At 40.1% G+C, this 60,948-nt stretch overlaps 1 protein-coding gene across 1 annotated transcript; it reads left to right on the top strand.

The window, feature by feature from the left end:
- Positions 1–13,592: 13,592 nt before the first annotated feature.
- Positions 13,593–22,248, top strand: tent5bb (terminal nucleotidyltransferase 5Bb). Its single transcript, XM_040120918.1, has 2 exons — positions 13,593–14,039; positions 20,609–22,248. The coding sequence occupies exons 1-2, from the start codon at positions 13,884–13,886 to the stop codon at positions 21,632–21,634; spliced, it is 1,182 nt and encodes a 393-aa protein (XP_039976852.1). The 5' UTR covers positions 13,593–13,883; the 3' UTR covers positions 21,635–22,248.
- Positions 22,249–60,948: the final 38,700 nt, after the last annotated feature.

Genomic DNA, 60,948 nt, shown 5'->3' with positions numbered 1-60,948 from the left:
TTTGCTGCATTCCCCCTCTCCTTTTCCTCTCCAAAATCCAGGAGGGGGGGGCGACTTTGTTCTTAGTAAATGTAGCAGAGTTTCTTGGATTCAAATGTGTACGTGCTGCATGTCTTAACTTACTGGAACCTGCCCTCTTTTTAATCCATGACTAACAGCTGGTTTATCTGTCTCTTGGTTGGTTTCAAAAATGTAAAAAAAAAACAAAAAAACAACGGAACAAACAAAAATCAAAAACAAACAAACAAAAAAGAAAGTATTATACTATAATATCAGTTACTTTGACAACTTGTGAATGGTCACAATGAGGTCACACTGGGGACATATTGTAAATCATTTACTAAAAGAGACAAGTATAAGTGTTAAAAAGGAGGTTCATGTAACATATTGTATTGTGTCAAACCAGGTAGAAGTAACATGTCACTAGTGTTTCACTAGTTTATGTGATTAATTTATTAGACCTTAACTGATTACTTTCATTACTCATGAGGTACTATTGTACCCAATGTACCCGTATTTAGAAATCTATTTGGTTGTAACATTGGCGCCAGACTGGTGAATAGAGCTATTTTTTCCTATTGTCACAAAGAATAGCTTACTCATATTGAAATAATGGAAGAATGGACGGTATAATGCTTGGTTGTGGCATTATTTCTGACATGCTGAAAAGGCAGTTAAAAACACGTGATTTAACATATCAGTGGAGCATGAAAGCCATTTGGTTTCCTCATTAAGTTTTTTCCTGATTCAATGTTGCATAAAGCCCCTCTCATTTAATACCACTCACAAGCCAAAGGACTACTCTGGTTTTTTTTCCCTTTTAAGTTTGGCTCCTTTTATTTAATATTAGATAACATCATGAGCACTATAACCATCTCTCTGGTATCTACTGTAGTTTTAACAGTTAAGCATGCAGTAGGCAAATAATAGGTGACTATCAGCATCCTGAAAATGAGAAAATAATTACTTGTAGCAGTTCTGAGGTGTTATGGTTGGTTCATTTTAAAGGAATATGCTGGTGGTTTTGCATGTTTTAGCCCATTAACTGCAAATTGCATACAGTACACATTATGACTACTAATCATTATCTGAAGAAAAGCACATGTTTTTATTTTGACTCTCCATCATCCAGGTGGCCATTGCTTTTCAGTTAATTTCGATCAGGTATATGAAAAATAACTTGAGTCATTTCAGATGTGTTTATGATAGATCACAGGTCACACACATTTATTTTGTTAATGTGTCAAAATTTTATGGCTGTATAATGTAACTGAGAGCAGGGACTGTATACGCTTGATGGTGCATTCAGGGATACAAAATGACAGCAATGTGAATGACAAAAGTGGGGATTTTTGCTCTAATCCAAATCTTTTAAACCTGCAATAAGTTATTATTATTATTTTTGTTTTTGTGGCCACTGGTATAATCTCCTAAAACTGTGGGTTATAGCACTATATTAAGTGATAGTACTTGTTAGCAAACAGTTGCCTATTTACGCATCCAGCAGATACAGAGCAACATTAGCATTCATTCGGAGTTATGTTTCTAGGGAACCTGGCAAATAGAAATCAAGTATTCACTCTCCTTTCAGCTCTGTTTTCCGTCTCCACGAAAACCTGAGAAATTTATCTGACTCTTTAGCTGATAATGCTCCATTTTCCTAACTAGCTAGTCTCTTACTCTCTCTTACTACTGCTGTTAAGTGCTGGTCAGGTAGTACACAGTAGGTTTACAGAGCTTTTTGCTAACTCAAACATGAAATTATTGATTGTAGCAGCTTTAATACTGATACTGTGATACTGTGTATGATTGGATATATATTTTCATATTTTTTTTTAATCTTGCTTCATCTTACTGGTAATAATGGCATGATCCTCTAAAGGAAAATGTTAATAGTTGCTATATCAGACGGAATTCTCTTTTAACTAAACAGTAGCAGCAACATTTGTTTTCTGCCTATATTGCTTCCCGTCATACTTGAAGAACCACAGTCACCCTCATAATCATCCCCTTAAATGTTATGTCACAAGGCTAATTTAGTGCTGCTGTATAGCCACAAAGTAGGGGGCAACAGGTCGCAATCCCAGTGTATGTACATCATTTTCCCGGAACAGCAGCTAGAGTAAATAGTATACTGTTTTTACTAGGGTCATCGTATCACTGGGGCTGCCCTATAGTTTCCATGTCGACATAAAAACATGTAGGCTGTTATGTAAGAGAGGTAATGCATGTAAATAGCAGAGACCAGTGGAATGACACAATTTGTCACAGATGAATGCCTCAGAAGTTGCCGTGACATAACAGAGAGGCCCTGACAGCTGAGTGAAAAGGGGATTTTTTTTTTCAACACATCATTATGTCATTCTCATAGCAGAACAAGTTATGGGAGCCATTAACCTGCTCAAATACCAGAACGACAATCCTCTGTGATAAAAGCATGGTTTCAATTTTTCTCTATTACTCTGGTAATGGACTCCACATGCTGCTTATTTTGTTAATAAGGCTAAATTATGATTGACAGGGCAGTGGAAATGATATTTGCTAATTTTAATGTTATGTGAGTAATCTAACTGAATGTCAGGGTGCTGGAATCAGTCTGACAAGATAAGTAGATCTGTTGTAATTTCCATTCATCACATTTAAACAAAAGGCTAGCTTAAAATGTCATTTTATCCTGTCAACACCGTCATTAGACTGCAGTCCAGCAGGTTTGTGTGTGCGTGTGAACTGTGAGCTGAAGACATTAACACATTCTTTCCTTCCAGGAAGGAAAGTCACTATAGTCACAAGTGGAAAAGAAGAGGCAGACCAGACCCACGGGGTTACATAAGAGTGTACGTTTGTGCTTCTTTAGGCATGCAGGAACTATTGTTGCTGTTGTTCGGCTGCTGAAGCAAAAAATCTACACAAGAGTTGAGCAAATGCAAATTAATCCCCATCTAAGATGATACACATGAAATACATGATGACGGTCAACAGGGTGTTCTCGCAGCCAAAAATTGTCATATCATATACAAGAGAAGTGATGTGTTTATTACGGTAGCACTACACATAAACATATACGAAGGCAACTGGACTTGCTTGAGGTTCTTGAAGACGTTTCGCCTCTCATCTGAAAGGTTTCTTCAGTTCTAACTGACTGGTGGGGAGTTCCAGGCATTTAAGATCTCGTAGGGTCGTTAACACTTGGAGAGTGGTTGAGATCACATGTGAGTCGTTGGGGTCACATGAGTCATGGTGTGAATGACTGTTAAACTGCCTGGGGAGGGATCTCAGAATTGAAAAGAGCCTTTCCGATGAGAGGTGAATCGTCTTCGGGGAGCTTGTGCAAACTCACTTGCTTCCGTGCAGCAATTCAAACATTTTTTCCAGTGTCGCAACACTTAATTCATTAGCATGCTTATTTTTATGGAGTCATCCACTTTTTTAAGCTTTAAAAAGTTGAGACTCGAAAGAAATGGAAGTACTTGAGAGACAAATTCAAAAAGGAAAGGAAAGCGGACAAGGACAAGAGAGTTGGTTCTGAAGGAGGAAGTCAAGGAAATGGAAATTCATGACCGCACTTGGGTTTCTGGAGTGTTTTGTTAAGGAGAGGCTGACTTCATCAAACATGCCCCAGGCCCAAGATCAGACAGACTGACCTTATTGTGGTAGATTACAAGAATGAAATTATCCACAGATCTAATATTTACTCTATCCCAAAAGTTTTTAGGTTGCTGACAATGGTAAATTGAATCACAAATATTTAGATTTTAATGCATAGACCCTGGATTAGGTTGAGACTGTACTCACTTAGTATTAACAAAACATCAGCTATGAATTCTATTCTGAATTATAATTTTTTAATAATATGATTAATGTTCACGGTTTGTAACTTTGCCATGTTTTCATATGAGAGCCTCATAACCCCAACTCTGGTTAATATATTGTTTTCAAAAAAACATTTACATGTCCACATCCATTTTCAGGTTTCGTCTACTTTGCAAACACCCTCGTATTTGTTATTGTAGTCCTTGCTTGGTTTAAATGTTACATTTTACATTGACAAGTAGTTGTATTTTTATGTACTCAAATACTTTAATACATATTTTTTATTGTGTTTTCAAACACGTGATAAATGAAAAAAATTATTTTCTTTTCTCAGATGTAATATAATGTCTTCCTAACCTGAGACAACTACAGTGTACGACAAGTTACTCTGTGAACTTCTCCCTGATGGCGATAGACTCTAGTGAAGCACTGTTGCCTCTCATTTGGCTGAAATGCCCCATGGCTGTTGCACTGTACTCAGGCTCTGATGGCATACGTGGATGGTCCTTTGTCAGATACAGGTGGCTTTCACTGCTTTCTCGGCCATTTCTGTGGCCACCTCCAGTACTCTCCTGTACAGCCGCCGTTGTGTTGACAGTATACCAAATGTGCATTCCACCATTCATCCGGCCCGGGACAGCATGTAGTTGTAGAGCCGTTTTTCGCTCCCGATATTTTGTCCAGGATGTGGTCACATAAAAGCAGCTTGGCTGGCATTTCCTTACATTTTTTTCACTTGCCTCACCATTACAATGACAAATGGTCTCTAATATTACCTGGCTAGAGATTAGCTTCAGAGGGTTTGAGAAGCTGTTGGAACACCAGCTTCTCTAAGCCAAGTAGCAGTGCACAGAAAAAGGGTGGGGCTGGCTTGTCCAGCTCAGATGATTTCAATCTTAAAGTGATAAACTTATGATGGGGATGGTTGGTTGGTCATGGCCCTCCTCTACCTCCTGTCTCTCTAAATCTCTGACATACTGTGAAGTCCTCCTCCTATTAGTCCACTACTACTTGTATAATACATAATGGGCTTGACATTAAGGCTTGTCTGCTTGTCCGGAACAAGTGGATTTTCTGTAGGGCAAGTGGAAGTTAAATTTACCCATCAAGTTAAAAAGTCATAAACAAATACAAAAAAATACTGTGTTTGTACATCATGCACCACTCATTACTCGGCTATTTAGTTAAATGACTAACTCTTACATTTAGAATACTGATTTCAAACGAATACATTTTTTTCCTATGGTATGTCTAACTCAGAATGCTTCAATTGACAAATCAGGAGTCAATCCAAGTATTTGGCAGAGTAGGAACCGCTCGCAGTTCAAGCGTTTTATCTCAGAATCACAGTGGCGGCGATGGTCCTTCAGGTTCCGAAGCCCGGCCAAGTGCCAGGGAAAGCACCAAGAAGAAGAAACGCTACAAGTTCACTGTATGAGTCAAACAGGGAACGAAAATTTGGGAAGTGCTGGAGAGTTGAATTTGGCTGTGTGCGTTATGAGGATGGGGTAATGTTCTGCAGTGTCTGTTGGGGGCAACCCAACTTTGCTCACAAGTAAGTGACGCTAGCTAGCTAGCTGTAGCAGCTGTGCAATTCACTATAACACCTTACGGTATACTTCAATATACACTTCACTATATATAACTTTAGCTGAGCACCAACCTAGACAAACATGACCCTGCTCTCACGAATCAGTTGCATTGACGAAAAAATACATTTTGAGTTTAGCTAAACTACAAATATAGCTAACTGGAGAGGGGGAGAGCTAGCTTGCTAGCCATGTTTGATGTTACCTAAACACAACGCATCTGTCATGTCATTGATATTGAAAATACTCTCGGACAAAATACTCTGAGCAGGATAGATCATTGGCTCTCAAACTGTTTGTTTTGGTATCAGAAAAAACTCTGTGTAGATATGCATTCTTTTCATCAGATTTATAAAGCCACACGTTCGCCTGATTCTGTTTTATAAATCTCAGTCAAATTGGAAATGGGTGCACGTGCACAAGTTTCATTTCCACTCCCACAATTATCCATTAATGTAGGTAGAAATGCTCTTACATGTGACTGTTGCGCACTGCTGTGTCTATTTATAGCGCCTGTACCACAAATTCATCACATGTACCTGTAAACCATCATCAGAGTAATACCTCAAGCATTATTATTCAATGTAAGAAAGATGATCAATGATTAATCTTTAGAGCTCATATTGAAACAGACTTTACAAAGTGCTCCACAATTCAGGATCAAGTGAAAAGATCATTAACAGGGAAGTAATGTCTCAAATGTATACAAAAAGTGATAAAATCCATCGCTCATAAATAATTGAAAATTAAGTTCATAAATGCACCTCTGAGGGACATTTTACAGAAGGCTGTGTAGACCGCAAAATAATAACACAGTCAATGAAACTGTTAACCAACCTTAACAAATAATGTTTTACCATAACCACTTTGATAAAATTCATAAATTTAATCATTTATATGTTGACACAGTTTGGGTGCTTTCAACTTTTTGTTCGTCTGAATTCTGCATTTGCAAACAAAATGAAAAAAATAAATTATTGTAATTTTTACCCAGACAAATGACTTTTGTTGGTGGACAAGTGAAAGGTAAATTTACAAATTTACAATTTACAAGGACAAGTGCCTCAAAAAGTTAATGTCAAGCCCAGTCATATGAACATGGCAAGTAATACCTAAAGATTGAAGACCAAGGGATCGTTAAAGTCTCTTCTGGGCTTGTGGATGACTTTGCAACATCTTCCTGATTTCTATGATTGTACCCTATTTTCCAATCCTACTGAAATTAAGAATTGAGAAACGACTCAAGGCCCTGAAATACAGATGAGTCCCAGTAATTGTGATTGTTCAGAACTGTAATAGCAGGCGTGTCATCTGATACACAAGGAAGCGTCAATAAAGAGCCTCACTGGAGGACTTGAAAGTATCATAAAATCCTCAGCTGCTTTTTGGCAAGTGCATGAAAATGTTGCTCCCTTTAGGGTCCTACAGTTCTGGCGAGTGAAATTAGACAAAGACTCTTGAGGCAGATGACAAAGCCACCAGCAACTGCTCCGCCTGAATATTAGAAAATGGAAATGGTTTAGTAAATGAGGAGAGAAGAACAAGGGAAACAAGACTGTTGGCACTAAACACGATTTATGTTATTATATGATAAATTAAAGGTAGAAATGGGTATGAATTCAATACTATGAGATAGACTCTGTCCCAATAAAAATATTATAGGAATATTGTACTTCTCTTTAAAATGACTCCAAATAGTGCTTTCACACATGCACTGCAACCCTAAACTTATCTAGACATTACCTGGAGCTGTATTTGAGAATGTAAATGTCCGCATCAGTTTGACCAGACATTTACCCTGCCAGCTCCCTAGTACAAAGTCAGTGTAACGTTCAGTTGAGCTGATGTGTGAATAGAGCAGGTCATCGACCAGAGAGGGAGTTGGTGTGTTGATGACGTTTCTATCCTGCCTCCTCCTGCGCCAGCCCTCGCCTAAACCAAACAGGCTATTTGTAGTAGGTGTGAATGTGTCTCACACGGACAGTCTCCAGTTGTATGCTGCACGTGTGAAAGGTCAGCTCCGGATAATGGTCGGACCTGATTCTCCGGACATTGTCCGGAGTTCATATGTGGAAACGGCTTACGTGAATGTATTGCTCTGGATATTTTAATGCATTCACTTGGCTTGTTTCTCTAAAAAATTTCGTCTTTACATCCTGGAAGGAACAAAATAATGGAAGGTTGGCTGCTAAGGCTTATGGATTACTGATGATGAATACATTTGTTTTTTCATTCAGACCTAATCTATTACAGAGAGCCTCTCCTGCATAACAAAGAAATATAATAGGTGTGACATCACTTTTAAAGCCTCCGCACAGCCACTGCTAGGCCAGAAAAAAACAACAACTTTCTACACAATTTCTGTGTTGTGCTATTACCTCTTCGGAGCTCCAAAGCTCTGCTGGACATTGTGTAATCGGCAATTTACTGTACTGGCAGAGTTGTTGGAGAAGTTGATAATGTAGCTAGAGTGGTCTGAAAAGAAGTGCTCCAAACAAAATGACAAATTATGTTGTTTAGTTGCCCTCCAGAAGGACACATAAGCAGAGTCTGATCCAACTTTTGATCAGCAGAACCACATCATTTGTCTGTGCCTACCAAAGGCGTTACAAACAGTTAAGAAAAAAAAAAATCTGTTTTCTAGACTGACACCACTATGGTTTCACTTTGGTTAGATCTAGGCACAAAAAAACTTAGCTGATGTTAGGAAAAGACTGCTTTGACTTAGGCGTTAAGTTTAGGCGACCTTTGTTGTCATGGTAAGAATCATCACCACTTGCGTAAGGTTAGAGAAGAGTTAATAAAGACTTATTTTGACTGTCGTTATCACGGGCTTAGCTTTGGTTTTAGTGTTGCGTTTTTTTTTCTTTTGTTGGACGACCACAATTTTGCGCTCATGTTGCTAACATGTGCATATTCACACACACACACACACACACACACACACACACACACACACACACACACACACACACACACACACACACACACACACACACACACACACACACACACACACAAAAATTACTTTAATTTAGATTTAAAGTGATTAAAAGAAAGACAAAAGGCCGACAGTGGCTTCTCTCATACACATGGGTTCTGGAAAACCGCAGCCCACCACTGAAGTCATTGGTCCAATCACAAATAGTGAAGAAGTCCCAGAAAAACGTTATTGCCGGTCAAATGGCTTTACAGTGTGTACAGGCAAACACCTTTGTTGGAATTTACATTTGAGTTTGAGCATTTGTGAGTGTGTGTGTGTGTGTGTGTGTGTGTGTGTGTGTTTGTCTGTGCATGCATTCGTGTGGTTCCTGAAAAAGGGGGTAAACCAGATTAGGAACAACAAAATACAAACAGTTAAACCCAGTACCCATAAAGGTTAAATGACAAGCAGGTTGCCTGGATACCAGAAAGCAACCATTTATTACCTTCACCAAGGAGGTTGTGTTTTCACCGGTGTCTGTTTTTTGGTTTAATTGTCAGCAGGATTACGCAAAAACTACAGAACCGATTTGGACTGAACTTGGTGGAGGGACATGCCAAAGGTAGTAACATTATGAGCACAGGCTCTGCACAGGTGGGAGCTAACACTACTGGCATTTAGTGGCTCTTAATTGGGCAAAGGTAGCATTACCAAGACATGAAAATAGAGCAAGAATTATCTTAAGGGGAATGAATGTTCATGAAAGTATTTTAATATGTGGCTTAACGTACTTACAGTTCAATCAACGAATGCAACAGTCAAAACAAAGGCAGCAAATGGCTCACAGAGGTAGTGGCAAAATTTGAAAATTGGAATTTGAAATTCACTTTCCTGTTTTGCAGGGTGGAGGATAACCAATGAAATTAGGTTAACCTGTCTTCATATTTGCTGAAATCTCCATTATGCTGTTGAAATTTAGAACCTACATACATAAATCACACTTTCTTGTTCAGCCCTCTCTCCAACATATTATGTTTATGTACAACTAAACTGCAACAGCAGATATGATTTGTAGGAAACATAATTGCAACTGGATTACGTTTTCTATTAACATAATGAAGATATGTTGTAAATTTATGTATTTGGTAAGTCACAGAAACGTTGATACTGAGCGTATCAGTAAAATGTTCACAGTATTTGTTTTCCACCAAAATATCTGATCTTGCAGTACAATATCCATTTGTAGTGAACACAGCATTAAACTTTTTTATGGTTATGTTGAGCCACTAACGGCACTTGGTAAAGGTTAGGGGAAGACTGTGGTCTGGTTTAAAGCGGAAAAATGTCCACAGGTACTTCAGACGCAACATGTTTATTTATATTCAACCAAAACCACAACCTTTCCCCAACCTTAACCAAAGTAATTTTGTTGCCTAAACCCCAGTCTCTGGTGTGACAGTCGTGTGCTTTTAAAGTCCACCATCCACCCCAACCACCTTCTGGTGACTCACTGTTGTTAATAAATGTCTCGTTTCATTTATTAAAAATACAAAAAGTTGCCTTTGAACGTAATTCAGAAAGCAATTATGCTGCCACCACGACGTAACTGGGAAAGCAGTCTAGTTGTTTATGAACATAACTTCAAGGATACAGGGTTGACTTAGCAGTAATAGCAGTGTTAAATAGTGTTAATAGTTACATAATTGATTTCTGAGGGAAAAGCAAACATATTTCATTGCCATTTTTACTTGACAATCGTGTGTGTTTTGGGGTGGGGCTGAAGGGTAGGGGTGAGGGTTGGGAGTAAGAGGTGGGGTGAGGGATATGGGTGTGCTCATGCAGTAAACTGAACCCTCCAGATGGCAAAGAATATCTCCAAATCCTCATTATTGCTGAAGAAATCCTGCCAGATGAGTCCGGCTTTTGCCCACTTTGCTTGTTCACTGGCGCAGTTCTCAGGTCCAGCAAGTTCATGATGTTTGCCACCAGGATGGCCAGACATCTCACAAGGTACATGGGCCTTCACAAAGTCAAAGAGCTCTCTCATGGGGATGCCTCCCTCTTCCAACATGGGGGTCATTATTTCTGCCAGGTGCAGCCAGATTTCAGGTACATCTGCCTCGATGTACTCTGAAACCTCAGGGATTTCCTGGTGACCCTTCAGGTACTGCAATCTGGGCAGGGTCCCTGCTGCGTGCAGTTTGTGGATCGACGGGCCCGCATGCTCTCGAGAAGTGCTACTGTCCTCAAGTGTTACGTCTACAGCAGTTCTCACAAAGACTTACAACAGCGAATTGCTGTTCATGCCCACCACATGCCTCTTTGCCTCTGTCATATCATCGCTATTGTGGAAATCTGTTAAGACTTCCTTGGATGCTATGTCCACCTCCTCCTCAGTTAGGGGTTGTGCAGCAGGAGGTGAGGAGACACTGTTGCCATCACGCCTTTCTTCATCCTCAGAACACTGACGCTGATGTGTTGCCTCAGTGTCCTGAGCTTCTTCTGGCAGGTCCACTGTTGACGTGACCTCTGGAGCGCTGCTGGGGCCTTCACTCTTTAGTGTGTTCAGCGGGGCAGGTTTCTCCACAGAGACTGCAGGCTCAGACTCAGGGGAATACTGCCCCACTGTGCCCCCTTTGCCAGGAAACCAGCGCTTCCAGTGGCGTTCCAGCAGTTCCTGTGGGATCTAATTCCGGATGAGGTCTTTCTCTTCCTGACAATTTCATCCAGCTCGTGGAAATATCGCTTGGCTGTCAAGTTAACTGCTGGATCTGGAAACAAGTCGTTTTCAGGTGGAGGACAGTGTTTCTATCAGTCGCGGCAGGACAAGCAAGGTGGTTAAAGCTAAAAATAGACATCAATTAGAACGATACCGTTTACCTCTCAGAATAGCGTTCTGTCCCACAAAGCAGATGGCATACAAATATTGGGGGGTTGTACTCGTTTGACCTGGACTTTCAATATTTAAAACTAACAGGGAGCAATAATTTTTGTAGAGCTTGTACTGACCGATATTTATAAGGTATGGACTACCATTTATAAGCAGAAACTACGAAAACCCTCCTGACACATTTACAAGTGCACCTTAAAATGTCACATGCCTTGTGTTGTTTGACTGTGACACAAGAATTATCCTCTTGCCCTCAGTTGCGCTGTTGTTTTATTTTAAGCACAAAGATGGGTGTTGTTTAACATCGCTCATGCAAATCAGGATTGAAAGTTAAGTTACTGATGAGTGACATCGTTTATTTGCAACTTGCACACATAACAACTTTTTCACACTGTCATTCTGCTCTCCCTTTGCCACGGACTTTTATATAAGAAAATATATAAGAAACACAAACTCTTCTAAATTAAATTGAAAAATAACGCATAATGACGAGGTATCTTATGATCAGCCTGACAAGTGATACAATCTCATTCCACAAATGATCTTGGATCTGCTGAAATCTCTGTAACACAGGTCTATTGATCAACCACAACAGCCAGGAATGAATAAGTCTTTTGTTGTACATTACAGTATCAGCAAGTAAATTACATAATTTTCTCCTTCAGATGAACACCCTCACACAAACCTGACTAGTCTAAAACTAATCAGGCCTTGAAACATTCCATTTTTCCTGATTTGATTTTGTATTCTAACATAGCCTTAATAAAAGTGACTGATCCCCTTATGGGAAAATATTTGACTGGCATTTTGGTTTTGCTATGATGAATTTCTCATAATTTCCTGGATGGTTGGATGGAAATGTACAGTGTCTTACTTTTGTACTTTGCTGATCATATGCCCTAAACTTTCCAAATAAGCAAGGTTTGACATTATATCAAACAAGAGGTCAAGTTCATTTCTAAGGACAAAGTTGAGCTGATGACAGACAGCTGATCACTTGGTCACTAGGACTGCCGTGTTGGTCTCTTTGTTGGTTGGATTGCCATGTAATTTGTGTTTTACACAGATATTCAAGGTCCCTATTGACCTACGAAGATTTTTGAAGCGGGGAAGGGGGGGTTGAACTTTGTTTCTCTTCTTAAAAAAGCATTCTTCCCCTCAGAGTTATAGATATTTTCTTTTAATCCTTTCCTTGACATAGAAAAAAGCAACTGCAACACCCTTTCCCTAACACGTCAAAATACAGTATGGGAGTAGTTTAACTAATATTATTACCGGTAACTTACTTACAGGCAAGGAAAAAGGGATTTGAGAAGATATTCACAAATTTAAACTGTAATATCTTAATGGAACAATAATTTTCACATTGCCACCAAATTGCACATTAGGCATGGTATTTGCAGTTGCCAATTTCATGGCAGACATAACACAATTGTTAAGATTATAGCCAAATTATTTTTAAATATAGAGCCGCTGAATAAAGGGTTATACTGCCACCAAATGAGTGAACCGAACAAACAGTGTCATGCTGAACCTGGGTTGTATTGCGGGCCAGCTTTATATGATACATTTCATTTTTTGTCTTTTATTGTGAAGTTGGGGATGAATATTGGTATAGATCATGTTTAGTCATGTCAGTAACAAAGCAGTGTATTCTGTGTTTATAAAAATGGACTGGCCCTATGAGCTATCACTTGTGACGGGCTGCCCTCAGCATAGCGCTCCTTTAGTACTTGTTGCACACGCTAAAACCTTTAGAACTATTTGATCCTTTTTAAAAAAAAACAAAAACATATCTTGCAACTATAGGCTGAAACATAAGATGTGATATTCCCATGCACCAACCCAACCCTCCTAATCAAGCTTAAAGTCAGATTGTAGTAAGAGTTGTGAGGTTGTTTTCTCACACTGACAGGCCACTGTCAATCAAATCTGATGCCACAGCCACGCAGTCAGTTTTAGAGAGATAGAATGTTCATATGTAATGTCTTTTTTTCACAAACTTCAAATGTGACTATTGCTTATTCAATCACAAATATTTTATGAATAAAAAAAATAACATAAATGTATATCAAAGCATACTTCATTTCCCCCATGTATATAACATACTAAAATAGGTCTAGTGTGCTACTGGGAAAGCTTGTCTTGGAACCTCAAGTGCTCAGCTCAAGAAAAGTAGCGTCTTTTAATTGCGCCTAACTAGTAATTACCATATTTCCTACAGTCCTCGAACCTGCCATCTGACGCATGGGAAGTGTGTGCGTGTGAGACTGTGTGTGCGTGTGTGTGTGTGTGTGTGTGTGAGTGTGTGCAGGCTGATTGTAGTCTTGCGTACGTTGAAGCGTTCATAAATCTCTGTCCAGCCAATAGGGAGGCTCGTGTCAATCCCAGCTCGGTAAAAACCCGGCGTGATCCCGGAGACGCGGCTCTGATCTGGGCAGAGAGTCAGCGGAGGCAGACCGGCAGAGCGGGGCTACGAGTTTCTGCTGTGGAGATGTGCGACATTCTACCAAACTTTCCCATAACTTTATTGCATTTTGGAGGTTTCTGAAAGCGGTCCCAGAAGAGGAGACAGAGAGAGACGCGCCGGTAGGGCCAGTGTTTTCGTCACCCGCTCCTCTTGGAGACCGCTGCCGTCCAACACATAGCCTGAACACATTCCCCGGTAGTCATGTCCTCCGGTGATGCCTCGGAGCAGAGTCGGCGGGTCAGCGTGCTGTCTTGGGATCAGGTGCGGCGTTTGGACTCCATCCTGGGAGAGAGCGTCCCGATCCACGGCCGCGGAAACTTCCCCACGCTGTCCGTGCAGCCCCGGCAGATCGTTCAGGTGAGACCACGGTCCATCCGACTTTTCATCTTTTAATATTTACACTTACGTCACCGTCCGAAGACACCAGTAACGGAGCAGGGCAATAAAAATGTGGACTACCTCAATGACCTCCATTTGGTGCTGACCATTAACAAAAATAAAACTATCAATATGAGCTAGAAATGTACTTTTTTTGTTGCAAGAATTACTATTGGTTTGAGTGTGGTTCCGCGTACAACAGTAATCAGAGCTAAGAGTTATGTAAACATCCCCTATTAGCGTTCTCCCCGGGGCCAGGCAAATTTGTAACACAGGCTGCCGCAGGAGTTCGGTGGAGAGGTTCCTTGTCTATCACGAGTGTCTCACGTCAGTTCCAAAAGTTGCCAATAGCATAGAGATAAAGGGGAAAAAACTGTCTCTACAGTCCTAGGAGAGCTGCTGTCCAGGCTGAGGAAGTTCATCTTTGTGTAACCCTCCACCTCCACCACACACACGCACGCACACACACACGCGCGCACACACACACACACACACACACACACACACACACACACACACACACACACACACACAGACAGACAAACCCACTCTGACAGCCAAACACTGCACACATTTCTACCTAAATTATAAGTAAATCGGTGGAGGGACGTCTTTTTTGTTGGACCAGACACTCACTTCTTGAAAATTTCCCACAACAATTGAAGTCAGCCCCCCCCAAAAAAATCTGAAATTATGTCTCTGCATCGGTGGAACTTTCCACATTGTCGCTTAAACAACTTTTTTAATACATGTATGTACCTACTACGGTGGAAACTTTTCAGTGGATGTCGGATTTCTAAAGTAAAGAAAATTCACTTGTCGCTCTAACAATGAAGATAAAATCTCCCTTGCATGTCTCAGTTTCGTGTGTTGACAGATGGATTTCCACCGCTTTTGTGAAACACATTTGAGCAGTGGTAAGATTTGTGGCGGAGCTTATTACACTTAAAAAGACATTTGAACACTCATAATCTTAACACAGACATATGTGTGGGATGATCTAACACCATGACTGCAGTTTTCCACTAGGTCACTAAGGCTTCTGCTCCTCAGGTCCTTTCTTTTCACAGCTCTCATGAAAACGAGGGAGAGATAATGACTGAGCTCGAGCATATTTACTAGAAATGAAACATATAGGGAATAGACTGGGTTGCAATTTTCCTTGACATAATTTAAATGTCTTTGCCTGTAATCCAAGTTCTCACTTGAGTGATTCATATTTTCTGTGGTGATCTTGTGGGGAAGAAAGACCCTTACACACACATAACATTTCAAGGTCCTCTATAATCAAGGAGGCCCTACCATCTGCACCGAACGTCCCCACTAACGTCTTTCCTTCATTACACAATCCAGTAGACAGCGGGGATCCCACACATTTTTCTTTCCATGAACCCGGGTTCTTTTTAAGGAGCTTGCAAAGACCAGCTCTTGGAAAATTAGCCCACTGCTTACCCAATATCTGATGAGGGGCACCGATGTCTTTTCTCTCTCTCCAGTATCTGTCCTGCCGGTTGGTATAACATGTTAGCACGTTGGATGTAGCATGACCCAAAGTACAAAGATAAACATTTTAGTCATCCAGTATATTGCCTGAACATTCTCAATTTAAGAGCACAAGTTCTCCGTTGGTGAAGTACGAATTAGTGGTGTGCGAAAACTCGTTAACGCCTTATGAAAACAAAAGAAGCTACGTTTGCAAAAAGTTGCAGAAAATAATTTTTTCGATATGATTAAGTGCATTCTCTGCATTTAAAATAACCATTCAAATTTAGAGGTTATATGACATCTCATTTTTTTCAGTTTTAGGATAACGCTAGCCACCGGTGATTAAAATAATCCCTAAGTCTCAGGTACGGCTCTGTCTGGTGCCTATGCTAACAATACAATAAAGCACTGTCACTGTAACCAGGCAGTGACAGTATTGTTTTGACAAAAATAAAAGCAGATGCCATGTTCTCTGTCACAGAATATGTCAAGCAGGTTTCAAGTTTCTGCACATTGTTACGGTACATATCATGCGGAAATGAATGGAAACCATTGGCTGCCTAGAAGGAAGGAAAAACACATTGAGAAATCTAAACCAGTATGATATGTTTTGGAAAACAGTTGACAGTAATGTGAGATATTTATAATTCATGGTAAATGGGCTAAAACATACAAAACCACAAGTCTGCTCCTTTTAATGTCATTTGTTTTTAGCCTACGCACCAGACAGAGCTGGCTACCTGAGACAAATAGAATGGATTTCGGCGCCTGTCCTGTCATGACATGCTGGGTAAGGTGACCAATGGATCACACTCCCAGAGAGTGAGAACCAGAGGAGCCCCTCTCAATGGCTGGTTTGTCTGAGGGCCACATTGAAATAACATCTGTTTGTGGTCTGGTTGTAAGTGAGCCATGGGAGCAGCGAAGGAAAACTTTTATTGTTACTGACATTTCTGTGCTCTGTACTTCATTATCGATGACAGTCAACACACAGTCGGGATAATTGGTCATCATACATGTGCCCTCAGCAGGGCCCTATGTACATACCTGGTGGCATCATACCGCATGATGATAAACACAGATATCTGATGCATGTGTCATAGGTTACGTAATTTGTAGTGTGGGTTCATGTGTCAGGGTGGAGGTATGGGGGCCAGTGTGTTTTTGTTGGCCACCAAGAGAGTTGTCTCCCATTCCAGCTCTGCAGGCATCACATCTGTGATATTTAAACCAAACTGTTGTGTCTACGCTACATATTTGAGATAGGTGTCTTCCTTTTTTCTTCTTTCTCTACTCAGTACCAGCTCTCACCGTTGTGCTTTTTGCTTTTATCTTTTTAAACTGTAAGTAATACTCCACTTTCCTGCACGGTAGTGAGTGCCCTGGATTTGGAGCAGAATGTGAGGAGTGGATTAGTGCCTGTAATAACACTGGGCTTGTGGGTCAGGCTTGACAACGTATCACTGTGGTAAGTGAAAACCAGTCGCCTGACTCCACTGTGGCCCTCGCCAGACTGTAAACTAACTCCTCACTAGGCTATTGTTGTTAGATCTAACAACATGAAGACACCACATGCTTCCAGTGGTCCCTAGAGAAGGTAACCTGGGAACGTTCAGTTTAGATTGTGCAGTAATGATTTTTATTTGGCAGTTTGCTTTCAATTATTGGCCGTCAGTTAACGTTTTTGCACATTTTCGTGCTTCTCAGAGAGCTGTACGGACAGCACTAAAGGCATCTATTAAACTGGATTAAGTTAAATCGGAATCTCTTTGTTTAATACTGTTTTTTTAAAATTCCAAAATGGCTAATTCTGCTTGTTGAATATTTTTAGGATATATGTTTGTTCTCCAAATATAACTACTTTTAGACCAAAAAAAATGAATGTAACCATAAAGGATTTGGTATCCTCCTTCGAAACATCATTCAGACCTTCTTGTTTGCATTTTATGACAGATGTACTGTCATAAATCTGGAAACTGAATAAATAAAATATTAAAAAACTGAATGTTTAAAAAAAATTGATGGTGGTGTATTTTGGGGGGACTTGAGCTTGTGATCTCAGTATCTCTAAAAAGTTGGCTACTGCCCTGTGGGCCAGTTGACTTTGTAGGATAAAACATACAGTGAGATATAGCAAACGTTTTTTGTTTTGTTTTTGTTTTTTACATTAAATTCAAACACCGAAAATGCTATTTTAAGAAGTCCATTTGACAAAGGATACAATTTCAACACTGAGTTCAACACTATAATGTAAGTAGGGTATATTGTGCTTTACCTTATTTTGAGCTGGTTACAGGGGCAACTGGCAAGAATGGAGATACCTGATTTTACTATCGAATCACTATGCAGTAACACAGTTACAGGCTTTGTAAGAATGACTGTTCTTACCATAGCTTTCACTCTCATGCGTTTTAGCTTACATGGCATCTTATGAAATAAAGTTTGGTCTGGCACATTAAAATGTCTGTGAACCATGGAAGCAGCTGAACAAGTCCTTCACTTGAAAACATACATCACATATTGGAGAAATGGCATCATGCTGGGCATGCAGGTGAAATGACTTCCCATGCATAGGAAATTCAAGGAAGCTTTTCAAATCAGAGGAAAAACCATCATCATCATCCCCCACCGCCTGCCAAGCTACTGTACAACTCACTGGCGGGGTTAGTTTTGGAGTGGATGCGAATGTCAGGGACTCGTAATTTCTCATTCGCTGTCGCCATTTCCTTGGCAGAAGGATGATCTGACTCCCTGCCCGGAGCTCTTATTGGCGTCCAGGGGACTATGGGCTGGTAAATGTCTGGGTCATTTCAAACTGCCATAATAAAAACACATTCAAGCCACAGCTTAAATGAAATACTCAAGGAAACTCTTGAGACTGGAGAAGGAAAGTGGAGAGACTGTTATGCGTCGCCAAGGCGTTGTCAGCACCAGGCAGACTTGTGTGTTTGCGGCTCTTTTTACGAGGCTTTTCTGCCCGAACGTCAGCGGAAGTGTCTCCCCTCATTCGGCGCACCAGGTGCTGGTGCGTCATGTGGGAAATATACTGGCCTGTTTAATGAGTGCTGAACGATGGTGATGGTGGGGGTGGTAGAGCTGTGCTTCCTCCTACGCTCCTTTCGGGACCCCCAGACAGGCAGATTATGGCGGGCTGTTAACTCAGACCAACTGTTTAAGTGTGAGGTCAGAGCAAATACTGTTGCGGGTTTCCCTTTGCTAGATTGTTAAAAAAAACTCCACTTCTCTGCATTGTGTCCAGTGCCCTGTGAAACCATGTGTAATTTCCCTCAACAAAGCATTTGACCTTTTCTCATTGATTTTGGAGTTTCCTAGGGTTAGTTACCTTGTTCAATATAAATAGCTTCCTGTTAATACTCTTGAAGTGTTTTTGTCTCTTTAGGGTTTAGGGTCTGTTCCAGGGTGTAGGTGACAGATAAACTTATGTACCATCATAACCTTTGGTTTGGAAGGAACTTTGTAACACTTTGGATCCCTTCATTTGCTTGCAAGATATGAAGAAAGATACTAATTCCATGTATGTGTATGGAATCAGATGTGTTAGTCGAGCTTAGTATAAAAACTGGACGCTGGGGGAAGTAGCTAGCATAGCTCTGTTTTAAGTCCAAAAATACGCCTAACAACAGCTCTAAAGATGTCTTGTTTACACATTGTATATGATTTAATAAATACCTAGACAAACATAAATGGCAAAATTCAGTGTATGGTTTTAAGGTGAGTTGTAAGCGCAGAAGAAACCAAATAGGATGATTTTGCAAAATGTTGAACTATTTTCTTTAACATTAGGACCTTTTATCTGAAATGAAGTGGAAAAACTTGGCTCTTACCCAGGGTTTGCTGCAAGAATGAGGAACCTGAAGAGATTACAGCAGGTGAAGTCAAAGGGAGGGAAAAATAATTGCAACAGAAGAAGTACCTTGCACATTCTACTTCCTCTAATCTTGTGTTTTTGCTCAGCTGTAGTCAGCTTCTTAACTGCTGAAAAAAACTGAAAGTCACAATATTAAAATAGACAACAAAGACAACTTTTTTACATCACAAATATAGCACTTATACATCTTTTGTAACTGCCAAGTGGTGGACCATTATTAATGATGGATTTTTTTTTAAAGGTTACATTTAGAAAGTTTAAATTCTGATAGGATTACCTGGTTGGCTTGATAGATGTCAGCCTACATAGCCCGATAGCTGGGAGGACAACAGCCAATCCCAGTGGCTCAGTGAGAGTTTTCTAATGGAGAGCTGTAGTTTGGGTTTCTTGTTGAGCTGTTTTCCCAGTGTCATTTGAGTTATGCAACAGTCAGGATGCATAAACATATCAGCTGTATGTAGCTCAGCAGTATTCCCAAGCATTGTAGCAGTGCATGCATGGTTTGTGTTCCGTTAACCTGAAAAACCTTTCGTCTTTCCAAAGAGTGTTTATACACCAGCAAAGGGATCACATTTTCTCAATATAGGCCACTGTAAGTTCACAGCTTTGTTGGTTTGGAGTCTCTTACAGCAGACGGGCACTGACTTGTCATTTTCCACTGCTTATCTCTGTTGTGCTGATGTTATTTGTACATTATATATACTGTAAGTCGACTAAATCAGTTACTCAACTCATTAGGGGTGTACTGTACAGTGCAGTCATCCTCAGGCAGATCAGCGGCCTCTAACAAGCTGCTTTGTTGACAAAGTGTCCTCTAGCAATATACTGAAAGCCTACCTGCTTCAGGACTCTGTCACTGGCTTCATCTGGCTTCCCTGCATGTAGCTTCTACATTTACCTGCAATGAGATGTTCAATATATGCTTCAGATTCTGTAGTGGCAAATATTTTATTACTCTGTGAAGGTTTTTCATCTAAAATAAACTTGCAAATTTGCTTTATGTTCAAGTGACAGCACATCAGATTCCTTTTATTTTAAGGTTTTTTATTTTGAAGGAGAGATCAGCTCCTTTTGTGCACGTACAAACTTGTGTTTTCTGTGTCAGCCTCATCTGATTATCTTTTTTGTGGATACCCATCACTCAGTTTTTTCTTCCTGCCTCTGTATCTTTCAGGTGGTCAGGGCTAGACTGGAGGAGAGGGGCGTGGTGGTACGGGATGTCAAGCTGAACGGCTCGGCAGCCAGCCATGTGCTGCACCAGGATAACGGCCTGGGCTACAAAGACCTGGACCTGATCTTTGGCCTAAATCAAACTGATGACAAAACCTTCCGGCTTGTGAAAGATGTGGTGCTGGACTGCCTGGTGGACTTCTTGCCTGAAGGGGTGTGCAGGGAGCGAATCACAGCCCTCGCCCTGAAGGAGGCGTATGTGCAGAAACTGGTGAAAGTTTGCAATGAGACAGACCGCTGGAGCCTCATCTCGCTCTCCAACAACACCGGCAAGAACGTGGAACTAAAGTTTGTGGACTCCCTGAGAAGGCAGTTTGAGTTCAGTGTTGACTCCTTCCAGATCACTCTGGACTCGTTGCTGCTCTTTGACCGCTGCTCGGAGACAGCCATGTCAGAGACCTTCCACCCTACAGTGCTGGGGGAGAGCATGTATGGAGACTTTGAGGAAGCTCTGGGTCACCTTTGCTCCAAGACTATCGCCACCCGCAGCCCAGAAGAGATCAGAGGTGGCGGGCTGCTCAAGTACTGCCACCTGCTGGTGCGTGGCTTCGAGCCCTCATCCGAGGCTCAGATGAAACAGATGCAGCGCTACATGTGCTCGCGCTTCTTCATCGACTTCCCTGACATAAGTGAGCAGCAGAGGAAACTGGAGGCGTATCTGCAGAATCACTTTGCGGGCATGGAGCACAAGCGCTATGAGTACCTGGTGACGCTGAGGCGAGTGGTGGACGAGAGCACCGTGTGTCTGATGGGCCATGAGCGCAGACAGACGCTGGCACTTATTTCCGCCCTGGCGCTGCGCGTAATGGCCGAACAGAACGCTATCCCTGCTCTGTCCAACATCACCTGCTACTACCAGCCTGCTCCCTATGTCAGAGATGTCAACTTCAGCAATTACTATGTGGCACAAGTTCAGTCACCCATGGCCACATGCAGTAACTCTTATCAAACGTGGCTGCCCTGCAGCTGAGCAGTGACTTAGGATGTCTGGAGAGCTTTCCATTTTAACATTACATTGATGTAAGCTGAGCATTTATTAGAGTGCTCAGTACCTCTGTAGCAGTGTGGCTTTTTGTTTTGAGGCCCAGTGTGGACAAAAAGGAATAAATGTATCTTTATTTGCAAAATCTTATATCAAAACCATTCCACTAAGTTATATTGATTAATACTGCTGTAAAAAAAAAAAAATTCTCATTCGAGCCATTATAATTATACCTTTTTTTTCTGTCGAAATTTCATAACCAGTGTGGACATGCATGGACAAATATGAAGGGTTGCTATGTGACAGAGAAACTTTGCTACTTCTGTTTCTTGTCTGATGGAGGCTTGTGTATTGTGTCTCTATTGAAATGTAAATACTTGGTACGAAACCAGAAAGCTATTAATTGTTCTGCCTGTGGTTCCAGCTGACCTGACTGGGAGGGGAAAAGGACCAAAGAAATACTTTCTTGTGTAGCATGACATACAAAGACTGTATGTGGTTACAAGTGCCTGAAACTGACCAATGTCTTTATAGAAGTTGCTATGTAAGAACTGTTTTTGAAACTTTTTCATCCAGGTTACTGTACATTTCTATATCAAGGGTCGGGGTATTTGTTTTTAAATCATTAAAAAAATGAAAAAAATGTAAAGATGTGTTACAGTTGTCTTTCTTTACACTTTTCCCGAAGTTCATAGAAGTAAGATGAGGACAAACTATATTAATATGTTCCAGTTGACTCAAATTATCCTGGGGATGTGGATCATGAATGCACACTCTATCTCCATTCTCTGTATCTCATCTCATGTCTCAGTTTCTGTGTCTCTAATGATCTCTTTTTCATTATCTATCTTTCACTATCTTCTCAATCACACACAAGCTCAACAATGTGTTATCTGTGTTCCATCACCCAGACACTGACTGGCCTGACACAAACACTCATTTGTGCAAGCTCTGTGCATTTTCCCCCCAGAATGGATTCCCCTGAGCCTATACATTATCCATTTCCTTCCAGTTGTGCATCAGAAAGGGGAGATTGCTCTTGCTTGTCTTGGATGAGTTGAGCTCTGAGGGGGCAGCTGAGGCCAGGTGGCGAAAGGAGACTGCTGGCTTTTCAGCAAATGTAATGATGCATTCCAGCACTTCACTTCCTGGATAATGAAAACAGTTCAGCATTTCATCTTCACTTAGACCAACATTCCTCCCGCTATGACATTTTATCCTAATTACTTTTGCATGGGGGACGATTTCTTGAGATTTAGTAGAGCATGAAATGGCATGTAGCCGGGACACACCTGCTTACTGTTGCTTCTGCTGGAGACAGAAAGCACTTGGCCATAAAGCAAATGCTGGAACACTTGAGTGAAGCACTCACTGATTTCTTTATAAAAGTTAATTTGGAAGCAAAGCGTCTGTCAGACTGATTAAGGGGGTGAAAAATAAACGCAACAAGGGAAATTTCCCTCCCTGGGTTAGCTGTCAGACTTGTCTCCAAACTGCTACAGAAACACTTAAGGAAACATAGGACACCCCTGGAGAGTTACACTGGAATAAACACGTATTAGCCTTGTAACTGAGATGGAGCTTGTCTTATCTTTAACAAAACAGTGATTTCTGCGCCTGGTGCCCAGACCTCAAGAGTCAAGCATAGGTACATCTCTGGAAATGTGTAATATTAATTAACAAACTACAGCAAGTTGTAAACGTTTTGAAGGTTAATCTGCTCAAGTTTAATCTCATAGAAACCTTCCTTTAAATTTTTAGCCACCCTAGTGGCATAGCTCTATGGCTGACAATGTTGATCTGTTGGTCCGTTGCGTCATGACTTTGGTCCAGACGGAAATATCTCAACAACTACTGGATGGTTTGCCATGAAATGTTATACAGACAGTCATGGTCCTCAGAGGATCAATCCTGCTGATTTTAGCGATCCCCTGACTCTGACAACCATGAGGCTGACATTTTTGTTTTTTAGTCAAATGTCTAAACAATTATTGGATGGATTGCCATGACATTTAGTACAGATATCAGTGGTACCCAGAAGATGAATCCTACTAACCATGGTGATCCCTTTTCTGTGCATTGAGCACCACAAGCAGGTTAACCATATTTTTGAACATATCCGATGAAATATCTCAACGGTTACTTGATGGCACAAAATTTGGCGTATATATTCCTGGTTCCCAGATTATGAATCCTAATGACTTCGCTGATTCACTGGCATTTTCTCTAGTGCCACCATGAGGTTGACATTTGTAGTTTTGAATTACGTGTCTCAACTACTATTCAGTGGATTGTTAAATATTTTATTTTATGACCAAATTCCTGGAAACAATACTGAGGACATTACCTTGGTGTCCCCAGTGGTAGCTACCAACCTAGGCTGAGGAACATAATCTCCACATAGTTTATATTCAAAGCTCATAATTTCAACATTGATTAAGCACAAATGGTCAGGGCTCTTATGAACAAAAAAGTCACTTAAGATTAGAGCATACCCTTCATCTTGGACTGCCAAAACATATTATGATTATTTTAATAATCTTTGGTGCAACGAGATCTTTGCTGTGGTCATCTGCACTGCATTTTCCAAACATTACTTGTAAATCCACCACTTAGGTCCAGATAATCAGCAGCCACCAGTAGGTTGAATTTTTCATTTCAGATTTAAATGTCTGGTCTGATTTACATGACATTCAATTGGTACAGACAGTCATGTTCCCCACAAAATGAATTAAGTCATCCCAACTTTTCATTTAGCACCATCATCAGGTCAAAATTTCAGTTTATCCAATACTTTGGTTTATGACCAAGTACCAGCAAAGCTGATGACATTATAGCCTCAGCTGTGCTTGCGTACTTGTTTTTAGCTCTGATTATTAAATTCTAAAATCATTATACACATCGTAACGTTAACATTGTCATTGTAGGAATATATTAGCATGCTGACTGTAGCATTCAACTATATTGCTTTTGAACTGTACAAACTCAGAGAGTGGCTTCCATGGCCTTTAGACTCTTGGTGTTGTTTTTACATTAAATATTACAAAGAGTTTGTTTAGTTTGGACTAATTCAGATGCTTTGGAGGCGTGTGGTTGTGGTACAATGAAAGCCTCAAACCTTGATGTCGGCTATATGTCAACAATCTTTTTTCTGCACAAAGAAAGTTTCTCCAAGAGTAGCTGAAGTGTTTTCTAAGTATTGCACCTTAGATTAAAGGCGAGGTAGCCACACTTGTGTTTTTCCTGGAGCAATATCATAGATAAATCTGACACTGCGGTAAGCACTGTGGTTCATACTGTTCCAGAGCGCACACCAGTTCTCAACATCTCGGCCTTCTCACCCCCGTCTTCTCCAGTCTATGTGGGTGGGCCCTAGTGGGTTCAACTCCCACCACAGACATTGGAGCTCAAAAGTCCTGTTATCATTCTATCCCTCCATTCACTGTTAGTCTGCCATGAAGCGTAATCTGTGTCTGATGATCGCAGTATGCATGTTGTTCGGGGATGCAGTTTACATGTCGGCTGATTAGATTAAGGGAATGTCATCTTTGGTGGTGACAGATACCACCTGGGGGATGATGGGAAGGGTCAGGATGAGTTTGGAGCCACGAGTGGTCTCCAGTGTAACAAACTGTTCACCATTGTAAACTCTCAGCTCCCTGTCTGGCTATATTGGCTGCCTCAGGAGATTGGGAAAGAAAAACAAATTTGTTCTCAGATGAGATGCTACATGGGTTGCTGGATCTTCTTAAACAAAAATGAACGCAGTGAACTTTAAAGAGCATGCCTGAGGGAGGAATGTAAAAAAATATTTATAATGGAAGGTGGGGTTTAGGGAAAATTAGAGAGGAAGTCAGCAAATAAAAAGACATATTTTAAATCAAAGAAAGTAACTATGCTTTCCTAGTTTTTGTTGCCACCATCCACATTAAGATTCAAAGAAGTACCACATGTACAAAAATAAAAGATTGAGATATAATAAAAACAAATAAAATTCTTTTTATTCAAGAATGATTGAATCGGATTTATACCAATTTCAGTCTTTACAGCTGAAGAATGAAGGAAGTGGTGCTGAAGCTTTTCTCATAAAGCTGTTTTACTGGACCTGGTGGCATTGCTCCATCCATCATCATGTCGTTAGCAAGCGAGTCCCAGGACCTCATAGGATTTCTATTTGTAGCATTTGTGGATATTCAGAGCGGCTTCACCATGGTGATGTTTATTTGTTGTCCTGAAATGCCTGTACCATACAGTGGTCAATAAAAACTGTGTCCACCTTGGCTTTTGCTACATTTTTTGTGCCACAAAATGAGTTAAAAACATGTTTATTGGGGAATTTCTATCAAAAAGAGTGAAATTCATGACATTTATATGAAAGTATAAAAACCCAGTAGCTAAAAAAAATCTATTTAGCGAATGTATTCACTCCCTTTTTGCTCACTTGGGCTGATATGGGCATGATATGTATGATGCATTCATGAGTAGATTTAGACAATTTATTCTTTGCCTTGGAAACAACAGCAGCTTAGATAATAATTTTTGTGTAACAATCATTGTGACATTGTACTACTGTTGTCTGAACATCCCTGCAGGACATTCTGTTGATTGTACCAATGTCTGCAGTGTTACCTGGCTTCATGTGGACATCCTTGGATGTTCCAGTAACGTTGAAATAGACTGCTATCATCATCAACTGGCCTAGGTATTATACAAAGGTAAGTATTCAATCTGCAGCTTTGTACATATAATAACTCTAAAGCCCTAAGGTGGTCTGACTGACTGACCTCTGTAACATGTTTTAACATCATGTCACATTCAAAACATATGCAGTTGTCCTTAAGATTCAGATTTGGTGACACCTGTAGTTACTGGTGATAGTGCAAATAATATCTTAATAATACAAGTCTTAGAGTTCATTTCTAAATGACACATTTATCCGTCACTGGGAGCAGAAAAATAACAAGAATATAAGATGAGAAAAACATGTTGAGAAGTAGACGAGACACTGAAAATTGGACGTCTTCTTCTTGAACCACCTTTGCTATACTTTACCAGTTTTCCTCTTCAAAATGCTCCCCCAGAGTGCATCATTACATGACATATGTGCACACACACATATCCGTGCAGTATGTACATGTACCAGCTCATCTCTCCTGTTATATTTCCACTAGTTAGTGCATGCATAGTCTCCTATGAATCCCTCATGCATGAGAATACCATCTGAATCCAGCGCTGGAATGATGAACCCGGCCACTGACAAAGCAAGAGATAACTGATGCGCGTAAACATTTAATGGCTATAGCAGAATAAATATTAGATGAATTTGGTATGGTGGTACAGTTGTTAGCACTGTTGCCTCACAGCAAGAAGGTTCTGGGTGTTAACCTGCCGGATGGGCCCCTCTGTGTGGAGTTTGCATGTTCTCCCCGTGCCTGCGTGGGTTTGCTCCTGGTACTCCGGCTCTGACTCCCACAATCCAAAGACACGTTAACCGGCGACTCTGAATTGCCAGTAGGTGTGAATGTGAGCGTGTCTGGTTGTTTGTCTCCATATGTCGACCCTGTGATAGACCGGCGACCTGTCCAGGGTGTACCCCGCCTCTCGCCCAATGTCAGCTGGGATTTGCTCCTAGCTAATTGATGGATGGATGATGAAAATTTTAGGGAGTTCTCAGAAAAAAAATAAAATCTAACGTTTCAGAACAGCTACTAAATGGACCTTGTGGTAAGACTGTTTTCTCCACTGCTGTTTCCAAAGTCAAGAGCAAAGTGTCAACTTAGAACAATGTCCCTTTAAAGCATATTAAGAATAATTTTAAGTGTATGGTCCCTTCTTCCTGATAATACTAGAGCATTATGTGAAATATGTGTGCCACAAGAAATGTGATTCCAATTCTCCTACTTTCAAAGAGAAAGAAATGTCACTCTTCTCAAACTATAAAACTACAGAGAAACCATGTCAGTGTTTTTCTCTTCAATTTTCAAATTTGAGGTCAATTGGTGAAAAAAAATAAGAACAGAAATAAAATATCTCCAAACTTCCCATAAAGACAGCTCAGTGATGAATCAATAAACAAGTCATAATTTTCCTAGACAGACACCTACTGTATAATTCCTTCAGCAGCTGAATTTATTTTTCCGAAACAGGCAGAACAGAAATGTTTTTTAGATGCATCCAATGTTCTCACCACTTTATTTGAACAAATTAGTGACTAACCTGTAATTTACAGACAACATCACAGGCGGTGAAAAGAAAACCTTGGTCTGTGTTTTCATGACAAATAAGGGCAGGAACACAGACGGGCTGAACACCGAATTCTGTTGAGTCACTCCCAGACTGAAAATAATGAACTGTATTTTTAAGAGAGAGTCCCAGACCAATGAGGGTGTAGACTATAAACAAAAAGAGACACTGTGCGAGCACACAACACCATTTTGGGAAAGACTTGCTGAATGGAAATGTCAACGTCTTGAAATGGCACAGGGTTTTTTTTTATATGACATGGACGATATCCGCTCGCAGGCTTCAACGCGGCTCCTGCAGCCAATGTCAGAGCGTCATTTAAAAGTAACGGTATCATACCAACATCTGCTCAGACCAAGCACCAGCCTGCTTTCATTTAGTTTAGAGGAAGAGAGGGGGGGGTTCTCTCTTCCCTTATCCGACCAGCTTCCTGACAGCCACAGTAAACACTGGCCCTCTGAAAGGTCATACTGTTTGTCACCCTTGGGCCCCTGCAAGTAGCTCTCCCCTCATAAATATTAATGGCCACTGTACCAAATGGGGCCACTGACTGTTAACAAGGGGTGTGGAGGATGGGAGGGAGGTTTGTTCCTTTTAATGCTGCGAGAGGCTCCTCCACTGCGAGGCCATGGGAAAACAGAGAGGCCAAACTGGAAAAGTCTGGCCCCTGCTTTTGGCATATGGATCTTCTTACCAAAAGTGAATGGAGCGCTGATCCCTCATGGCTTTAATTGCCTGGTGCTAACTTTGGCTTCAAAAGTGAAATCAGCCATACTAGACGGTATCAATCACGACCACATCACCTCTGCACTTGAATAACCAACGGCTGCAAACTCAAATGATTGATTAGCCTCCATGCAGTCCAAAGCTTCAATGCACCCAGCTGGGCTAATACTGTATAGTTGACCTTGTTTATCAGTTAGCTTCAGACAGCTTATATAAGATTGTTATATAATAATATGAGCCACGCAGACTTGGTATACCATGCTTCCCCATGAGGTCCACTCCACTCACGAACCCCCTCTAGCCTCAAAGCCTCAGCACATCTGGTTGTCTGCTGATTTCATCCAGAGCCAAATGATATGCAGGCAGCAGCCAGGATGGGCAAAAAGGAGATTTGTTTCGGTCCAAGACAACCAAGTTGAACTGGGGAACTGGGGAACTGGGGATAAAAATTGGGGAAATTTTCGAGGGATGTTTGCTTAATTTGGAATCATTGGGATTTCAAAACGTTTCCCAGCCTTTAATAACTTTCCTTACTGTGAAATATACTCTCTGTGAAACTCTAAAAGAAATCATCCAGGTAAGTATCTGGCATTTTACTGGATCCCGATGGCAGACAGAAGGTATAAAATGTATTAGTAGACTCTCTTAAAACATCAGGTCTAAAAATGTATTATTTTAAACATACTGTATATGCTCTACCTCCTGTCTGCTAGCACTGGGGTGCTTTTTCCCCTAATTGGATTTCCCAGAGTTACACACTGTATGTCAATAGTCGCAAAGAGAAGCAACATTTCAATGGCAGTGTTGATGTTTCCTTATGAAATACGGCTCAGCAGGCGATAGCATCAGGGCTCCGTGCTGAGAAGGAGGCAGGGAAGGTTGATGGATGAGCCTCAAGGCAGCGGCTTTAGTTCAACTTGCTGTGAGCAAGAGGGAATGACATCTGATCTGCCCAGGTGAGGAAGGACAGGCCTGCTCCTGTTTCCATCAAAATCTCTGCGGGTTCTGAATAAGCAAGGGGGAAAGGTAAATCCCATCTTGACCCTTCTGTTTACATATCAGCTAATCCTCGGATTCACCTCTGTGTGGCTGCAGCTGATTGTCACAAAAGGATCAGCTTCGTGATTGTCATGAACTGAAGGCTAATTACTATATTAATGACACTCTATACACTGACACAGTCACAGTAGATTCATACAGTCTGTCATAGCCTGAAATGAAAAAAGAGGAAACTATAGACCCCGGTTGGTGTTGATCATAAGGTAAACAACCAGTTATGTAATCAAACACAATGCACTATTAACTGTGACATTTTTCACAAAACCTGTTGGGCTGCTCTCTAGGGCAAGCGGAAAAACAACAACGCAATATTGATACATACAGTTGAAAAGTTTCCCATTTTTTGTTCTCCGTACATGAGCATGACACTTCCGTGTATGAACAGACAAAAAAAGTACCAAAACAGTGTTGGTGATCACTGGGAAGTGCAATGAGCACCAAAAATATCACCAAAAATAAATTAAAAATCATGATGTTCGAAGAACATCCCTTCATATTCTCCTTACGCGGTGGGATCACGTGTTCTCAGTTCTTATGCACAGTGTGAGTTTTTTCTCCTTTATAGATATCATGCTTATTTTAAAGAATCAACAGCCCCAGCTGAATTTGACAAGTTAGAGTCAGCATTCATATCGGGTGCACAGATGGAGCAGGTTAGAGAATACGAAGAGATGTAACAACAACTCTGCGTCAGCCCACACAATAACTCAGTGAGATTAGCTGAGTCATAATTGCTTCCTTCTGTCCCACATGATTTACCTATTTACAGCTTGACAGTATATGCAAATCATCTCAGTCATCCTTACCTATGTTGTACCCGTTCCTGTTTATGTTCAAGAACTTAAATTAGATCTAGTTTGAACATAATATGACCATCAGAGGTGTGTCTAAGATCAGTCTGTTCTCCATCAGAGTGAGTTGGATTTCAAACACTGCTGAGGTTACTAATTCAGTGAACACTGGGACACCGGGCAATGACCTCCATCATAATTCTGAAGAGATGTACCATATATTATTGATGGTAAATCAATAATATATCTCTTCAGAAGTTCGGAAAACTTTGGAAGTTTGAAAAACAACCCCCAAAACAAACACACAAAAAAAACCTAACAAAAAATCCCTCAATTCCCACTTACCAACTTTTTTTTATAGCTTCCAACCACATCTCATGTCCTTCATTAGTTGAATGTGTAAGTTCATTATTGGAAATAGTAATTTGACAAAAACAAAACAAAACAAAAAAAATAACTTAAACTCCACTTACTACCTTTTTTGGAGCTCTCAAATACATCTCATGTCCTTCATCGGTTTAGTGTGCAAGTTCATTCTTGATCTTGAATATTATTTTGACCCCCCAAAAACCCCCAAAACAAACAAACAAACGTAATCATAACTCATGGTCTTACTAGCTTTTTCTGCAGCTTTCAACCTGATCTCATGGCCTTTATCAGCAGCTCAGGTGTCATGACAACATTGTGCAAAAAGCTCAGCCATCTCTATGACCACTGAGGAAAGTCCTTTTGCAAATGAAAGCCTTGAGATGCAGTTAAAAGCTATGGAGAATCAAAAAAATGCTATTAAGTTGACCTTGAGTGAAGACTTTTTTTTGTCAAACTACTATTTCCAAGGTCAGGATAAATTTCCCTTTTCAACTTACAAAAACTGGACTTTTAGGTCAGTTCGGTACCTAGCCTTGTGTTACTTACTGTAAGTCTCATTAAAGTCAAATCTCACATGTTTAGTTTATTTTTTTCTTGGCATTCCCTGGAACTATTTTTCATAACTGTGACTCTTTCTTCATGGTCAAAAACATCTGTAGCCATATAGTCGATTCTTTGATTGCCTCATTATCAACTGCATTATGTTTCATGTCGCTCTTGATTTCATCTCATTCTACTTCATATAAGATTTGCTTGCTGCACTAATGACCCAGTCATTTAATTTGCATTTCAGCCTAAAAAGTGTAATTTATACAATGGCACCTTCTTTCATCTGCAGCCATCTCTGCCTCCCTCCTCTACTCGCCCTCCTCCTCCACCTCTGCACATTCATCCTCTTTTTCGGCTTTCTCAGATTGATCAAATATTTGCTCTTCTTGCCTGTTTATTTTCTGGAGTGTGTTTTCAGCAGTGGTCTGGCCTGTGCGGTGGCTCAACAGTGCCGTCTCAGACGTCCCAGTGTTGGCTTAACGGCTGGGGGACGGAGGCTGGGCCGGGTCCAGGGCTCTGAGTACGCCGGCAATGTTGGCTGCTCTCCCTTTGCTGGGCAAACTGGGCTTGTGAGTCTCACACACTGCGGCCATTCACTCTCCCAGCACACACAGGATAGAGTATGGATTGTTTGGAGGCCAGTGGCAATGCCAGGAATGCTGAGCCCTAGTTCCTCTCTGGGAAAAAATATGGTATTTGGTTCTCTCTCTTTCTCTCCCTCCTTGCCTTTGAAAGGTTGCAGCCGTCTGATGAGAGGGATCACTAGGTGCATTAGCCGACCTGTTTCCTCTTTCCTGAAGATTCCAACCTGGCCATTCAGAGAGGGCCTCCAAGCCAGAGGAATCCTAAGGAGAGCCACTGCCTTCCACATCGGTATTTCCTGACCCAGTCCCACATCCCCAGTGGCTCATTCACAGTTATAGCAAAGAAAAAACAGAAAGCTATATGGGGATGCTCACACAAAACATCCATCTGTAACTCAGCATTGGTAATAAACATCCATTTAGAGTTTAAAGCCATGTATAAAACTGCCCATGTGTTGATAAAGGCTAATTTCCATAATTTCTATTTTTAATAATATTTTAAATCTCCTTTTGTATTTATCATTTTATATTAGAGAAAAACAGTGACATAACCAGCTGCTTATCGGTTGTTAAGTTTTTGCCCCTAATTGAGTCTGTGAGGACCCTTCATAAGTGCATATTATCATTTTCATTTGCTTAAGTGAACACAGGATGGGGATGATCTTTTACGGCTTAAACCCTTTTGCCATATGCAAAACCATGATCGGCGTGTGGCCCCCGCCATCCCTGCAGATCTAATTTATCCAATCTCAGTGGGAGCTGTGCATGACTGTGTGTTCACTTAACAACTCAAGGTACTGCACACTGTGAATGCAATAAGAGCAGAGAGGTCAGAGAGGATATGAAGCCCACTCCAAAATCATCAGAGGAGGAATGGTAAATCTGGAGATGGTGAAATGCAGAAATAGGTGAGTACTTTTAACTACACACTTTGGAGACACTAGTGGGGTACAAGTGATATCAGGTGTAAAAGGGATTTCCTTTCAGTTGAGTGAATTTTGTAATTCCCAGAAGACTACATATTGGTTTCCCTTCCACCTTAGAAAACAACAAAACAGATTCCAATTTCAGCAAGTTACAGAATTGCAGGATTAACAGAATATTTCCTCAAACTTTAATAAATGTAGGCATCAAGGGGCCGAATGGAGAAGTCAGTGGGAAAAGCTCTGCAGTATCTAAAACCCATTCAGTCTATCAGATTCATTTTGTGGCAAAAACGCAATTGAAAAGGTGATAATGTCCTGCACAACTTGTAAAAATTCTCTAGACGAGAAGTATTTAACACTTCACCAATTCCTCAACCTTGTGTGAAATTCTGTTTTCTGTGTGTCTACACGTGCCAGAGGAGATCCCCAGGGTGAAATCCCATCCCTTCCTTACCAAGATCCTGTAGTCTTCTAAGGGCATTCTCAGCAATACATAATGAGCAGATACACCGATCAGCCACAACATTAAAACAAGTTACCTGTTTTAATGTTTACTGGCCCTCTCTGTGCTGTGTTGTGCCTGTCATGTGGGGTGCGCACGAGCGGGTACTGCATGCGCACATGTTTCAACCCTCATCGACCCCACCAGAAAACAGCTCACTCTTTTGATTCAGTTTCTCTCATCAACCTTGTTTCCAGCTGCAAGATGCAGCTGTTTTCAGCAAAAAAGCTCAAACTATTCCGCTGTTTGCAGGACAACTAACTTTGTCTCTTGCAAACAAAGTTAGAGACTAGCAGGTGCAGTTGGTGAAGACAAAAACAGGAGTAAAAGGAGAGGGACATTTAGACTATTGGATGTGTAAATAGGCCACAGTTTGCTAACATGTTAGCCATAAACACTAAGTCAGCGTTCTGTTTATATCATGTACTAGATCTCTATTTAGTTAGCCATAATGGCCATTCGCGGGGGGCTTCTTTCCATCATTCTTTACACTTTCAGTCAGACTCACAGACAAGTGTTTGAAATCATTCATGTAAAAATGATTCTTATTTGGAAATCTGTAAGACGCTTGTGCCGCTAGCCCAGATATTCAGTGTTCTCTGCAAGTCATAATCTCCCCAAAACTCTACAGCAGAGTTGCTGAATGCAAACGTGAACCTCATGGTGGTACAAGATGAAAAGGAATGTCTGTACAAAATTTAATTGCAATCAATTCAGTAGTTGTGAATTATTTCAGTCTCTGTAGATTAGTTTAGGTCATTTTCAGCGTGCTAAGATTTGCTAATTAGCATGATCCAGTGAGTTGAAATGGCCACATTAATGGGAAATATGCCAGGTTGAAATATACTGTAATTTTCCTTCAAGGAAGCTGGAGCTGGAAGTGTGACCTGTTTAGCCTAGCTTTGCGTAAAGACTTGCGGTAGCCAGGCTTTGTCTAAAAGCCAAAACAGTTAAACCAACGTGATGTTATATGGACCTACATGTTGGAGCTCTTCTTTAATGCAGCATTTCCTGCTGTGGTTCGAGTTGCCAAATATGGCCGATGAGCACAAGGTTGGCGTCCTCTCTGTGATGACAGTGAAGACGGCAGGTAATTCTCACTAAAAGTGCACATAGTTGATTTTACGTTTTTTTCTTTCTGTATGAGTTGGACAAAATATGTACAATTTGTCAATTAGTCAGCTTTACGGAACTTGTTAAGCATACTTTCAGAGCCAGGCTACCTTCCACTGCCTCCAGTCTTTATGCTAAGGTAGTCAACCACGTATTGATTTTTGCTGCGTACCTACAGGACTACTCTAGTGATTTAGAATTGTATTCCTGTAACACTGTCAGACTCAAAATGTTGGTTTTAAAACAAAAAAGAAAGGATCAAATCTGATGCTGCAGAACCAGAAAAATTGTCTTTTTTATCCCACACTTTTTTCTTCATGAAGCCTACAATACCCATGATGAAACTTCGGGTAATTAATGCGAGTAGTGTCTAATGCAGCTTAGATGTAGTTGTAGTCCATAGGCCCAACTCACCCTAACTTAAGTGACATCACTTGAGGCATTTATCAGCGCTCGCACAGTTCTCAATGTTGTCACAAAAGTCTTTATTCAACTTTTTTCAACATATGCAGTAATATGCAAGTACTCCTCAAAACGTATAAAAAGACAATCTTTCTGACAGTTAACTGAAGTTGCTTGCACAAAAGTCTTTAAATGTACTCCTTTATGAATAAACCTATCCACACACTAAATGAGAAAGTAACCAAATGCAGGCAGCTTGACCCTACGTTGACTGTCTATGGTCACAGAGGAAAGACTAGATCTTGTGCTCTAGGTCTAAACATTGAATTTCACAGTATGGAGTCCCTCCACTTTGATATAAAATGCACACAGTTTGCTCAGAAACGCTGTCATTATACTGAAAAGTGATACTTAGCAAAGTTGGATGAGATGTTCGCATGCCAGCAGAGGGACAGAGGAGAACATTCTTCCATGTGCTTGGCTCTAAGAAAGAATAGATTGCCTCATCAGCAGAATGAAGATCCACTTCTAACTCTATAGATAATGTATTTACAGTACAGCACTGTTTCATATTAAGTTCCAAGCTATACATAAAATGCATTGTTCATTATGGGGGAAGCAAGTTTTTACCTCACACAAATGTAAGGAAATATTTTAGGATTAGTGTGATTATTGGCAACTGTGTATTATTCTATGTTAATTGGTGTATACCTCTGCTTTAGTTTTGGCCAACCAATGCCCAAAATGAAAGGAAAGGAAGGATAAACACTCTTGACTCAGGCCTTTGGTTCACCGCTTCATTTCATGAGCTCCACGCCCTCCACCACCACCGCTCCATCCATCTTCCCTCCCGTTCAAAGCTTGACCCTCTAGCAGACTGCCCACATCACAGCCCAAATTCTCTCCCCCATGGTGACATTTGAGCAACATCCATTTTCTCCTTGCAAACTTTAATTAGTTGCTGGATTTTAACCTCAAGCGCGTCCCACCTACAGGGCAAGTCAGGCCGCTGCAGTGCGGAAACATCCAGAGCTCCTGGTTTTTTCTCTCAGGGAGACTGGCCAACAATAACTGTCCTCCTGCAGCTACGAATATTAAAGAAAGCGCCAACACTCACACTGTTTTATATATCATCACAAAAATTCCGGGAGTTATTTTGTGATGCTGTCATTTTACCTTTCTAGTTTCCCCACCTTGCTGCATTCTGTCTCATCTACTTCTGCTTTGGTTTGTGATTTTTCTACATTTCTTTGCAATATAACTCTCTCTCTGGCACACAATACTTACTGTGTCATGGCTGCATTATATTGTGGTTGACTGAAACTAAAGCAGGTGAAAAAATTGTTATGAATATCACCCTTAATGAAAAATTTAAGAAAAAAAGACAGTGGAAAAAAAGCATTTCCATTTTATGATATCTTGTACACTTACATGTACTCGAATACATTCATTTGACTGCAATAATTAATAGTTGCTTTGCAGATTAAGATTTTGCACATAAAACATACAATCAATTTATAAATATGATGCATCGTTACAGATTAAAGCACCCAGCAGTATGTAGAATTATTTAAAATTTGCTTCCTCCGTTGAAGGTATGACATTAAATTGCTTCCTAAAGGTTAAAGGACTAGTTCAACACTTATATGTGTTAAATTTGCTTATTCACGTTCTTGCCAAGAAATAGATGAGAAGATGGATACCACTCTCAAGTCTTTACGGCAGACATGGTCCTTCCAGCAGGTTCTCCCATCTCTGCAGAGGTCTTCTGAAGCTCTGTTAGAGTGACCGTTGGGCTCTTGGTCAACCCCCCTGACCAAGGCCCTTCTTGCTCGGTTTGGCCAGCTCTAGGAAGTGTCCTCGTGGTTCCAAACTTCTTCCATTTCACAATTATCCAGGCCACTGTGCTCCTATGAAACCTGAAAGCATTAGAAATTGTTTTATAACCTTGCGCTGATCTGTGCCTCGTCACAATTTTATTACAGAGTTCAGAGAGTTCGTTGGATTTCATGGCTTGGTTTTTGTTCTTACATGCAGTGTGAATTGTGAGACCTTATATGCAAAGGTGTGTGCCTTTGTAGATTATGTCCAAATAATAAAGTTTGTCACAGCTGGACTCCAGTCAAGTTCTAGAAACATCTCAAGGATAATTAAAGCAAACAGGACGCACCTGACCCCGATTTGGAGTACTGCAGGAAAGGATCTAAATACTTTTGTAAATGAGAGATTTCAGTTTTTGATTTCTAATAAAGTTGCAAGAATCTATAAAATACTTTGTAATTATGGGTTATTGAGTGTAGATTGATGGGCAAAAATGGCAATTTAATCCATTTAAAATGAAATCTACGACACAATAAAGTTTGGAAAAAGTGAAGGGGTCTGAATACTTTCTGAAGCCACTGTATATCATAATACAACACTCTGAAAGGGGCCATTGTGCCCAACAAGTACTTTTACTTTTGAATCTTGAAGTGTTTTACAGATTGGCATTTCTACTTTTACCTAGGAAACAGATATGAGTACATCTTCCACCACTGGAAAAAAACCCGTCTGTCTCTGAGGGAAAGAGTCATTCCTGGAAATACTCAATGTGACATCAGTTCATCTAGATTTGACTAATTATCAGCATTATTATGAAAAAGAAAAGGAGAAATGAAAGGTTTATGACTTTAACCTTTTTTCAAGATAAATTCTTTTAAATAACAAAAGATTAACATTGCTCAAGAAAACTGCTGACTGTTTACTTTCCAAGAAAAAAATGACTACATAAACTGTTCTTGCAGCTATCTAGACTATAGCCTTGACTAAAAGCAACATTGCATAAAATCATAATAGATGCAAAGTTTCACAACACTCTGTAATCTGTAGAGCTGGCACAGTTGCACAAATGGCAGGTCCTTGGCAGGAAGTAGACTGGAGGGTTAGGTAAGGGTGGCGGCTGGCGCTGCTACTGATTTCCATGGGTTTGGATGAAAACTGACTGGCTTTTTATAGCACAGTGGCCGGGTGGGGTCACAGGGTATATGTGGCTCAGAGCATTCACTGTGTGGGAGTGTGGCACTCGTTCAGATGGAGCCGAAAAGAGAGACAGTGAGAGAGAAAAAGAGACAGAGAGGTGGTGGTGATGGGAAGGAAAGAAAGCCAAGACTGAGAATCAAACAAAGAAGAGAAATGCTAATGCAGAAGCATTTTAGCTTCATCTCCCCAGAGATCTCCTCTCTGTCATTTTGGAAAAGTGTCATGAGCCGTAGAAAAGAGGAGTACTGATGGAAGTTCAGCAAATGGACTGACACAAATGGACAGAGAGCTGCCAAGCAATGACAAGCCAGGCCACTCCTCCATCCCAGCCTTAGGAAATACCCTGGTCCAAGTCCCAGATCTTCAATCACCCAGCTTGTCTCTGTGTTTTTCAAGTGTGTATGTGCACATCTATACGTGCATGTGTGTATGTTTGTTATCTTCAGACAAGTCAAACAGCTAGAGTGATTTACACCGGAGGAAGGTCTGGTTTGCAGCACTCTGACTGAGCGTTTTTTCCCATGCCAATATCAGCAATATCACAAGTGACAGAGAGCTTGGAGGGATAGAGAGCTGTACGGCCAAACACAAGTTAACACATGAGCCCTTATGAGTCATACCAGGGATTCCTCACTGCTCAGCAGCTGAATGATGAGGACCAGAGCACCAGGCATGCCCTGTCATCCAGGGAAATATAAAAAACCTGGGCCATTTTAATTCAGCTCATCACTGGTTTGCAAAGTTGAAAGGGAATAAATGAGGTCTTCATCAATAAAGGCCCAGTATTGTTCCTACTGAGGAGAAAATTAGAGTCAAACAATAATTGTGCTTTATAACAACTCTTATTTTTGTAGTTTCGCCATTGCTTCAGTTGGGTATGATAACACTGTACTCATCAAAGTAATTGCTTAGTTCTGGGAGCACAGCAATATATAATTTCTAAGAATGTGCGATGGGGCAAGAAAGATGATCAGACAGGTTGTAAACCACAATTTGTCCAGATTATTTAATGCACTTTCTTCGAGGGAAAATGAAAGTGAGTGCACTTTAAATGTCAGCAATAATTCCTAACTGCACAGGAATTTGCACACAACTATAGCAACGAAGGCACCTGCCAAGGCACTGTAGCTGATGCCCTCGCCTATATTTTTTTTGGTATCCCAAACACCAGTGGCATGTTGATGCATGTTAACGCTCTAGAAAAGCAGCAATTTTGTCAGATTTGCTCCTCGCACGATGACTACTTCCGCTGTCTGTTTGATGTATTCAGTGTGTGCTACAGGCACGCACTGAATGCATTATGTTAAATGACTCCACCCTACAAGATGCTGTCAGTGGAGTTTCATTGCCAATCTCAAGCGTAGCATACAGAAAGACAGGGGTGGGCACGGAAAAGAAATTGTTAAATGAATACTCGACCGATTGTGCTCCTACAAAACTAGCACCAACATTACCCACAACTGCAACTCGACTGCCGACAGTTTGCTTGGAGATGCGGGTGTGTTATGCTAGTAGCAGCTTATGAAACCACAAGACACTAGCCCCCAGCGGAGATGAGGAACGGGCTGCAGAGTTCTGGTAAGATCACTTTTTTCTAACCCCAAACCCACAGATTTTTTTTTTCATTTTCAAACTTTCAGGCTTCCCTCCCAACCAATGCTGACTCATGTGACATCACTTGAGGCACTTTATCATACTTTGCACATCTTCCTATGGAGACACAAAAGACACAAGAGGCTTTCTGCAACTTTTTTCCACAACACCTGGAAAAACACTTTGATGTGTAAAATTAGTGGAGTTTCCCTTTTAGAGAGGCTACGGAGTAACAAAAAGCTTCGCAAAAACAATTTTTTGGACAATCTCTCGACTACTGTTTGTCTGTATGGACTGTAAAATGTCAAATTAAAAAAAATCCTCAGGTTTTGGCATAAATAACTGAAAAGAGTTGATTATCCGAATGGCTGGTGATCAATTCTTTGTCAATTAATCCGCTAATTGTTTTAGCACAAAAAAATGATGCTCTTCAGGACTCTCACCTGTTCATCCCACTTGAGTTTGCATGCCTATTACTGATAGAAACAGTGGCCAAAAAATTGAAAAAGAGACTCAAGTTGTAATAAACAGAAGTTATACTTAAATGAAGCTTTAACGTTCTGGAACACCATTGACTTGCTGTTATATGATGAGTTCAGATACTGAATCATTCCTCCATACTGATGCGCCTTGGTTCAGCTGAGGACTATCAGTTGTGTGGGGTTGATTCCCTTGAATTGTTTCTGATGAAGTCAGACCTGTATAAGTGCACACACATGGAAACAGGCATGCTCGAGTTGAAGTGCCTTTGAACTGACAACTGACAAAATACTGTCTGTAAACTCCTCTAAAATAAAACCATTTTTCATTCTCTTTTTGGCTGAAGAATAAACACTTTTTCATATCTAAACTTTGGCTAGCTCCTTCATGAAGCTGAATATTGTCAGGCAGGCAACCCACTGAGAAAGCTGTGTCCTGCTTTTACCCTCCACAGGCACAGCTTTATCATACATTGCTATTAGTGGGAAGGCTTGTCTACATTATAGGGAACTATAATGACAAAAACAAGGCAGTGACTTGGGAGCAGATCACAGCTATAGAGTTTCCACTAGTGGCTGCCTACAGTGTTTCAGTTCCCAGGCTTCTCCATTGTCCCTCTCAGTCAGAGTGCTACCAGGAAACAAGCTCCTTTATGGCACCATGTCTCACAGGCAACCACAAAACACAATACCAGCCACCAAGTATATACAGTTACAAAACAAGGTGTAAGCCCACCTGAGTCCACAGTCCAGAGTAACGGTAAATCAGCATGCTGCTGCATCAGCTCCAGCGCCAAGGCTCACATCAGGCCAGGACAGGCTGGATTTGTTTGTGAATGGGCCATTTAGCTGGAATTTTTTTTTGGTGGAATTTAAGCATGTTGATACTGGCATAGTCTTTGGCACGCTGAAGAGTACAAGTTACAAATATAGACAGCAGAATGCAGCACTGAGTGGTTCAAGTGTTCCATCCTTTAAATCTAGGTAACCATGTTCGAAAGGGGCCTTTTAATTTCAAGTAATATATAATCAAAATGAAGACAGCTTCCTCTGATTATAAAGAAAATTTTCGATTCGGGATTCATGCAAGAGGTTTTGACATTCAGTGTTGATAGTAATTTTAATTGCCTTTATGAAGTCTTTTTAAATTACAGTGTAAGAAATAGTTTACACTTGTGATTCTGCAGGTGCACCTCAGCCACCAGAATAATCAGAACACTGTTAAAAAATCACATAAAAAGACCAAGACCAACAATGTATTAGTCTCTCTATACCTTCCCCTGTCCCTAGCCTGTCAGTGGCACTCAGCCCCAAGCCCATTGATTCCCACTGTGTGATCTAAATCTTTAAAATTTGTTCACAAATATTAAGTTTCATTTTTTAAAAAGCCTCAATAAATTCCTAAAACTGCTGGGCACAGTAGGTTTAGCAAATGGTACACAAACAGGAGTAACTAGTACAATTGTTGGGGACTAGTTTTAGCTGTGGATTAATATACATTATTTAATTAGTGAGTATTTACAGCAGCAGCAAGGTGTATGTGGGATTGACATAAACTACAGTGCCCACATTCATCGATTGAAGAAATGTTTCAGCCAGTGCAGTGGTACGGCTCATTGAAATGCTGTTAATAGTTGTGAGCTACATTAGCAGCGTTGCCCTGTGGCTGGCAATGTTGCTTTGTCGGTGGATCAGTCCATGGCTGTAGACTCATAGTCTTGTCGGATACAGAGGAATAAGCTATACCAGGCTTTGGATGAAATGCAATACTTGCTTTTAGGAGCAATTTTTTGTAGGGTTTTGTTTTGAGATGCATATAATATTGCCAGAGTTATCGTTTCATATTCATCCTTATTTTTGTAAAATGATAGTTGATGGAATTCCCGGCCTTGTAGTGAGGACACATACATACATACATGATATCACAATATCACAGACTCAATTCTGGCCAGAGACCCTTGTTTCATGTAGTCACCCTTATCCCCCTTTCTTTCCTCCATATTCCTTTCAATATACACTAACCACTCTCAACAAAGGCTGAAATGTCAGAAAAAAAATGTTCTATATAGACAGACCTTCTGTACAGACTTGTACTCCACTTAGAAAGGAACAAAAGGAAACTGATCAAACAGTGATTAAGAACCCTATTCAACAATTCCTTTCGGTTTGTATTTCAGTTCAAACGGCAATTGAACTTGGCTTCTTTCAAAAAGAATAAGCCAAACATTCAAGCAACATTACAAATTGAGACTGGAGCCAAAAGTGACGGAGCTCCCATCTCTACCAAATAGATATCTGTGATTACTGTTGCTCTTTTAAGGATATTAGTTGGAGGGCCCTCCAGTGCTGGAGCTCATTTGTCACATACACTTTTAAATCAGTAATTCCTATGTTGTGCTTTTATGGGGGGAAATCATGAACACATCTCACACATCAAGGGAGTCATGGAAAGATTTAATAAATCAAAATGTTTGATTAGAATACATGTACAACTAGCATAAAAAAATAAAAACCAAATAAATTTTAGTATCCCCAAGGAAACTAGTCCAAGATTATTTTATTTGTGGGAAAGGGAAGTTTTCCATGCAGTAGTAGTTACGACTCTGTACCTTTTAAAATAGCATTTAGAACTTGTGTGTTCCCATTTTGCTTTATACGTATAAAAATTAGTTCAACATGGATGATATTTAGGAAACTACCCTGGTATTGTGAGACATTTTTTGCCATAATTTCTCCAAAAGAACCCAAAGACAATAATCATTTTTATTTGTCAAGCAACTTTCAAAAAATAGAATGAAGGTAACAGAGTTACAAAGGGCATAAAACTGTAAAATAATTAAAATAAGATATTAGAATAGTCCTAATTGGTGCAGCAGAAGTACAGAACCCCTGGGAGTGCATTTTTTTAGTGTTTGTTTTTGTAATACTCACTTCGGCCACAAGAGGCGGACTTTTCAAAGAAATATTTTTATTGTTAAAGAAATATATTTTTTTAAATTCTTATTTAATACCATTTTCTGGCTTTCTGCCAGAAACCTAAGATACTGAAGACAAATATACCGAAGTGGAAGTGATATCTCTAACATCTCAGAACAGTGTTTTGTGCCATAAAGGATCTGATATTGTCTGTTTGCTTTTATCTTATAATCTTCTGACCTCTTGTGGCCACTGTAGGCTATCGTCTCCGGATGCTAGGTTGACTACCGGCTGTTGCGTCTATCATTTCTGTCATTTTCATGGCCGTGTGCCCCTTTGATAAAGGCTGGGGCTTGTCAAGCAGACAGGGGAGGAGAAATTGCGCATTGTGGATAGTCCTGGGATCTTTGACGGGTGACTAGCTATAGCTAGCTACAGACAATAGTGCTCGGCAAGCTGCCCTTGACTTTCCTCCACTGTTCTGAGATCAGTTTTATTATATTGCACACATTATTATACACATACACAGATGTGTGTGGAAACTGTACCTGTAGAAAACCACTTCAACAGTCTTTTCTTCCTAAGAGGCAGCAGCAGCAAGTAAACGAACAAATTACACTGCGTTACCATCTCAAATTGGTTTTCTTACTGATCACTTTGGTCAACATGTGTGACAACGAGGAGTTATGGTGTATTGTGGGCCAGCTTTTAATGCTGCTCCACAGTTCGATGTAGATGGCTCTTCAGATCTTCTTGCCTATCTGCAAAAGTCATGGCACATCACTGGCAAGAAGTATTCTGACTAGCAATCTGAAATCCTTAACATCACTACGATTCTACAGACATTCTAGCTCTGTCAGGCTGTATTTAGGCACAACAGTATTTTGAACTTACATGCTCACAATGATAATGCTAGCATGTTGATTTATATCTGGTATCATGTTTACCATCTTAGTTTAGCGTGTTAGCATGCTAACACTTGCTAGCTAGCACCAAATACAAAGTACAGCTGAGGCTGGTGTTAATTGCGTTAGTTTTGCAGGATTAGTCATTTGTCCTTTACTGTATATTCTTATGTTTATTATGAAAGTCATGGAATATCTCCCCTCTTTCCATGGTGGGATTGGGCTGTGCAAATCACAAACTTGATGGTTTTGAACAGTCTTTTCCATAGAGAATGGTGAAATTCTTTTCGTCTCTGGCATTCATAACAATACAAACCTATAGGCCACAACATTAAAACCAGTTACCAGTTTTAATGTTGTATTTAAGAGCATGTATTTTTTACTTTAACCTTATTTATTCAATGTTTTGAAGCCTCTTAGTGGGAGGCTATTTTGAATCACTTTCTCATACCTGTCCTGAATCATAACTGATGAATACAAAAATTGGGATATCCTGAAGGCAACATCTAAACATTTTAAATAGAGCAGTGTGGAAGGTTTTGAAAACTGAGTGACCTTCCTGCATTTTCTGTTTCCACGTCCTCCCACTGAATGGAGCTTTTGTGAAAGCAGTGTACCGGAGAGGATCCAAGAAGAGAGCTCATATGGAAAGAACAGGTGAGCCGTCCATCTCTGAGATTCACTGTGGCAATACTTGAAAAGACAATTAGACTGTTTAAACAATGAGGCCTTTGTAACGCCGCCTCAGTGTCTTCCTGGCTCTTCTTTTTTTCCAAACACATTTCGGGCTCCATATGAAATAACAGTAGATGTCAGGGCGCAAAAGGTGTTCCCGTGTGGCATCAAGGCAGGCTGGATTTGATAAAAAAGAAAGGCAGACAGGTGCTGACAGAGAGCTAAGGATAACACGTGTGAAAGAATCATCACAGGGAGACTATTCATCACCCTAGGTGACTGGACAAAATTAAAATCTTCTTTGCCGTGTGTACAGCCACTTTAAAGACTTTTGCACGCATCTGGAAATATGTACTGATGTAAATGATTCAAAATATGGATCACTGGTGAGCTCAGTGAAAAAAAGAGTTATTTGATCTGTAGAAATACCTGCGAAAGTACTGCTTTGGAGCATCAAACACATGGTGGGCAATTTTTTTCTGTGTAAAGCAGACAAAATTCTGAGAACTTCAGAAGGGGATAATAGCCAGCTGACATTAGTATGTTTGGGAAAATTCAGTGCAATTAAGTACAGACCTTTAGGCAGTAGTGTGATTACATTACAGAGACTTAGGGGCTTTAATTGTGGAAAATGTCAATAGATCGTGGAGGAAAGTACCAGGCTCTCATTTAGCTGGATGGTTTGTTATTGAAGCTTTTGCATGGAGGAAGTGCACTCATGTCTATATACAGCATGTGGTGGAGCTGCATGGCAGTACAATACAGTACAGTAGGCCCCTTTGTAAAATCTCACAACCCCCCCCCGAACCCTCCCAGCGGCGTACATGTAAATCCCGTGATATAGCCTCCAACATTGGGAGCTATTGTGAGGCCTAGAAATTTGTCAACAAGCACTTTTTTGAGCCCCCCTGCCAGGCTGACAGCCCCCCTGAGTTCCCAGCACTCACCAGGGGGAGATGTTATAATGGCCATGTGGGACAATTTTATATGAAACACCTCTCTGCCTTCCAGGCGCGTGGCAGTTAAATCCCCCTTCATGCCCAATCCTACCAGCAGTGCTCTAAGCTCCCTACTGGGGTCAAGGCCGAGGGTTGGAAGACTGTGGGGGAAACTGAGGAAAACAAATGGGAGGGGACATATGGCTGTGGAACCAGCTGTATATCATCTGTTTTTTTTCTCTTCAAAGTGTTTGCAGAGTGTGGGGCTGCAAGTGGGACAAGTCATAAGAGGCCTGAGGGGGAAGTGAAAGCGGTAATTACCTAGTACCTTTAGGTAATGGTCCTTAATAGTCACTTTATCTGAAGTTTAATTTAAATGTGTTGAGTGAGTGCGTTCTGCATACTGTGACATGCTTTTGAAGTGTACATTAGAAATATAATTCCCCTCATTTCCTACTTAAAAACAGCAACTTGCTAAATATGAAACAATAACCAGTTTGTTTTAAGTTTCATTAACAACATAAGAGCCTTTGGTGATTTTTGTTGGAGCTTAATAACCAGCGCTTCGAATGATAATAGCTGACTAACACCCTAATCTATGTTTCATGAATAAATTTGCCAAAGGTTTTACAGCAGTCTTTTTTCTCGTCAAGAGAAAACCTTCTATAAATTCCACGCTGTGACTGATGTGCTTGCGTTCCCAGCAAGAACAGAGCGTTTGAGGATATTTTATCATGACTGCTGCTTATCTTCTTGCCTTGCAGCCAGGAACTTGGGAGGTAGTGTTTACACTGGAAAATATTTTCTGCTTTGAGCGCTTAACCTAACAGGAGGGTTTAAGCTGGCTATCCTCAAGTCATAATAGCAGCATAATACAGTGAAACGACTTTTTTTTGACAGAGCAGCTTATCCAAACTGCTACTGAAGCTCACATCAAGGAAAATGTGTGTGCTTGTCATTAATGTTAATGCTGACTCACACTTTGGAGCTTAAGGTCCTATCAAAAACGGATATAATGGTTTAAATTTCAACAAAGTAATAAGACAAGTGACCTGAATGATTTTAGCAGTGAACACTGTGAAAACACAAACTTATATTGGTTGGCATAAATAAGGTTTACCAGTTGATAGGATTTAGAGATACAGGTTTTCTGCAGAAATAAGAAACAGATGAGATGAGAAGATCAATACCACTGTCATGTCTGGACAATAAATATGCAGCTATGAGCAGCAGATGATTTTCCTAGCATTAAGATTGAAAATGGGGAAAAAGCTAGCCCACTTCCATCTGAAAATCCACCAACCAGTTCCTCTAAAACTACTTATATTAGCTACTCATTACCATGTTGAGGCCAAGGAATAGTCCAGCATAAAACCACATGTAAAGATGTTTTGTTTTTTTTAACCATTTGGCTTTTTTGTGAATTGCACAAAGATATAATGTGTTAATTTGTGAGCTTTTGGGAGTTCTGATAGATGGATGTCATTACCAGGCTAGCTGTTTCCCCAAAGTTTCCAGTTTTTATTGCTAAGCTAAGCTAATGGGCCGCTGGCAGTGGCCTCATATTTAGTTTGCACATATGGAAGCAGTATCAATCTGCTCATCTAACTCTCAGCAAGAAAGGGAATAAGCCTATTTCCTAAACTGTCAAACCTGAAAATTGAAGTCTTCCCCACAAATCCAAGCCAGTGCTCTATCAAAAGTGAGTAAGTCTTGACAATTTAGAATCTTTAGCTTCGATTCACTACAAAGTGAGAAAATTCTGTTGACTTTTCAGGGTTTCCTTGCTTATTTTCAAATAAATAGTTTAATAAATAAATATTTTCAAATAGTTTAAAATATGCTTAACTTAAATTGCCTTGTTTTCATGTTCAGAATGACTGAATTACCTGAATTACCAAATCTTGCAACTTAAAACGATAAATGACTAATTGTCTAATGTATTATCAACTTAAAGGGTCAATACACAGATTTTACATATGAGGTTCAGTTCTAAAGTTTGAAAAATGATCCCTGATAATGTCATCAGGGTAAATTTTTCAAAAATAAAATTATTCACAGAAAGTCTGAGGCAAAAAAGTCAGGATGTGGAGTTTAAGAGAAGCTGACATTTACCAGACAGAGAGGGTCTAACAAAAGATGTTACTGAGTTGCATTTTGGGAACGATTCTTTTTTTTTTTAGAGATTAGAAGTCAGAAGTCTCAGCCTCTGCTGCTTTGATTTTAACCATTTGTCTTTTATTGTCTCTTTTGAGTCTCCCAGTTTAATGACAGTGCAATGCTAAATCATTAAGGTACCCCTTTAAATCATTAGATTATGCTGTTTAGAAACATTTTTATCTTTTTGGTATTATACAGCATGCATACTGTGGGGTCTAAAAGTCTGAGACCATTTTCCCGCTCAAGTGAAGGGGAAGTTCACCTCTCCCAAGAGCAGTTTATCAATCCAGATATTTTGGTGTGAGGATTTGAGTTTTCTATCAGTTTCACTCCCTCTTTTCTGCCAAAAGGCAACAGCCAACTCGAAACAGCTGGCCCTTGTAGGCTGTTGTTCTTTGGTGGAAAATACTTAACAAAACTTGTCACAACAAGGTTAGTGGGTGAAAGCAACTGCGTCATTGTTTCCTGGACAGATATGTTGCAGTTGCGTCACAGTTTTAAAACTTTCCAAAAGATGAATGGCAAGAGTCAGTAGCATGGTATTTAAGTTAAAGTTAGAATCAGTAGAGATGTATTCAGTCTTTTAGTTTTCCTTAGCACTCAATAATGCTTCTGTTACTTTTCCTCAGGACAGTGACCCTGACGAAAGAGTGCTTAGAGGTGTGTCTATTGCCATCCTCACTGTCCTTGAAGATATCACCAAATGTGCAAGACATGGCTGTAGTGTTGGAAGGGGCCATGGTGCCTTTGCATACCTCTTTGGCCGTCTGTATGCAACGAACATTGATAATTCAACGCAGATGAGGTACAGCGTACCTTTAAAGCTAAAATCTGTTTTGAGCTTGGCTCTCGATGCTTGCAATGGACAAGCTTTAACTGTGAACGTTAATGGGGAAGCCAGACATGACTTAAACCTGTTTCACCTGCTCTAGTGCATTGTGGTTAGTGCTCCTGTAAAACTTTACAGCCAGTCATTTCAAATTAAGGACGTTTCTTGACACAATTAATAAACATCTAGCAAAGCTGCCTTAAACTGAGAATGATGTCTCATTACACTGATGAGCAATCCACAATAGGGTTTATTCATGTCTTCGCGCGTAACTGTAGATGCTAGTACAACAGTATATTACTGCAATGGTGGGAGGAAAAATACCTCAGTATGTTATAATGAGAAACTTTTCTTGTTATAACAAGTTAAGTTTCCTTGTCATATGAAATTTTTACAAGATTTGTGGAAGTGTCAGTTGCCAGTTCACAAGAGAAGCATAACCAGTGTTTCACTCGTTCGAGTTAGTAAAACCTCAGCGTATGTACAACTTTTAACTGGTCTACTTCATCATGGTTAGTTCTCATGTTGAACTTCATTGTATGGTTACAGTTGCACAGCCAGTTGTTTTCATATGTATTTCCTCTCTGCCTCTGAAAAAGAAATTTGTGGCATTATCAGAACTTAACAAGCAGCTCTGGATTTTAATTTGACTTAATGTTCTGAAGTGGTTGAGGCCCAGTAGGATTTATCTCCGTCATGAAGAAAACACTTTGTTTGTGCTTTTTGTTGACTGTAAACAATAACGTAATGTAACAACACACATCAGTTTATTTTATGTACATTGCACTTGAGGTCAGACTCACTGTACCTTAGTGTGTACTTCACCTGTTAACCCTTATGTTCACAACCATATAACGTTTCACAAGAGGAATAAACAAGGTTTCAACTAACTTTGAACTTGATGCTCCTTATTTTATCTGTAAATGTATGTAAAGCAACATAAATTTTCCTTGATTTATCAAGGCAAAGTTTTATCTCACTGAGGCAAGCATTGTATGTATATTTAGTTTGTTGAGGGTAGAAATACATGGCATTGAAGCAAAAATTTATATTCATATAATATCACGAGATCCAAGTTGGCGGAACTTGTAAACCTTAGTAAAGTCAACAACAGTACTCAAAGGTTGAGAAAAGTCCAAAATCTATTTCATCATGTTGCCTTGATAACTTGAATTTTCTCAACATTTTTGTTTTTCCAGTGAGATGAGAGGAGTGTAGGTCTGGTAGAAATTAAAATACTGAAAACCACAGTGAAAATAGAAAATTTTCCCCTAAAATCACAGCACCCATAACAGTTGGTACTCATTCAGGTTTGAATGTGGCTGCTAGTTATTCGGCAAAACCTGTAACAGATATATATAAATTAAGAGGTACCAGCTGTTCCATAGTTACAAATAAAATATTTTTGATAATCAAATTAATTTAGAAACTTTAAATCCTTAGTGGGTACAAATTTGTACGTTTTGAGTGGGAGCAGAAAGAGCTTTTGTCTGAAATTCTGAAAACTCCAAGTGGCTAATGATTCATCCACAACAGCAGGGAATAAGTTAAGAAACTCACTTCCATTACAGTCATTTCCTTATGCAGTGGGAAACCAACATCGAAAGTTATTGTTTGATGGGGACAAAATTTGGCTTAAAAATCACTTCATGTGAACAAAATCTGTATTTTCGAAAGAGCAGGTGATATCTCTCCTATCCTTGTGTTCCAACTTGTAGTTGATATCCCCTCATAAAATAAGAACCACTTCAATGCCTTATGATGACCCTTTCTTCCCAATAGGTCTGAGTCATAGTCTGTGGTTGATTCGCAAAACATCCATGTGCAGAAAGGAGCAACGTTAAGTGTTTGCTTTGGGCTATCAGTCAGGAAACATTCCTTCGGTGGCTGATTGAACTTTCCAGAATCGTCAGTGCTGAAGCATTGATCATGCCCTCGGGGGAAACTTGACTTCCTCCTCCAGTCTGTCATGGAGGATATCTGAACGATGTGTGCAGCCCACTAAGCTATAGTTGGTCTGGTGCTGTTGATGTTGAGCATTCAGCTGCCTGCCTTCCATCTTCCTCCAGCCACTTGAGCAACACTTTTCCTGTCAAGGAAACCAGAGTCTAATAGCTCACACATGTCAGTCATTACAGTAGAGAGTGATGGGACCCTGATAAGCCTCTCTGTTTTTCCTTCTCTGTCTCTTTGTGTTTTTTTCTCTCTATTTTTATCATTTTACTTCCATATTGTTGTCCTACAGAAGGCCGAAGACCAAGATTACTACTGAAATACAATTTTCAGAATCATAAATCACATGAAAAGAATAGCGCTGAACAGAACTGTTTACATTGCAGTTTTTGGCACAGATATCTCAGTGTGGCTGAGTCCAAATGATACCACAGTCTGTAGCTGTCTGTAAATCTAACAGATCAAGGATCACGTTAAAATCATATGTCATATGTACAGTTCAAGACATTCAGGAGTTTTGCTGCTCCAGCCTTACTTGGTCTGGTATGGTCAGTAGATAATCCTGGCTAATGTTGGCTAATGTTAAAATAGTGGGGGGCACATAAATACTTGACATTTGCTAGAGTTGGATCATTTCATAATGTGTGAGAATCAAACTAAACAAACCAAGCTTCCCACTTTGGTCATGATAACAAACTGCTGCAGGGTCATAAAAACAGGGATATCTGGAAACAGCAAGGACTTGGATTCCCTCCATTCGTGGTCTGAAATCGTGGCAATATGGCTAAGAAAAATGAGACGCGGTAAGAAATGAGCAGTCAGATGGTCATACGGGTTTTTCAAAGATGCTTGCAGGTCAGCCAAACTTATTTAGAAGAAAAAACACATCGTTATGGTTAAGGCTTGGTTAGGTTTATGCACAAAAACGACTGGGTTAGGTTTAGGGAAAGATCGAGTTTTGGGTTATACCTTGTAGAATACCTTGTTATGGTATTCTTACATTTCTCTTCTTTCAAAGCTGTTCTTCATTGTCATGGTTACAATTATAAACACGTGGTTAAGATTAAGGTACGATTGTGGTCGTGCTTTGAAAAAAAAAAAGCGGTCTGCTATGTCAAAGTCTGATGTTTTGTTGACCCATCCATCCAACCCCGACCCACGTGGACTTTGTCACTCCAGAATATCATCAGCTGACTTCATGCTTTGCTCCCGTCATAATTACCTCAGCTAATAGATGGCTTTGTTACTTGTTGTTACAGATCTCAGCAATTACTTTGGTGGTGATGTGATGTTATCATAACAGATAGAAAGGATGATCAAAACTACAAAAGTAAGACCCAAGTTGTAATAAACCAGTATAATCCTCCAATATGTCCACATTGTTATGCGCTGGACAGGAGACTATTTTGTGCCGTCACACAGTCGTATAGCTACACTGTAAATTAGACAGACACAATATGCAAAGTGATTCTCATTTGACCTCAAATTCAACATCACTGAAACTGGCAGTGTGCTGTGCACTGCAGTGACCTTATACATTACTATCTACTGCTACATTAATTAAATGACCATCTGAAAGCAAAAGTCAAGAGCATTTTGTCATATTTGGTTGGGGAAAACCACCCATACTAATAACACATAGTGGCTGTAGGATATTATGGTAAAGTACTCATATGTGGAATAAGTATGACTATAAGTATTTTTCGTTTTCTTTCGACTTTGATTGATGCTTTGTCCTCCGACAGCAGAGTACATGTCAGTGAGCTTTGCCATGTCGAACCCAGCCCATTTCTCAGTGCCACAGCTTTGTCCCCTGCAGCCCACGACACACATCTGTCTTGCAGAGCAGGAAGAAAAAAATTGACTTTTGACTCTGCATGGTAAGGCAATTTGATCTCAGGCAAAAACACCAGAGCTGTTGAACAGGCTTGACAACTGTTACAGGAAAAGATAACGCTAATTATGATCCTTTTCCAGTAAGTACGAACACTCCCCTCAGCACACAGATACTTGTAGACATACATTCATGTTAGTGGAGTGGTAGAAAGGAAAGAAAGCTTTCTCTTTCACATTTGTCAACCTATCACACACTTACCTAAATCACACAGTGTAACAGGGTTTTTATGTGTTCGCGTTTTGAGAGATCTGTATCGGGGTTCCTAACCTCACCACGATACAACTGGAGCAAATACATAATTCCTTGTGGTGCCAACAGCAATGAAAAAGTAAGAGAGTCAACAGCAAACTCATTTTCCTTATTCAGTGTCCCCAAGGCTGGATTGCCAGCTGGATAAAGTGGGCCCTAAAGGCACCAGGTTGACTGTGTGGCATCTAGTGTTTGGTAATTTTATTGGTAATTGCAAATCTTTTTGGAAATATTCAGGGCAAATGCAGAATATTAAGTGAAATGATAAGATCCTTAAGGTAGCTCCAAAAGTTTTATGTAATCTTGGGGTTCTATTTTGTAGTCCACATCTTTGTGCCTGGTTCCCTTTGTGGATTAATGTCGGTTAAAGTGTTCCTTACTTTTCATAGCGAGAAATTTTTTTCAGCAGAAAGTACAAGTAAAAACGAAGAAAATGAAATAAACATTCTTGTTTTTAGATTTTTGATGCTTTAAATAGGTAACCGTGTCAAAAAGTGTTATAACATTTGTTTCTATGAATAACAGGTGGTTTTTCGGTGAATAATCCTATCATTAAAATACATAATACTGTTTACCAGCGAAAAAAGAAACAGTCAAGACACTGGCTCATACTCCATGTCCTTTGTAAATCAGTTGACACTTCATCACCTCCACAGAGCTGTTTGTTTTTCTGCTCTCTGCTGATTCCTAATTCGTACTCTGTCTGTGACAGGGTCAGTGTGTTTCCCGGCAACAGCTTGTTCTGCGTCCCGAGCTGTGCCTGTAAGCCGACAGTGGGTCTGACAGGAAGACGGTGCCGACTAATGAGACTGGATGCATGGGCGAGCATCACCTGGGGCCAGCCAAGTTAATCATTTCCATTCAGGGCAGCCGGGCCTTTGTACACTGCTGATGGCTAATAAACTCACAGTTGGAAGCATTTTTACTTTATCAATGGCTTTTGGTGCCAGTCTCAACTGAGGGGGAGTTTTTGTTGGTACAACACACACATTATTAAACTCCTTGGCCTTTTGGAGAGGACAAAGAGATCCACACTGACGGTGATGTCTGGCTGGCACTCCCCCATCTGAGGTCATCTTCCTAATACCCTTTATATTGAACTTGCACACTGTCCAGGCCCCTTGAGAAAACAAGACAGAGTCATCCACCAGTGGCTCAGTCAGGTTTATAAAGCGGTGATATGGATGAACAAATTGCAAGAAAATGTCAATTTTTTTCTCTCGTCCTGCGGTGCACTGGCTGCTCTCGAGATGTGGACAGGCCTGCACTTTCCCAAAGACTTTTCCCCATCGCACCCCTAATTAGGTAGGAACTTTCCGTGCTCCTAAACGCCAATGCGACCATCAAAAGGAGGAATGCTCGGAAACAGAGAGGAAAGCTCCAGGAATCACAATCTTCAGGCTGACGGAAGCCTCGCGGATTACTATTTACAGTGTCACAGGCCTGGGAAGCCAGGGAAGAGTGCAAAAATGAAAATAGTTTGGAGTGATTGAATATTTCGTAGAATGTCTAGCCAGACCGCTTGTGGGCGGTGAGATATAGCTACTACGCTTAAACATTGCACATTATAAGCTATAGGAAACCACCAAACAGCATTTTCAATAAGTGGCTGTCTGGACTTCTTAACAAAGAAGTCGGACACAAACAGATGGGTACAGTACAGTGGACGAACTGAGGCTTTGTGTAGAGGCAAACTGTTGATGCATTATAGAACATGAGGGAAACAGTGAATTGAAATATGATCATAATACGACACGAACACAGAATCGCCTCAACATGAATTTTTCATTGTTCACAAACTTCCACGCCGTAAAAATAAAAATGAAGTGTATACCTACATCGTCTTAATTTTGATCAGAGAAATGACTCATCTGAGACAAAAGGACACATAACTTCCATTGAATTTTTATCGAATAAGACCAAAAAACAGGTTTCATGCTGCTAATAAATTAACAATGTGTCTAAAGAACTCAATTTGATGAGTTCAGTGAATGAACAGCTGGACATTTTGTCAGCTCATCATATACTCTATTAACAACACTGAACGCATGATTGCAAAGGTCTGAATGTGAGAAAAGAAGACTTAATTGACCTGACCTGAAACGACAAGCTTATCTAATTACACTGAGTTCATGATAAAACAAAATTCAAAATTCACTGGATAAGTGAAAACTTTGACCATTTGGTGTCATTAAAGGAAATGTTTGAGGATCAGTCCATATGACTTGTCCTCTGGAGACTGTGAATGTCTGTACAAAATTTCATGGCAATCCATCGAGTAGTTTTTGAGCTATTCCGGTCCGGCTCAGAGTGGTAGACAGACAAATTGACACTGCCATTCCTATAACAACGCCACTAGCGTGGCTGACAAGTTGGTTAAATATAATGGATTACGAAATTTGACAGTGCAGTGGAATCTGTAAGGTAAACATGGAGTAAACCTTTAAAAATGGTTTAATTCAAAAACGCAGCTTAACAAAACTTGCTTACTTAGAATCACAGATAAAGAAACAAAAGTATCAGGACACACCAACTTTTACCAAAGCAAGACACTGGCTTGGTTTGTCAGCAAAACTTTTTCTTTTCATACAGATAATATTTATTTTTAAGCACAAACAACGCATATTTCTTATTTATGTCAAATAATACAAGTTGGGATCATACAGTACATACAATAACTCAGAGGCTAATGACTCTTTTTCCAAAATCCCCCTTTTGGCTTCTGAACAGCTTTACTAATGCCATAGAATGAAATAAAGTTGCTCAAGGGCATCTCAGCAGTAGCTAATCAGGGAAGGGTCAGTCTGACTCATTCCTTTTCGCCATCCACATTTTCAAAGCTGGGCAAGGAATTCAACCCAGACCTTTTTCTGTTATTTATAATGGTGCAGAGCACAGCAGAGCTATCGTACTGAGAAAATCGCCTCTCTGGTCCTAAACACGCTCTAATGGAGCCATTGCTTTGGCCTTCAAAAACTATGATAAACCTCCCTTTGGAAAATGAGAAACACAGAATCCATTGTGAGTGGAAGTGAAATAATTCTTGCAGCCGGGCTAGGAGAAAACAAATGCGGTGCTGGCGTTAAATTCAATAGTTCTTCCAGAGAAAATCTGAAGCAGCACAACTTGCTTGCACATATGCTTTCATTTATTGTATAACATACACTATTAATATGTGCCCGTCTAAACTCTGAGTTACCCATTTTCTGAAAAAAATATGGTTTTTGAAGATCAAACAATTGCCCCTGTGTTTGTAAAAAACTGAAGCCGATAGTGAGTAGGCTACTAGTATGGCATGAGTTTGAAGAAATGCAATCACGTACTTAAATGAAGAGGATTGACATTTGGGAAAATAAACTCACTTGCTTTCTTTCCCTCTTAAAGAAAGTCCATCTTCCAGCATTTTTAAATTAATCTGACCACAAACAATAACGTAAAAATGACAATTATTGCTGTAACTCTTTGAATGGAGCCAAGCTAACTCTCTCCCCCTGTTCTCAGTCTTTCTGCTAAGCTAATCACCTCATAGCTCTAACTCCATACTTAACACGTAACTTCCCAAAGTTTCAGAATACTTCTTAGACATTTTCTAAGGTCTGGGTTAAAAACAGGAAACTTATCTTTTAAAGTCATGGAAAGACTTCTCTAGAAACCTTTCTCTCCGTCCCTTCTTCTTGGCTGCGTTCAAAATCACTCCCTTTTGACCATATAGCGCACTGCAGTTACTGTCCGCCATCTTGTTTGAGGGCCTGATTCTGAGTGTGTAAAATTTGTCCATACTAGATACTATGGTGCCCTAAAAACGTCCACAATTGAGCGAAAAAAAGTAGAGTCCACGGCATGTGCTCTCTGCTAACATTTCCACAATGCAATGAGGTGCACATTATGGATGCAAATATTAGTCGGTCAGTGTTATTGTCAGTGATGATGCAAAATGATGATAATTAGTAAATGTCTGAAATCTCAATTCCCTGCTCCCTGTTGAGTAAACAGTGTCCATTATATAAGGAGTAGTCAATGAATGAACAAGGGGGCGATAATTACCCCCACTCTAAATTTGAAGGAGGGGGTGGAGCCATCTCTTAGAAAAGGTGACACATGCAATGTTACGGCCAACTTTTACACAGAATAGAAATGGTGTAAATTGTCAAATTCAATTCTGGTTTTATAGTTTAAATGTAAAATGTTTGGTCTTATGGAAGCTCTATCCAAAACCCTTTACTGGATATTCTGTGTGTTGTTTGGCGTCTTCATAATCTCATCTGGCTCTCATATGTCTTCTAATGTGATTCATCTTTGGATACACTCTGATCCCTCCTTCAGCGTCACTCACACACGCCAGCCTGTTATTACCGACATCCAAGCAGGTCTCCTAACAAGCTGTGCAATATGAATAACTGTTTTTAGTTTACATTATTAGGCATTCACTGTTTGCCTCAGGTGTTTTTACTTTGACAGTTTCTTTTAACTGCTATGGCTTTGTAGTTTAAAAAAAGAGGAAAATAATAATTGCCAAAATAGGCTAGGCACAAAGCTTATAATAGCACAGCAGGTCCAAGCTTGCACAGCATTTTACGGCTGCACGAAGGTGGGGGAATATACATCTTTAGTATATCATTTATTCATACACTTGCTGTCAATCATGCAGACGGACACTCAAAAAGTGGACTTTTACTGTACAGCCACATGCTGAACTGGCAGCGTGCAAAGATGAAAAAAAGATAATGGCACAGGGTTGATGTGTGACTTTGAAAATATGCACTTGACCTGACTTTAATGTCTCACCGTTTTTTCCGTCATTTTTTTTGCATTTCCCCCTTCGCCTTCACTCAACAGCCCTTTCATTAACATAACTTGGATTTTTTTGGACGTTAGCCGAAGTTGGATGCGTTTCCTGAGGCGAACAGGAACACACTCACATGGCTGACATAAGAAGAGTGGAGCAGACGTGTTTTCCTAAGATGAATTTGGTCAATTTTTTGTGTTCCCTCTGCTATATATCACATACATCTGTGACCCTCTTGTCATTTCCAATTACAGAAATCCACTCTGAGGTACTGCTATTGGGAATAGACTGTTAGACAGATGTGACCTCATCCAAAGGGGGAATTGTGTCAGGGTGTTGGAAACAGTTGCACTGTCACACTCCGTGTCCATGAAGAAGAAAATGACTAACAAAAGCCACAGAACTGTAGAGACTCTAAAATCTGTCTCCTTTTCTTGAAGTTTTAGAGCTGATCTGATTATTATTATTATTATTTATACTTGACTCTGGCAGATGATGAAGTCGAAGATATATAAACTGTGTATTTTCATTTATTGCTCCCTGCTGCCAGTCTGCCAACTATAGCGAGGTGAAATAACTGTCAGACAGGTTCAGTTCACCTAAATCACAAAAACACATGTTTTTCCTACTTCCACTCTGGCTGTAGTGGTATGTAGATTGTTTTGGCACGTTTCACGATATTGAAAAGATGCTGCGGTTGCTCAGGATAATCCACAGACCTCGCTCTGAACAGGTTTCAATATATTTTGCTGTCAAAAGAAAATAGTCAGGTAAATTTATTTATATTGGCCAAAATCGCACATTTTTACAATTGTACAATAGCAATGTGAGTATTTTTATTAACATTACAGTGCATAGGTGACACTGCTGTTGCTAAGATTACATACTGTAAAAAAATGCTCCGTGCACATTGTGCACGGAGCAAATCAATTATCTCAGTGTTGCTGCTAACTGATGGACTGTGCAGCTTCTCATCTAGATGCACTTAATGCATGTGGGTCATCTGCTTTCTGAAGGTGCTCTGTAGTATCTAATTGGAAAATAATGTAATACGTTAGTGTTGGTAGTTACTATACACTATTAGGTAACACAAATAAGGCTTAATGGGTTTACTGACTGAATTTCAAGTGAAAAATACCAGGAGCCTAACATGAATTATCTTCAGGAGTTCATTCAGCATGTGAAATCATTCTTTTTCACTTCGAAGCAGAGGTAAGTCTGGCACCAAACAGGCAGACTTCCTTTGAAACCACAGGTTTCTGTGCAATTCATCACAAGCTGTGTGCTACTTGATGTTAGATTGACTCCTTAAGGGTCAGAACCCAGGGTCTCAGGTGTGGCAAAGAATCAACCTAGAGTATCCTACTGCCCTTTTTTTTCTTTTTTTACCTATTATATTGTCTTATCTTCAAATCATTACCATTATAGTCCTTGGGTAGAACTACCTATTGATAAAAAGGTTGACCACTACATGCCCAACCCAGCATCTCTAGCCAATCAGAATGACTTAAAAACGTTATGTGAGATGATCTATCAGAGGTTTAGTACCATATGACTTAATACGTCTGCTTGTTTCCCCTTGACTTTTAACCAGAGTGCACTTAGAAAAATCACAGATCAAAATTTCAGTCATGTTAGGCCATGAGAATGGGCCTGGTGGATGTTTTCTAACACTTCTCATGAGGCAGGTTAGCTGAGAGGCTTTTCTTGTGTTTTCCCTGATTAGGCACGGCTTGCTGAGAACGAGCCAAAACATGATGGTGGTATGTTGAGAAAAGGACTGTAAAGATGATCTGATAAGTAGGATATAGGTGTTTTTGAACAGCAGTGGGTCTAAAGAAAGAAATAAGGCAGGACAGAGCATATGAGCTGACAGAATTATGGACGATACCAGTATTGGATTTATGTTATCAATAATCTCCTGTATTTTTTTTTTTTAAAGCAATGACACTTTCAGCTTTATTTTACACACAAGCATGAAATTATAAAGCTCACATATGCCAGCGCATGAATGCTCACAGAATTTAAGCGTGCAGTCCGATGCCTTTTATTTATTACTCTGGCTCCTCACAACAGGGACATGGGATATATTATGGTGGAAAATTCCTGGTCCTGGTTTCCTGGATTAATATGGACCAAATATAAAGTGTCAGCTTCGATTTGGGTATTTTATGTGAAAATGAAAAGGGGGAATTCAGTTGCTGGTGTTGAATCAGTGTAGAGAGCGGTGTTGAGTACAGAACAGTATGATAAACTCATGACAGCGGTTTTTGTTTTCACTGGCTCTCCCAGTGGTTGTGACTGCTAGCAGTGTCACGCCTGCCAACGCAAGGCTATGATTAAGCTAGTTTGTGTGGTAATCGGCAACATTTTGAAATTTCAAAAAACAAAAAGATGACTGACAAAAAACATCAGTGATTCAACCTATAACCAGCACATGAAATTGCTGGTTATATATGTATGGTATGCAGTGTATACTTGGTCTTTCCTTTGAAACATGATTTATTGTAAATTTCTGGTTTGTTAAGGACACAAAGGAACTGAGTAGCACTGCTTGCTATGACTGAACGGCTAGAGTGAGCCTCCTGCAGAAGTTCAAACTCCTAAACTTCTTTCTTTGGGAAAAGGCCCTGATGTAAAGGTGTTTTACTTTTCCCCTTTCAGTTGGCATGAGCAGTGAACCACCATGGCTAAGAGGACAAAGGAAAAAAAGTGCCATATTTCCATTGGTTCTGTGTTCACAATCACTAAAGCACACATTTATAGCATGTATTAATGATACAGTTGGATTTGCTGTACATGACCTGAGTTTATATGATACTTTTTTTGTGGAATTGTTGTGTCTACTGACTTCTGCACTGACACCACATCGTTTTGGCCAAGCTTTTGATGCTAATGTTATAAAGCTGCAGAGCTACAGAGCCAGTAACCTGTCACTAAGAAAAGAAAAATGTTTTTTGTGCACAAACCACTCCTTTGTGCTCTTGAATTAATCATTTGTGCACAGAACATAATACTAAAAGATATGTGTTAGATTCGATTTTAACAGTTTTAAGTGATGGCCAAGAAAACACAATGCTTAACGATGAGCAAGAAGCTACACGGGTTTAATGCAATTTAAAAAAAAAAAAAACAAGGTACAAGGACATACTTTGGATTTTTCCTGTTGTACAACATTGTGTTGATCGACATATTTCCACCTTTTAAAGTTGATGTTGCAAACTTGCCGGCAAGCAGTTACATATTTACAAATTCAGTAGACATGGAGCAACATTATCATTCCTTTGGAGTCGTGTCCACCTCATGAATGTCATTCAAATATTCCCTCTGCTTTAGCTGTTTTGCTTTCCACCTACTCCAGACAAAAAACATCTAGTTCCTTATCATCTGAATGCTCCACTAAGGTCACCAACTTTGTCTGTTTGCCCAGATTTGCAACGATTTTACACATTAAAGTCTTTTTTTCCAGGTGTTGGGAAGTTCTATGGCATACCTTAAAGAAATTGTATCAAGCCTTTTGTGGCTCCAGAGAGAGGTGTGTGTAGTCCAATTAGTCTGCTGCTGGAAACAAAGCTGATGAAAGCGGCGGGTCTGAAAACAATGAGCTCCTTAGAACTGAGGGGAATTGCAGAGTTGGGTG

Source organism: Xiphias gladius, chromosome 24 (assembly GCF_016859285.1).
Source record: "Xiphias gladius isolate SHS-SW01 ecotype Sanya breed wild chromosome 24, ASM1685928v1, whole genome shotgun sequence".
In the NCBI taxonomy this organism is placed as follows: domain Eukaryota; kingdom Metazoa; phylum Chordata; class Actinopteri; order Istiophoriformes; family Xiphiidae; genus Xiphias; species Xiphias gladius.
This window is presented reverse-complemented; position numbering and strand designations above follow the sequence as displayed.

Coding starts and splice junctions, on each gene's coding strand:
- tent5bb (XM_040120918.1), top strand. CDS start 13,884: ATGTCCTCCGGTGATGCCTCGGAGCAGAGTCGGCGGGTCAGCGTGCTG. Junction 14,040..20,608: donor AGCCCCGGCAGATCGTTCAG/GTGAGACCACGG, acceptor TGTATCTTTCAG/GTGGTCAGGGCTAGACTGGA.